Consider the following 72,089-nt stretch of genomic DNA (forward strand, 5'->3'; position numbering starts at 1 on the left):
CACTTTAACGGCTCCTAGAAAATAAATAAATAATTTGGGAATTCACTGGGTTACCCAAAAGTGAAACCTGTTTTAGCAGAGTTTGCTATGCATCTTGAATTTAAATCCGACGTCTTACGCATTGATGAAAAAGAACAATCATACATTTGTTGTAATGATTTAGAGATATTGGTGCCTGACAAGTTTAAAAAGAGCCAAGGAACTTAGACTTGATAGATTTGTTACATTGTATCTATATGTTTTACACAGTTTCATCATCCTAACACTATGGAATCCATTTATAGATCTGTGATATAAGCAATGAATTAGTTTTTGTAGGATTTGTTGACACTTAGTCTGATTTGGTTATTAGATGTATATCAAAATAAAAATAGAATAAAAAAACAGCCTTATGAGAATAATATATTAAATTGATAAATAATGCTTTTATTTTCAGATAATTTTATATTGAAAGTAACAATTATTAATATAAAGATTCTGATATTTGGTGTTCCTTTAACATGATACATTTAGTTGAATTATTTCGTCAAGAATAACTAATGTGTGATACAATAAGAAGATCTGCGTTCCCGTCCGGAGCAACTGAGATCACACCCAGTTTTTAATTGGGTTCGTTTTGCTTAGTCTTAAGCTTTCTATGTTGTGTCTTGTGTACTATTATTTGTCTCGTACATCCATGCTAGAATAGGGTCGTTAATGCAGAAACATCTTTTGTTGGCTCTTTGAACATATTTTCTTCAATATGAGCAAAGATTCGTCATTCAGCACATCAATTTTACCGTATATAATGTACAATATCCTCAAAAGCAATGAATTAGTTTTTCTGGGACACGGTAGACTTTCAGTACAAGCAACTGGAACTAATTTATTACGCATTTAGCTGTTTTGTAATTTTATTTGCAACGACAGTTTTTCTCTCCAACTATTTTTAGTTATCTGCAGTTCAAAATATTAGCTTTCAGTCGGTGTGTTTTGACTGTACGAAACAGCAATAGACTGAATTGCTTGAAAAGTACTGCACGAAAAGTGTGTGAACAGTACTGAATTTACAACATAAATCGCAAAGGACATTAAAACTATCAGCACGACACTTTTAAAATGTTCATTACATATAACCGAATGCATTTTTTCGGACAATTTTTCTAGCAGTTAGGGAACGATTCGTTGAGTTCAAAAGGGGGAAGGATGGATTTTCCTTGAAAATATTCTGAGCCACAATTTGATAAAAAAAAATGTTCAAATATTTTGACTTAGAAAAAAAAAATACACACCGCTTCCTAGGAAAGTTAAGTGGTCGCTCCTTTATGAAAGCCATTTTGATGATATCCAGTAGTTTAAAGACGCTTAAGATGTATCGGTTAAGCATTTAAAAAGACTGCAGCAGAGTGCTTAAAGACGAAGAAAAAGGATTGAGATGTTAAATATCACTACATTTCTATCTTTTATGTTTGATTCAAATGTTATTTCTTCTCAAAGGAGTATTTGGCAAAGGTAGGGATAAAGTTTTTTTATTTCTAATTGTATTTTAACGGATCTGAGATACTAAACAAACAATACATTTATTTTTGTTAATGCATTTATGACTGAATCATTGTTTGAGTAACGACCAGTGGAAATATTTTATGTGCACGTCCAGTCGATTCGGGAAGACCTTTTCAAATGAATTATGTGTTCGGCAATGATGATGTTTTAAGTCTAGAAAGGTGTTAATGAAGCTACGTACGTTTTTTGTATAACAAATAAATATGCGAGAGTTTCTCGCTGCAATGAAGACTAATTGGTAGCCTTAGACTGTTGTCTTCTTAAAGGTCGGGTTGTTGTCTCTTTGAAACATTCCACATTTCCATTCTCAATTTTATATCAAGTTAAAGCAAATATGTCTGTAAAGAACTTGATTGATAGTTGTTATAATTATCAATTTTATTCAAAAATCTTTTCTTCCCTTAATATACATTTTAAAACTAAATGCCTAGTGTTGTATACACGTAACCTACACATGACCTACATTGACTATCGACTGCAGGTAGACAAAACATGATAAAAACTACATGTAAACATTGCGTTTTATCAATGGGAACGTAATTATGTTTAGTTTACGTGTGAGTGACACAAACACAACACTGATATTAGGTCAATGTGAACACGGTCTAAAGGTTAGTAGAGCATCATGTGGTCGAGTGAAATGTTATAATCATGCAAAATGAAAGTACGACATGAAATATCTAAGGTTTTGTCATAACCATCATAACTATCATTAAACATGATATTGTTGAAGCTAAGATAAACTATTCGAAATTGAAAGTTAAACTGAATTTTTTAAAGGCGATATCTAAGTTAAATTCTTTAAAATTCGTTAGTCTACATACAAAAGAAATGTCCTTAATTTAATTCGTTCTTGTTTTTGCTGCCGAATATATATTTGTGTTTATCTATTATTTTGAAATATTACGCATATAAAATTAGATTATAAAATAGCGGAAATATAAACCAAATATAACCTGTGGATTTTAGAATGTAGAACAAGGAAATATCATATATTATTCACAAAATAGACATAAATAATGGTAAGTAAACATTATTTGTCATTTGTATATCGCATTGTTTACACATTTCAAGAAATGTCTATGTACCTGATACTTAAATCCTTGGTACTGTTGGATTTTGTATGGCGGAACATGTACATATATTATATTTTAGAGTGCACAACACCTGAAACCACATTCACGTATGTGTGGACTCGTTGGAGATGTGTCAAATAAACAATATATATTATTACCGACTTATGTTATGTTATTTCTAAACATAGCATAGTTTGTGTAAAAATTGAAACAATGATGTCAACATATAATTTAATGCGCATTTACATTTTATAGAATGTTTAATGCAAGCACAACTGATGAGTTTTGTATTGCCATTTAAACCTCATATTATGCCATACAAAATTGTTTAGCCTCCTAAATTTAACTTAATCTACAAATGTAAGACGCCCATTTTTGGTGTTGAATACAAACAATACATTTCTTTTAGGCGCTTGAGAAATTGTGCCCGCTTTGGCTTTTTTACAAGGTAATATTATGTAAAGAATATTCATACTCTGAATTGTAAAGGTATACACTAGCATAACATACGTTTATGATTTAATATGGTGTAGTTGAAGTACAAACATACTGCCCTGCAAAAAAACATGTACGCTAGTATAATCTGAGTTTGATAAAAAAAAATGTATTTGACCAAAATATAACTTATTGCACTCTTCGATCAAATAAGTTTGCAAAATGATTAAAACTGTGTATATAGCAACTTCGTTATGTGTTTTTATATCCGTACATGTACTGGACAACTAATATAATGTAATAACTATAAGATTTAGTTTACTTACTGTTTTTTTATATTTTGTTTGCTTCATTAATTGATTAGTTGCTGCTCACTGCAAATCGTCCAACAAGCTATAGCTTATTCTTTGAGGAGTCCCTTTTTAAGAATGAAAAGAGAGGTTGAGAGACGAAAAGAAGGATTATTGTCATTTTATCTTACAGTTATGACGATATATAAAATGTCAATAGACATACGTATATAAGGTGTTTTTTCTCCAGAGACGACATATTCATGCAAAAAATAAAATACAAACTGCATAAATAAACTAGCAAATTATATAGCAACCCTTAAAGGTTATATAATTACCATTATACCTATAACACAATTGTAGTATACTTGTCACGTCTATAAGTATTCATAAAGTTTTCATTGAATTATATTCAACGTTTATTCCTTTAACTTATGTACAAAGTATCAATACCTTGTACCAAAAGATTTGCTTAAACATCTCTAACTAAACGCGTAACAATTTATTGGCGTTTTTTCATCTACAAAATCTGATTATTCTTTTTTGTAAGTATATAATGTGTACAAAGACGACATATTCATGATTAAATGAAATCCATAATGCAACTACAAACCAACAAGCTAAAACGCAGCCAAAAAGCTAATAATTACAAGAAAGAAAGAAAAAAAAACACTTAATTGTTACGTCTGTAAGATTGCCTAATTTTGTCATTGACCTTTACTCAATTTGTATTTCTTTAACTCAAAGTTTTATCACACAATAAATGTATTTTATAACAACATTCTTGAATGAAAAACATGTTTAGTAGAAGATATGACATATTGAGACCAATAACATGTTTGATAATACGATATATTTTTTGTTAAGGCTTATATGTGTCGATATATGTATCGCATTGACATCCCAAAAGATCTGAATTTCAAATAGTATAATTTTCAATAAAAAATACATAGTTTAGCAAAAAGGGCTGAAGTAATTTCACTACTGTTGTATTTTAAAAAGCCACGCGTTACAAGATTATTTGTCCACGATATATTGTACTTCAGTTGACAAATGAGTATCGAAAAGAAAAATCATGAATTGTACTATTAATAATGGGAGGGACAAAAATATGATATACATTTCAAAGTTCAATAGCGATGGATACAATTGTACATTTGATAGACATTTGGTTTTGTATAATTTATTAGTTTAATTGTAATTAGCTTTTTGCTGTCAGCTAATGCAGCCATTTGCGGAAATCTTTTTTTTTCAAATAGTGTTGTAAATAGTTATAGTTGGTGGATTCTTGTGTAATGTAAACAGATATGGTATGAGTTGCAATGAAACAACTCTCCATCCAAGTCACAATTTATAAAAGTAAACCATTATTACATGGCGCTGTCAGTTTATTTCCGATCTATGAGTTTAATGGTCCATCTGGTATCTATCGCCCATTTTTTATAGGTCACTACATAGTATAATAACACGGAAATCTGGCTCACACCGAACATCAAGCTACAAAAGGCCCTAAATTGACTAGTGTTAAACCATTCAAAAGAGAACATTAACGGTCTAATCTATATAAAAAAAGGAGAAAAAAACCCACTTATGAACCAAATCAACAAACGACAGCTACTGAACCTCAGATTCCAAACTGAGGACAGGTGAACACAATTGAAGTGGGTTAAAACGTTTTAATAGGTACCAACTTTCACCCTCATCTGTGTAACATCACAAAAAGAAAACAGAAAGACACACTATCAAATATTAATTAAAACGGTTTAATGCAATCAAAAGACATATTAACACAACTCAGCAAACACACAAAATGATAAAAACATTTTTCAAATGTGATGTGGACGTCTCTCACAAAATATTTCAATAAGATATCATTTTAAATTAAAAAAAAAAAATTTTGTTTTTGAAATGTTTTGTTTCTAAAATTTTAGTAAAATATTTTTACAACATTAACAAAATATTATGTTCTTATATCTTTTATTCATGTTCTCAAAACATTGTATCCCGTAGATATTTTTCAACATAAAAAAAATGATATTTTTTTCAATTGGTATTTCATATTGTAACAACGCTAAAATTAAATATTTCCAAATATCCCAAAAACATTCTGCAAAAAAGTTTAACAAAAAATATAGTTTTGCTATTAGCATATAATGTTTTATACCATCAGCTAAATGTTTTTTTATAAAATATTTGACTTACACATTATTCAATTGTCTTACTGGTACTTTAGTCGACATTTTAGGGATTTAAGAATAACATTTTATTTAAACTTTATTCAAAACCCCTTAAACATCGTTTTGTGGAATTAGCTCGTTTTTTCAAGATAAGATATAGTATATTTCATCAATATCATGAAAAGCAAGATACATGTACTTAACCATTGAAATCCTTGATATCTCGAAGTCAGATTTTATTCCTTCTTATATCAAAATGCAAAACATTCGACATTAAGTTAAGGATTAATGTATTAATAAACTTGTTCCTTTCTTTAATATTTTTTCTCATTTCGTTCATGTTTATTTTAGAAATAAGGAATGAAAACTGATAAATGTACTAAGTTCCGTTTTCGTATCGTTTATATCAATTACTGAAAACCGATCTTTTCCGGAATCGACTTTTGTTCTATCAACGGAAATGATATTGAGATTTGAAATTTGAAACGAAGACAAAGTCAGGATATCAACAAAGAGAGCGAAGAAAATTGTTTGTTACGCGATATATACTCACTTGATAAGAATGATTAATCTTTTAAGATGAAACTTGTACGGTCACTGTGCGTGTTCAATCATAATCTGAACCAACGCATCTGTTTGAGAAGTGCTTTTCAAGGTTTTTAAAAAAAGTGGGGCCTGCCCAAGGCAAGTTTTTGTTTGGTCCTTTGGAGTGATACTTGTAAATAGTCTATGCATCTATCTTATATGTAGCTCCATAAGGGGGTCTGGTCCCCTAAATATTCCACTGTTCTAGCAACTACGTACATAAATTATAAAAATATGTCCATGGGTAGACCTAGTCCAAATAATTATGACTTCTTGACGTCCAAAAAAAAAAAATTAAAATAGCCTTGCCAGACGTCATATTTATTTGGACTAGGGCAGACCCATCATCAAAGTATATTCACAGGCATTTGTTTCTATCCATGGGAAGACCCTCTATCAACGTATATTTACGAGTCTATACGTTGATAGTGGGATTTCCCATGGAAATAGAAATTTGACTGCTAATACACCTTATCGCTATTGGTCCGCCATTACTGGCTAAGGACATCACAAACGTTCCCGTAAAATGTGGATGTCACAATAGAAAATATTTGACGCACCAATAGAAAGTTAAACACCTTATTGCTATTTGTCAGCCACTACTAGATATCACACAACTGTCACAAGTTCCCGTAAAAATTTGATGTCATAATAAAATATATCAGGCGTCAAAATAGAAAAGGGTTTGTTGTTTGACATCAAAAGTTCAACAGGGACAGAATCTTGAATTTGGTTAAGCGGGAATAGCGATAAGGGGTATTATTGTTTGAAAAATGCTGACGTAAAAAGTTCAAGGGGGTTAGATTTCCAAATACTGAAATAGCAATAAGGTGTATGAGACAGCTATCCACCAGAATTCAAATGACTTGGATAAAATAAATTACAGGTCCCTGTACGTCTTTAAACATTTAGAAAACCCATACCATATATAATAAAATTGAGAATATATATAAAAAAAACCAGGAAGTTAAGTTCACTGTAATAAAACGACACCATTATTATAACATATAGACCAATGTCCAATTGCTATTTTTTTTCACGTGGAAACAGGGAAGCAGTCTGATGAAAATAAATGACCGGACATCCTTTAAAAATGGGTTCATTAGCCAAATATCACCCAATGAGGCAATGGCACTTTGTTAATATTGTTTCAATAGAAATGTATACATGTAATTGTCTTGACATTCTAACTCTATACGTGCAAAGTAATGACTAAAGCTTATCAAATGCCTGTAATATAAAACAATGAAGCGACCATGTATTACTAAGTTGGCAAATATAAATACTATATAAATTATTTCTTAGCAATTATTTCTTTCTTTTTCGAAAAAAAGTTTATGTCTAAATGCTTATCAACTTCGTACTGTATATAGCCGTTTAACCTTTTTGAGTAGATACTCTCAGGTGACTCTTTTGTAGAAGAAACGCCTGATTGGCGAACATAGACGATGGTTAGACTTGTTATTTAATGATCTTTGTAAGGGGTTTGATTCATCAGATTTGAACAAAGCACAAAACAAGTTAGAAAAGTATTCGAATAAGTGTTTTGTGTTACCAAATCCACACCCCAAGAAACAAATTTACCATTGTAGCTGTGTTTCTCGGACAGACAATATTTTTTGGGAAAATCATGTGTTAAATCATGCTATCTTATCATTTAGTTTATGCAATTGTTTACCACTCTCTTTGTCTCTGTATGGTGTTATTTCTAACCCCTCATAATTAAGCATCGGACTCCATTCTGTATATGGGGCGTACAATTGTGAATCTGCATCATCCCCTTATTAGGCATTTCAATATATCTAACGGTAGTGGGCAAAGTAATTTTGTATCTTTTATTTTTTTCCGAATCAATTTTAGAATTTAAAATGAGCGTGGTATCAGTTTTTGGTAAGGTCCGTGTTGCTTACTTTTTAGTTTTCTATGTTGTGTCTTGTGTACTTTTATTTTTCTATTTGTCTTTTTTATTTTTTAGTCATGGTGTTGTCAGTTTATTTTCAATCTACCTACTGTCCCTCTAGTATCTTTCGTCCCTCTTTAATGATCTTTGATCGAAATACCTCTTGACTGTGGTATTGTCTTTCTACGATTTGTGATTGTTACAACCTACCCTGATTTGTCATTATACTACAAAAGACCAACAATTTACAAGAAATTTTAGAGACAAAACGAATAAATAAACAAGGAAACACGATTATTGAAATTAATTCTTATTTCAGAATGTGAAATGTTTATATCATATTTCTGTTTACATATGATACGATTTTATGAAAATAAGTCGTTGATTATTGACTATTTGATTAAACCATGTAACGATAAAACATTTTTATAGATATTTGTTCTCATTTATGGTTCAGATTATATATTTTGTCTTGACACATGACTCTTTATCAGAAACACAGTCGCTCATTATGCTATGCATGGGGAAAAATATGTTTAAAGGCAGTAACAAAATAGACATACTTGAACACCATAGTATAATGAAAGTGGACTCGCATGTGAAACAGAACTATCACCTTTTTTTTATTTTTTATTTTTTATTTTTTGTTTTTATATAAACAAACAATGATAATTAAAATTGACTTTATAACATTAATTTAATTTTTGTTTAGATATCACTAATTGATAATTTAAATCTAAATCACAGTTTCCGTTTCCTTAATGTATTAACCTCAAGCTCTTCAACAGAGGAAGTTTTCAATCGATATTTTTATTGTTTGTTATTAAAAATACAAGTATGTCCGCAATAATGATAGAATATTAGGTTATTGTAACAATTATGAATGAGACATTGTGTTTGAATAATTGTACATGAGTGTTGGATCAATTTGATATTTTCTGAAATAGAATTTAGCGATGATTCAACATTTTTGGGGGCTAAAAACATTAACCATTCTCTTTTATTATCTGATATGTCGAATAACTATTTAGTTATTTGCCTCACAGTCAAATACACCCCATTAAAGAATGCTCATAATAACTGAATGCATACCAAACATACTGAAAAAGTAAATTTTGTTAAAAAGGACTATACATTTGAACATGGAATAGAAAACCTTGCAACCTCCAATAGAGTTGCTTCAATGGACGTTAATTTGTCGAGACAATAGCCCCAAAAGTAGTCATCATATTAAACGTTCGAAATCCGAATACTGTGGCTTCGGTTTTACTCAAACTCAGCTTTGACTTAATAAACGAACTAAATTGGATGCAGTATGGTAACCTATTGTTGTTATTTCTATGTCATTAAGTGTATAGTGCAGAGTTGTATTGTAGGCAATCATACATCTGAGCTATTTTTTGTGTATTGCATGTACATAAAAACAATTTAAACAATACAAATATACATGTACTTGTATATTTTCCTGTGACAACCTTTTTTATAAAACCAATAAAAATTACATGTCTACCAACGACTGAAATAACAAATAACTACGTTTCAACGCCCTCTGACATCGAATGTTTTGGCTATTGGTTTAGGTCCCGTTTCGGTTTTACAGTTTTTCAACTATTTCGTTTCTATTTCTTGACATTAAAGTGCTCGGTTCTCATTATTAGCTTCCAAGTGCTCGGTTTGTAGCGTTTCTTGTGAAATAAGGTGTAGAAAAAAATATTTCGGGACGCATGAAACTGATAGCATGTTGTTTTCAATCCATTATAAACAATCAAAATTCTTGGTTAAGATGGGAACCTTTATTTGAAAAAAAACGATAAAATAAAAGAAGTTAAATTGAAACCAAGCACACCAGCACCTCTGTAATCTTGTCACTCAATGTTCACTGAAAGAGGTGCGAAAGATATCAGAGGAACAGTCAAACTTATAGAACTCAGTACATCAAACTGTTCGTTGGAAATGTTCAACAAATTATTGTTACATTTTTAAAGACTACCCCTTAACACGGTTTTGTTAATTCTTCCATAATACGTGAATGGAATAAACTTTATTAAAAACTTTGCAAAATCGTCATTACATCTGAATTGATGAAATAACAGAAAAAGATAGTATGCAAATTGAAGATTTAAAGTTACAACGTATTATCTGTATCGTCCGAAGAAATATAATATCATAGATACTAAATATTAAGACATTCTACTTCATTCTCGAGTAGTGACCTTTTCAAAATTTGTTAGATCCTGCTCGTTATCCTACTTTATTTTAGTCTGTCTGAAATAATTGCACGCATCATCATCAACACCATTAACAAAATCGTAGCCATCATATCACATAATAATAGGATTTTTGAAAAATTGCACCTTCTTTTTACTTCCTCTTTTCATTTATAGTAGGTATATTCTTCATTTTTTTTAATTTTAAATGCATGATCCAATGACATAATAAAATATTGCAAAAATATACCAATTAGATACATAAACTATAACATCAAAACAACCTGATAATGCGATGGCAAAAATCTTAAAACAAAGAAAAAAATACAGTACTCAAACACAACAAAGAGAACTAGGGAATACACGAACATTCTCAATTACCATGTATGATATCAGGTGGCCCTAAAGGGTAGGCACGCTCATGTACAATTATTAATTTGTACCAAATCATTTTACAAATTATAAATTGTATTTCGACTTTTTACAAATTGAAATTGGTACAAAAAGTGCTTGAACCCAACACAATTTGTACACATTTTGACTTAGAATAAATTATACAAATATAACTTGTACAATAATTCATAGTATTGATTTTATCAGTCAGGGGCGTTACTTAAACAAGTTATTTTTTTTAATTACTTATGTAAGTAATTTTTTATTTTAAATACAATAAAATTACTTAATAGAGTTATTTTAATTTTCAATAGAAACATAGACTAAATGTAGTTTTCATGATTTTAAACTACATTTTATATCATAAAATAAAGAATTTATCAAATTTGAGAGGAGTATAGAGATGAAGGGTTACTTTGAAAATAATAACAAAAATATTACTTGAATAAGTTATTTTAAACATTTTTGAAAAAAAATAGCAATTACACTTATCTAAGGCACATAGGTAATTGATTTAGGTTACAAATTATAAATAACTTCAGGTCTTAATTAATTCACAAGTATCTATCTATTTATATCAGTCTACCTTCAAGATTTTAGAGGAAAATGATAATTTAATAGTCCCAAGAGACCAATCTTTGACCCAGAAGCGTCGGTATGAAAGATAAGTGCGTCGGAAAGTTAATTAGTGTTTCTGAAGAATTAGTTTTTATATATCATGGGAAAAATAACCAGATAACTGTGAAAATTATTTAAAGCTCTGTATTCTTGGACACCTATAAAAATAATATTCAGAAAAATAACTTATATAAGTTATATTTAAATAAGCCTCGTTTTCAACATTACTTGTATAGGTAATTTTAATTGTTACTTGTTTAAGTAATGCCCTTGACTGTTTATGATAAAAAGCTTTGATACACATTTTTTTTTATTTAATGACCATGTACAACATCAAAGCCTGATTTACAAAATACATAAATAATTATGTATCATTTGCGGGCGCATGTAAGTGATTAAAAAGTAAAAACACAAAAAATACTGAACTCCGAGGAAAATTCAAAAAGGAAAATCAAAAATAAAAAGGCAAAATCAAAAGTCCAAACACATCAAACGAATGGATAACAACTGTCATATTCCTGACTTGGTACAGGCATTTTCTAATGTAGAAAATGGTGGATTGAACCTGGTTTGATAGCTAGCTAAACCTCTCACTTGTATGACAGTCGCATCAAATTCCATTACATTGTCAACGATGCATGAACAAAAAAAACGTACTCAAAGAGTAAAAATGTCAAAAATAGGGGTACAACAGTCAGGGCATCAGAACGTGCACAACATATTTTGCGAGTTTCACATTAAACTATTTACATTAAGAGGTGTCGCATCACCTTTGCATTATTATGATAGATCACTCTGACCTTCATTTTTTGAAAGTTTGTTTTATAGCTTTACGTAGTTCAAGTAAATCTTAGATACTGTTGTTGTAAATAAAGATGTGTCTTCAGCAGCTTCGATTTGATTTTCTTAATAAATATCCGGTTGAAATGCCTTTAAATGTTACAATACAGGACCCAAAAATGCTCAAAACAAGGACCTTTACCTGTTACCTGGACGCCTTAGGTAATTGTACGTAGGGAATCTTTTAGAATAAAACGTTTATACTGGATAAAAAAAATACAAAAACATAGAATCTGTAAAAAAAATGAGAGAAAAGGTATGCAAAAAAGACTTCATATTTGTTTTTTTATGACTTCAGCAAATGCAATATGTGTTAAGAAAATAAGTATAATTGAATATATCTATGTTGATGTCGAGTATCATATAATATTTCCCACTTGTAAAAATATACAGTTGAAATCCGGACAAAATATAACGAGATATGATTTTTTTATATAGCAGTGTATAGTGTGTTGTTAGAATTAGAAGCAAGGAAACGTGAACCAGTACATATAAAGTAAATATTCAGTATGGTAAGTCTAATGTTTTGTAGATTTTTATCATCACAACTTTTACACGCTTTGTCTTATATTTTATCATAGCAGAGCCTTTAATAGCGGTATTAGCGTTAAATTGACTCAAACATTTATGTCATTTTGTAATATATCACTTCTCTGTATATTGTTAATTTGTAATACCTGGTCCATAGTGTCTACGTCTTTAAAAGAAAACGTAAGGGTTCCGCGGAACCCAATGTCTCGCCTACCTTTGATGTTAATCACAGGCTCAACAAAAATGATAAAAATAGATACTAAAAAAATCATCTCAATACCATATGTTGATTATAAGAAGCTTCGGTCGAAGTTAATAAAAACCAAGAATAGTTTATGAAACTAATAAAGTATTTAAAACTCTAACTGCAGACTTTATGCAATGTTAACTGGAAGAAAAACTGTGTCCGTTTATAAGTAAAATATGGGAAAAAAATGGACTGGAAACTATGTTATGATCATACGCAAATTTTTGTCCAAAAAAAAGTTTGGTACAAATCCAAGATGCATTTATAATGTAGTTTAAGAAAGTTCTTAAAATTTCAAAAACTTTAACTACAGAGTGAATATTTGTGGACGCCGACGATGACGATCCCGACGGAATGTAGAATCGCTATGTCTCGCTTTTTCGGCAATAGTCGAAGTCTCGACAAACATGAACTTCCGTTTTATGAAATAAATATCACAAATTCTTTCAATATTTGGTTAAAACTAAAGATACACGACAACGTAGTACGATGGTCAACGTCGTTCACAGACATATAACTATGCATGTACTATGTCGTTTGTTGTTTTATTGTCATATTGCCATTTTCTGACAATTACCTTTCTTTTGCGATAACTACACACGAGATAAATTGTTTATTAAAGCAGGCTTACTCACACCCGAAACGACAATCGATATAAACGTAAAAACTAAAAACACACTGATCGAGAAAATAATGGACATACACAAGTTGATATGACATTTTGAATAATTGGACGATGATTTGATATTGCACGTCAATATGATGGTGACAATACAGAACACTGATATAAGAACGTGCTGTCACATTGAATATCGACAAGTAGTGACCTAACGTTGATGTGAGTCTAACATAATACATATTAAATGTACATGTGAAAAAAACTCAATAATTCCGTGGTATATAATGCATTAAGTGTCTGTCGAAAAAAATATTTTTATTATTTTTTTGAAACCGTAAATCTGGTATCAATTTTTGATATATTTAGAATATCAATAACTTATTTCTTTTTAGATATTCGTAAAGATTTGTCTTCTTTGGTTATTTATACAAGGTAAGATTATGGTACATTTGCATATGCTAACAAATATTAAAAGTGTTGATAGTAACGGAACATTTGAAACTCATAGAAAAAAACTGCCAATGACCATTGAAAAAATAGGAGAAAATGACAAGAAATTCAAATAAGATAATGTAACCATTAAAAGATTAAGCAACACGTTACCTATCAAATTCTAATCATCATAGGTCCTCCGAAAAGATTAAAATAACTTTTACATGTGTTCCAATTTAATAAAAATCATTGACTATTTACAATGCACATACACAAATTGATTGCTTTACATCAAGTGTCAAATACGCATATTCAGAAAGAAAAACACATATGATTACACTATGATGACAATTTCTTTGATTTAAACCGAAAATTGTTTCCATTGTAACGATCTCACATACACAAATATAGTCTACCGAATCTCATGTCTTTCTCAACAGTTTTGATTTAGTCCCTGTCCGACCTTACTCATTATTGTGAAATGATTATCAGAAAGGTACGGTTATTCTGGCTTCGAAAAAACCCATACAGAACAGCCTTTCTTAGGTTCAGCAAAGAGACCAATGTTAAGATTAGGAAACATATATTGATATAACATTTTATAACAACAACATTGAAACTAAATCATGATTGTTATTTTAAAGTATGTTTTATTCTTTTTATTTTTTTTTTATTTCAGAACAAGCCCTACTAACAGACGCAATCTTCAAATTTTACACTACGGCAGGGTCAACGATGAATTTCACCGTTAAAACAAATACTACACAAATATATTTTGGTTATGGGAAAAAAAGATTTGTTTTCCTTCAGCCTTTTAAATCAAACAGATACGACATAGTGTTACGTCCCAATATTTTAGAATTTCAGATAAATAATGTAACAGCAAGCGATGAAGGATTGTACTGGTTTGGTTACGATTGGGGAGGAACATATCACTTTGAGCTAAAAATAACAAGTATGGTTATCGATTCGCATATTGCTGTTATCTATAATGTTCTTAATATATCAAGTTAATAATTGTCAATGGCATATTATTATTAATACTTAACAATAAATGAAAATACAAATTCAATTGTTAAAATGTCAGCAGAGTGATAGACAACTTTGACTTGAATGATTGTCACATCTTACTAAGGGTTTCTTAGATACGTTTACAAAGAACAAGACAGGAGCATGCATTTTTAATTATTGTTCGTTAGATGTTCGTTCATGTGAGCCAGTTTGTTAGACATGGATGTTTTCGAATGTTTACATAGATATTGTCAATTAGGGCATTTTATTTACTTCACAGCTGCAACCACTAAAAAACTTTTTATTGATATCTATATATATGAGCGCATATTCCATCCCAAAAGGTATTGTTTTTACGAATGTAAATGTTTTCAACATTACTTTTGAGTTAAGGTGTGTGGTTATATTTCGACTTGTCAAAAAAATCAACCAATGCGGAAAGGGTCATTTAAATTGCAATAAATCAAGTTTGGCGTTTTTTTTTTGTATATAAAAGTATCATCACATGCGATTCTGGGACACTATAGTGACTACATGTTAAAAGACTCATTGGAAAAAAATAACACAATGCTGCTAAACAAGAATACCTACTTTCAATTGTATTTTTAGTCACCCAACGTCAGGTCAGATCAAGTTTCAAGTAAATGTTCTTCACCAAGTCACGGCATAAAATTATGACCTATGTCAGGTCATTAGTTATTCTTCTAAATAATGGACACTGCAGAGTACTCCGATATTCAATTCTTGTTTTGTTGTCAAATGGGGTTTTACAGTATACGTTTCTGTCTTGGCAGAAACAATCCTTTCCTCCGTTTTTTTAAGACGAGAATACCCTTCACTCTGTTAAATGACAAAATATTTCTTTTCTTTTATATCAGAACAGTCACTTAACAGAACAGAAATTAAATAGGTGGTTTTCATGTTTAATTATTAACATATCAAAGTTCTTAATTTCTAAAGAGACCAGTTGTGTTTCCAGATGACAAAAGAGAAAACAATTCTTCTTAATTTTTAATTTCTTTTTAAAAAGTTATCGGTTTTTTGATAAGGCAAACATTCAAATATCGAACTACTTGCTTATAAATGGAATATAGGATCACGAAAAGCAGTCTGGCTGCTTACTGTTCATTGAACTATTTAAACAGTCTCTTAAATATTGTGTGAAAGAAATTTGTACCGATGTCGTTATGTATAACGGAGGACGATTCAATGGATGTCATAGAAAATCGCGGACTTAGATTGTACCCGACGGGAGTTAAACGAATTGTAAGATATTGATTTGAAAAAGACGTTCAGGTATTTTTTCAAACATTCATTAGAACAATTGTTCACCAGCGGGAAATGCAAAATAATGGAAACACGATGATAAACTATTTTAATTTCAAGGCGTGCAAATGATTCGGAAGACATGTTCAGGAGGTGAAGTATTACATCATGAAAAAAAAATATTACCAATTTCTTTTTAATGTCTTATATTTCATGTATATAAAAAGAGATGCTTTGCTGGTGTATCATAAAAAATATGTTACAGTTCGTGTATAAATGAATCGTTGTGTATTCAATCATAACCACATACATCAGTGTAATGAAATGTTAAATCACAACAAATATCTTTAACAATGGTATATGTGTCATATATTAAATAGACAGCAGTGGTTGCATGACAAACTGAAACCATGAAAAGCACTTGTTACCAACTATAAAGTTTGCAAACTAAATAGGTTATTTTTCTCATATATGATACAAAGTGAAAACACTGAAACGCATAATATTAATTGTCCAGGTCATGTTTATCTCGCAGCTTTTCTTAGCTAAATGTGATCTGGATAATAAGTATGTGAAGCTAATTATCTATTTCTTATTGTAGATATGACCTGTCCATCTTCTCCAATCGAACGTTTTTGTGCAATAGCGGGGTCTTCACCAATTATTAAACATTCATTCGATTTTCCTGTTTATCATAGGCCAAATGGCAAACGTCCATACAGGATACGCAACTCAAGCAGTATCATCAACAATCAAATTCATGCAGACCTTCAAATTTACAACATTACCCGTGAAGACGAAGGCTTTTATGATTTAGATTTGCTATATGATCCTGATAGAGAAAACGTTCAACAATTAATTAGTAAGTAGTTGTATATCTATTGGAGAAAAACACAGATATATTAGTAAGCAGCATACTATAAACTTATTTTTGACATAACAAAGTCATTTAGACTTAAAAATACGAAATTGGCCATTAACATTTTCTGAACTAGTTTTGTGATACAATACAGATGTATGTCATAACTGCTGAAACTTGTAAGACTGATTGCTATTGTTAGTTCACTTGCAACATAAAAACATCATCTTAATACGAAAAAAGAAACGCGAGCACGTCTGCGACATGTACAGATGGTAAAGACCTGAGCTGTACAGCAAGTTAACTTGAGAACCAGTCAAAGTTAACCTGTGATACAAGATTTAGGACTGCTCTGACCAGTCATATGACAAAAAACTAGTTGACTTAAAAAGCGGACTTGTTTCAAGGACTACTTTTATGTCTGCAAAACAGTTAACTGGGAAACAGGTCTGCTACTGATATAAGTTAACTTCGAACTTGTTTTGTTAACCTGTGATACAAGATTTAGGACTGCTCTGACCAGTCATATGACAAAAAACTAGTTGACTTAAAAAGCGGACTTGTTTCAAGGACTACTTTTATGTCTGCAAAACAGTTAACTGGGAAACAGGTCCGCTACTGATATAAGTTAACTTTAAACTTTTTGACAACTTCGATCGAACCAGACCTATTAACTTTCGGCTGGTCCTCTCAACATTAAGTTAACTTGTAAACATACCGCTCTACATCAATTTGAAAAAAATAACGTATTTGTTTCTTGATATCAGCATAGAAAAAAGTAAAATTAATACTTCCGTGATATAAACACGATTAAATACGTGTATTTGTAAATACATTTCGCATAAAACTTTGCCTGCTATACAAGTTTATCCGTGATCTGCCTTTTTTTATAAATTAAAAAAAAACGACATAGGTTAAAATGCCTACTGGCATTGCATATATATTTCAATACATATCAGATTCCTAAATCGTAAAAACCAGGCACTTTAAATATACAATATTATATGTAAATCTATATAGCCGCATAGTATATCAGCAATATTTCTATGTACAAAAAAATGTTTAACACAAATGGCTGTAAAAATTGAACACACTGATTACAAAATGTTGTCCGAATAAATTTAGAGTGCCAACAAGTCCTTCTTTTATTAATTTGATTAATACGCAATAGTTTTGTTAGGATTGATTGCATAAGACAAATGACAGCAATATTAGAACACACATGTCCTCCTTTTGTTCAATATATATTAGTGTTTCCACAAGCATGCTTGGCATGGATAGACGCCATGCCATTGGTAAATGACGCCATGCCCTTTTTTTTTTTTTTTTTGGATGACGCCGTTGTCTTGATAATGCGATAATGCCATAAAAAGAAGCCTATACAAAAGTAAAATTTAAAAATTGCATGCCCATCGGCATTTCCGTTAAAACATTGCATCTCTACTACTTTAATCACGACTCTTGATTTTACTAATAACTTAACAGGAAGAACTCTTTTGACTTTGGGACTGTTCCACGGACAATTTCCTTTACTGAAATGAATATACTTTGTGTTGACTAGTTTATATTAGTGAAATTCGACAAACTCTGCATAAAAGAACGGGTCAACACCGGTCTGATAATAGGGAACTATGGAACGCCGGAACTGTCTTATAGTGTCAATATTTAATGTGTTTTGTCGATTTGCCTTTACGTCCTGTCATTTCTTCTTTATGTTATGTGCAGATGCCTTTATTTCCTGACACGGCATCTCTTTGTTATGTAAAATTGGTAATTTGTTTGGTCAAACAATTGTATGATATGTCATTGCTAAACTTTGTTGTGTAAAATATGCATTACATCATGCTGTATCTACTATATATTCTGTGAATAGTTCGAAACTTTATGATCGACCACCTTTTCATTCTCTTATATTTTATCTATGCTGTGTCTATTCTTCTTTTACGTAAGTCAGTTAATAATTGCGTCCTGTCTCAAGTGTTATTGTTATGTCAAATGTTCCAAAGCTTTTGTTTTGATACACCTTTGTTCTATGAAAATCTCATGATATTATAGTATTTTGGCATTATGTTTTGTTTATACATATGTATCTCCAGTGAAAAACCCAATACATCATGGTATAATTCATATGCGTTTTGCCGGACAATTGTTACTCTCTGTGAGCATTCATAACGTCATGTGCAAATGCCTTTTACATTATGTGCAAACAACTAATACGTTTTGTGCAAACCTCGTTTACCTTATGTGCAAACATCGTTCACCCAGTGTGCAAACATCGTTTACGCTGTGTGCAAACATCGTTTACCCTGTGTTTAAACATCGTTTATCTTATGTGCTAACACCTATTACGTTATGTGCAAATACCTATTAAGTTATGTATAAAAACTACATCATTATGTGCAAACACTATTACGTTATGTGCAAATACCGCTTACATTATGTGCAAACACCATGTAAGTTATGTGCAAATGCCTATTTCATTATGTCCAAACATCTATTACGTTATGTCCAAACACCAATTACGTTATGTGCAAACACCTATTACGTTCTGGTAAACGCTTCTTTGACACAGATTAAAACAAAACGCATCAATGATATGCATTTTGAAAATGAAGAAAATTAAAAGTTTGACCTTTCTAACAAACTGTGGATTTTTATATTAATTATATTGATTGGTGTAAAAATGCTATATAATTACAATGTATCTGTATCTAGTTTAATGGGAAATTAATTTGCTCTTCGCAAGAGTGTGCGTTATGCATCCATGCTTTAAAAATTTGTTTACTTTACTTGTTGAAAATTATAACAAATATACAGACACGACTTCAGTTTTCAAGAGGTGCAACCGACAGGAACAATACGATATAAAAAGGAAGATGTGGTACGAATGCTAATGTGACAACTCTTCACAAGAGACCAGGATGATTTGTTATTACCCTCCAAGTAGGGTTTTCATCTAGCGAGAAACGTGTACTAGATTAAGATAAAAATATAATGACGTCTCCCACGATTCATGTAGCAGCTAATGAATCAAATGTTTAAGATTATATTTTTTTCCTATTAAAAACTGCATTATCCTGTAATCTACAAAAATGACGCATACACATATTATTTATTTTTTAATGAAAGGGTTATCAGCCTTGTTTCACCTTCACTGGCCATACTCGAAATTAAATCCCGCAACTTGAAACTTCAGATAATGACTATTTGGTCAGGTAACTTTTCGAACCGTGTCATCAAGAACGGTACAAAAAATAAATATTATAGTAAATTGAAATGTTTTCTTTTATTATTTTTTTTTATAAGTGATATGCATATTTTGTTGTCTATAAGAATAAATAAATAATTTCGTTGCTAAAATGGTCATCTTAACATAAGTTTCCTTTTGAATTTCAGAAAAAACCTGACTATCTATAAAAAAAAGATGTGGTATGAATGCCAATAAGACAATTCTCCACGAGAGACCAAATGACAAAGAAATAAATAACAATATATAGATCTTCGTATGGCCTTTAACAAAACACCCATACCGCATAGTCATCTAATCTATTTATTTTTCTACCCCATTTAATTTTTCACCAGTTAAAAAAAAATGGTTACAGTTAAGTAATTCGCTTTTATCCTGCAATTAGCTAGTTATTGTATACAAATAACAGATAAACAATTTTTTTTTGCTTTGTTTGTACATGTACAAATAAATTTTCCTGCTACCCGTTTCCATGTTGATCGATCGGTAATATATTTCTCTCTGGGCAATCTTTATTTTGGGGTTTTCTTCGAGTCCGCGTTTCAATAATTGTAAAAATCAAAGACAATGGTTAAGATTTAAACAACTTATGCTCAAATACCAGGTGTAAATTATAAACAATATATGTACATTGTCAGAAATATAACATGTATTAGTTCTCGCTGCGAAACAGGCGAAAATTCGGTAAGCCTCGCTTTTCGTCCTGTTTCTAAAGCTCGTACAAATGAATTTCACGTTTACCGACAAAGTACATTTATAATCAATACATTATTCCACAGTTGTTGATATATATAAAAGAAGATGTGGTATGATTGCCAATGAGACAACTATCCACATAAGACCAAAATGACACAGACATTAAAACAACTATAGGTCACCGTACGGCCTGTTGATATAAATTCATCTTTTTGTTCAATATTTCAACGAATATCGTCGTATAAACTAAAAACATCAACCTATTTTCCGAACGGAGAGTCATAAATTCAATGAATATTATTGCGGGATATACGGTATAAACGGTAAGCTTCGATGCGTTTAGTTATGAACGCGAATGGTTCGATAAATATAGCTAAATACACAATTAAGCCATGTTCATAAAAGGGATTTGCTGCACATCATTATTTAAGAAATCTTCTGTTAAAAAATATAAAATTTCATACAAATATATTCTTTTGGATCTAAATGTTATCATTCTAAAATATGTTTTGACAGTTTCCGTTAAATATTGCCATTTTTAGATATATCGGTCCCTCTTTTCTAGGCTACTGTTAAAGCGAAACGGTTTTTTTATTAATAGGTTGCGAGACATGAAGTTCATATGATTCAATCCTAATCATCATCAAAGTGCGGTTACAATCTTGAATTGATGCAATCTTGTTCGCCTTGAAATCGACGTAACATATTTAGTCAAAATTCTTAAAATAAAATCACCTATATATCGAAAAGAAAACTGTGAAGACTTTAACACGAAAGGGAAGGCTTAAATTCTTCTGTAATTTTCCTGCTACCAATTATAAATTAAGAAAGTCATGTTTTGTATTGTTGGAATTTCGGAACCCTCTTATTCATCCGTTTAAAGCACCATGAAATTGCCAGCTAACTCCCAGTTTTCAAAAATCTTTAAATGTGCAGTATGTCATTGATACGGTTTGAGTTCTCAAAATGAATCAATGTAAAATAAAAATAACAAGACATTTATAAAAAATATAAAACCCTTGTAATGTTTTATCAATTTTTTGAGAACATCTTTAGGTTGAAGATATTAATCAAAGTACTGAAGTACTGAACATCGGATGACTGCAAGTTCTAATGGACGGTCACAAGCACTTGTCTAAAAAAAACAAATCACACCTCTTTACCTGAAAGTGACGTTAAAGTACAGATTTTTTTCTGTGCGTGGATGATAAATTCAACCTCATCGTAGAAGTGATACAAATCAGTAAACTTTATTTTTTTTTTGTTATACATTATTTTAATATTTGTAAATTACAGTTACAGGTATATATAGTTTTTATCCATTTGTATATATATAATAAAATTAACGGTACCAACTTTCTTGCACCAGATGCGCATTTCGACAATACATGTCTCTTCAGTCATGCTCGTGGCCAAAATATTTGAAATCCAAAGCTTATATAAAAGATGAAGAGCTATAATCCAAAAGGTCCAAAAAGTATAGCCAAAATATCATTCTATTGCACTATAATAATTATAGTGCTGTGCAAGTGCATGGTGGACACTCTGCTGTAATAATTCGATTTTTCTGATAGATTGAATTTGAGTGGGTATTCATATTTTCCAGCAAAACATGCAATGTCCCACGCAGAGAGAGGGAGCAAAGACAGATAATTCTGCATGGGAGATTGCAAACGTTCTTATAAATATTAAAGATTTTTTACTTTATTTATCTTTCTAACGAGTTTTACGACATTTTCATATCATTAATTTATGTTCAAAACAATATATTTTTAGGAGTATCCATTTGAAATGAATTAAGAACAAGTGATAAGGAATGTAATTTTGCACTCAATAACGTCCGCGTATTTATTGTTATCATGTTTATAGATCGGTTACAATCTCAAAACGAAGGTTACGTAATGGAAATGTTAGGCGACAGCAATACACATTAATGCCCTCATGGTCATCCGATGTAAAATGAATAGAGAAGTTGTTCATTAATATATCATTAGATAAACAAACTCACGGACCTATTTTTTTTTTCTCTCTCTTTTTGATTTCTTATTCAATGACCAGTGGCGGAACCAGAATTTTGAAAATGATGGAGCTGCGTTTGTTGGTTCTATAAGCAGTTTGATTAAGAGGGGGCTATGGGCTCAGTTTTGCCACAACTCCCTGCTGATTCAAAAAAACAAATACAAGAAAAGAGGTGGAGGGAAAATATCTTCGTCCTCGGTCAATAACATCTGAATAGACACATATATAATGTGTTGACCTTGTCAAAAGTCTATAATTCATAAATGTAATTCGGTGCCTTCTAAAACCATATGTTATGAATATGTATGCAAGATATGGCGACCTATGAAATGACCCGCTTGGTGCAGATGAAAGAGAACATAACATAAATAAGGCCGTTAGTGCTCTCGTTTGAATTGTTTAACATAATCTTTTCGAGGCCTTTTATTGTTGACGATGCTGTATGGGCTTTGCTCATAGTTGAAGGCCGTCGTACGGTGATCTGAAGTTGTTAGTTTCTGTGTCATTTTGGTCTCTTGTGGAGAGTTGTCTCATTGGCAATAATACCACGTCTTCTTTTTTAAATTAACTTATTTCCGTTCACATTTTCCGTAAAGAAATGAAGTTGCATTTTGTTTTTTACATGTAGCCTTTTTTGCTTCGAATAACAGGACAGAGCTTTTAGTTTCATATTAGTCTATATACACTCCATCTTGAAATAATAAATTGTCACATATAAATTCTGTTTGTTTGCTTCATGATGTGGCTGATATTTAGCAACAACTAGTGGCTTAAATGCGATAAATAATTACAAACTGTTCTCTTCTGAGGATATTAAGCCATCAAATGCCGAAAATTTAACTATGTGTATTATATTTCAGATCAAGTGTTATTAATTCACGGTCGTTTTATTATGCATATATATTACACACTGAAATTGAAAATTGAAATATCAATCATTAATAAGTGTTTATTTACATTGCTAATCCGCAATATGCACGATTTGTTTGCTAAAAAATGTTCCTGTACAATGTTTTCAAAAATGCATTAAATGTATTTTATGACTTTTGTCAATCTAGGCACTACTCCAGAGAGACACACATCGAGAATCTTGTCTATATATTTGTAAATATTTTAATTTTCAACAAGTAAAGTGAACAAAATATAAAAAGAATGGATGTATAACGCACACTCTTTAAATAGAACAAAAAACTAAATATTTATATAACATTTTTATATCAATCAATATATAAAAATACTACATTTCCAATACTAAATCAACATCCCGGCGGACATATATAACCTTCAGTTCACATTCAGCATCCAATGGATATTACCTTGAAAAAGAATACAACGAAGTAGTTCAGAGCTTTTTAGAAAGCTAAAACTTTTAATTTTCTTAATTTTCAAAGTGTATATCACTGATGCGTTTTGTTTTAATCTGTGTCAAAAAAGTGTTTACCAGAACGTAATAGGTGTTTGCACATAACGTAATTGGTGTTTGGACATAACGTAATAGATGTTTGCACATAACGTTATAGATGTTTCGACATAATGTAATAGCATTTGCACATAACTTACATGGTGTTTGCACATACTGTAAGCGGTATTTGCACATAACGTAATAGTGTTTGCACATAATGATGTAGTTGTTATACATAACTTAATAGGTATTTGCACATAACGCAATAGGTCTTTGCACATAAGGTAAACTATGTTTGCACATAGGGTAAACGATGTTTGCACATAAGGGGAACGATGTTTGCACATGAGGTAAACGAGAATTGCACAAAACGTATAAGTTGTTTGCACATAATGTAAATGGCATTTGCACATGACGAAATGAATGCTCACAGAGAGTATCAATTGTTCGGCAAAACGCATAGGAACTATACCATGATGTGTTGTGTTTTTCACTGGAGATACAAATGTATTAACACAACATAACGTCAAAAGACTATAATATCATGAGGTTTACATAGAACAAAGGTGTATCAAAACAAAACCTTTAGAACATTCGGCATAACAATAACACTTGAGACAGGACGCAATTTTTAACTGACTTACGTAAAAGAAGAACAGATAGAACATAGATAAAATATGAGAGAATGTAAAGGTGGTTGATCATAAAGTTTCGAAATATTCACAGAATATATAGTAGTAAAAGCATGATGTAATGCCTATTGTACACAACAAACTTTAGCAATGACATATAATACTACTGTTTGACCAAACAAATGACTAATTTGACATAACACAGAGATGCCGTGTCAAGAAATACAGACATTTGCACATAATATAAAGAAGAAACGACAGGACGTAAAGACAAAGTGACAGAACACATTAAATATTTACACTATAAGACAGTTCCGGCGTTCCATAGGAACCGCAACCCAGGGTTCTTTATAACCATTTAATCAACAGAACCATGATCCTTCTTCATCTATGAAAGGACGCTCATCGAAATAATCTATCCCCAACAGATAGCCCTATCCCTAGTACTCATTTCCGAAAAGATATAGAACAAACTAGGTACTGCAATGCCATATGGAACTTATTATGCAATGATAACATCAAAAGAAATAGGAAATTTTTCAATTCCATCCTGTAGTGTTGTTAATGGAATGAGCTTATTGCTTCGCATCACGGTACGGAGCTATTAGTTTCAGTCGACATACACGCCATCTTGAAATACTCACCTATCACCTAAAATATTTCGATTGGTTACTTTATGATGCGGCTTAGATACAGCAACAGCTATTAGCTTAAATGAGATAAAGAATTACAGAATGTTCTCGTCTCAGGATAAAATATAAAATGCCGGAAAATTAACAATGTATATTTCAGTTCCGATCAACTGTCATTAATTCATATTTGTTTTAGTATGCATATATTGCACACTGAAATTTAATATTGAAATATCAAAATATTAATACATTTTTATTTGCATTGTTAATCTTCCAATCTAGGTACACATGCAGAGTCGTGTTTATTTGTAAAGGTTTTAATTTTCAACAAGTAAAGTGAACACAATTTTTAAATAATTGTGGTACAACGCAAAATCTAAAATAGAACAACTTAATTTTCGATAAAACTAAAGAGCTACTGCTGTTTACAATTATATGCTATTGCTTCGTATTGCAAGCTTGTATGAAATCGTCGGTGATACGACTATCACGTGATAATTGTGTTCACATGGTAATTAATACTTATACAGAAATTGATATTCCAAGTCTTACACAAATATTGTATATCAATCAATGATTCAATATCTAAAAAATACAATTTCCCATTACTAAATCAACTATCTGCACACCTTTTACCTTAAATTATGATGGAGCGAAGTCGTCTCCAGCTTTATTAGAAAGCTAAAACATGTTAATGTAATGTAGATGAAACGCGCGTCTGGCGTACTAAATTATAATCCTGGTACATTTGATAACTATTAACACCACTGGGTCGATGCCACTGCTGGTGGAGGTTTCGTCCCCGAGGGTATCACCAGCCCAGTAGTCAACACTTGGGTGTGACACTTCGGCGTTGACATGAATATCAATAATGTGGTCATTTTTATAAATTTCCTGTTAACAAAACTTTGATTTTTTCGAAAAAATAAGGAATTTCTTATCCAAGGCATAGATTACCTTAGCCGTATTTGTCACAACTTTTTGGAATTTTGGATCCTCAATGCTCTTCAACTTTGTACATGTTTGGCTTTATAAATATTTTAATATGAGCGTCACTGATGAGTCTAATGTAGACGAAACGCGCGTCTGGCGTACTAAATTATAATTCTGGTACCTTTGATAACTACTAATACTACTTTACGACACTAACGTAGTTATGGGCGAAAACATTATAGTCGGTCTAATGTAAAAAAGTCTTCTAAATCCAGAGTTTTGATGACCTTCTTTTACATATTCATCATCAGTTAGGGTTACATTTCATTAGAACTATTCTTGTTACACTGCCTGATAATTTTCTAAAATGTTTGTGAGATAGATTACAAAGGATACATAAATACATTTTCTCCAATGAACAGACTTGTCAGTATAATTTGACATGTTGCTCCTGTCCGATTTTTATTCACAACCAGTATTATCGGAACCTTTACATGAGGAAAAGGGTACATTTCTTTCCATTCAGGTTACCAATTAAGGACTTAATACATTCATTTTCAATAAAGTTCTACATCACAAAGAGGTAAAATCTAAAATTCAGCTTTATTTTAAAATCAGACTGTTCCTACTGTATCCTATAGAAATCAAAATCATTGAACCAAAAGTATTTAACTTTAAACAAGCAATGTAGGACCTCGAGAAAATATAAAAGAATGTAAAGTTGGTTGATCATAAAGTAATGCCTATTGCACACAACAAAGTTTAGCATATCATACAATTGCTTGACTAATCAAAAATTGATTTGACATACATTTGTAGCACAGATATGCAGTGTCAGGATATAAAGCCGCATCCACATTAAATAAAGAAGTTATGACAGGACGTAAATGCAAAGCGACAACAAACGTTGAATATTTACACTAAGACAGTTCCGGCGCTCCATATTAACCTAAAATATAACATATGGTGATCAAGATAGCTGCTTCATTAATAATTCATCGGTGTAAAATGCACTTACGAATGCGTATAATAAAAATTACCTGGTTCCTTTTTGACACATATTCAATATTTTATATATAAAAATCCGAAAAGCTAATAAAAAGAATATAAAATCCAAAAATAATAATCTTGTTTACTAAACTATCGATCTGTAGATCAGCAAACATGTGAAATAAGAAAGTAAAAAACTAGCCAATGGTCATTAAGCCAAAAGACAGTAATGAGGGCCTGCCTCACAAAAGGGTTTGGAAAATAGTATGAATTTTAAAAACCAATTATTGTTTTTTGTCGTTTGCATACACTTAGTTGTTTCAATAACTTACCCATATTTACTAACTTATTCGGTTTTCAAGAGTTTGCAGCTGCTACTGTGACTTTGTCAAACTTCAAAAATAATACATGATGGTCTTAAAGTATATGTTATGAGTACTGACGTTGTTTATCCTTTTAATAAATAAACTCATCATAGATATCTGTTTTTTTTTTGTCTTAGTGAATAGTACTTATACTGTTTACTCTGCTTTTAGTGATATTCATTTGACGTAGTTCCGTATTGATAAATTTCGTCACTGTGTTATAGTTTTATGGTATTTTTTTGTATTCTAGTCTTTTGTTTTAGCTAATGTGCTTTGAATATATGCCTTGTTGTTTCGCTTTGTTGCATATGACGTGGCTCTGTACAACCCTTTATTTTGTAATTGTACTCTGGTGAATGTTTGTGACCTTGTCCTCATTGTTTCTAATGTGCTTTGTATATGTTTCTGTTGGTATTGCCTTTTTACATAAAAGTTTGTTTTTCAGTGATTAATATTATAACAAAACGTTGACTGTTGTACCCGTAAATTTAATATTTTCAACTATTATGTCTGGGTTTTTTTTTTTGTGTGTTCACACACCGTTGTATATAAAATTTATCAGCGAAAGGTTTAGCTATCTATAAAACCATATTTAATGCACCATTTTCTTGCGAGAAAAATTCATGTACCTATTTAGGAATATGATAGTTGATATCCATGCTTATGATGTGTTTGAGCTTATATTTTTTTATTTTATGTTTTAATAACAAATTTTAGTTAAAATTCATTCCAAACAAAATCTTAAATATCCGTTTTCTGCACAGAAATCTAACACATATTGTTAACATCACTAAGTAATACTTGTAGAGTGCATTTGTTCTTTGAAAATAAAGAAAAGTTAATATGTAAGTTTCGACCCATCAAAGAACTTTATTTTAGCTTCAAGCAAATTATGTTGGCAGTATTTTATCAATGTTAGGATCTTGTAAATCAATAATTAGGTTTCACTAACAATTGAAACAGTTCGATAATAATCCTTCAATGACCAATGCATTGCTTGTTTAAATTTCCGTACCATTCGGTAGTCAAGCGGAAACTTTAATGTTATTAATTGCTTCTCCGCCATTTCTGTTCATTTTAGAAATACTAACTGTTTTAATACATTCTATGTGTTGTGTAACATTGAACACATGTAGTTATTATGAAAAAAGTGATGAACTATACTCCAAACAAATTGAAGGCATCTTGTATAGACATTATGTACAGTCAATTGTATGACATGCTTATTTATTGAAAAGTCTGATACAAGTGTGTTTTGTGGTTGAATGTATATGCAACACTAATGTAATTCGTTTGGACATTTTTCAAATATCTAAGTAATCTTATTTTTTAATTATTTCACTCATAAAAAAGTCTTCTCACAGTTATATATACAACACTTTGTTTTAGGGTACAGTGGTACAGAACAATATTTTGTTTATTAAATGAAGTTCGTTTCTTATCACGATTCAAGATAGAAACATACCTAAATATACTAGGGAACCAGGCTGTTTTTAAAAAAAATATGTTTCTGTTCTTCAAACAATGCATCAGTGAAATTTGTAACAAAACGATATATATTAATGTGAGAGTTCTTTTAATTTCCCATTCCTTAAATAGCCTCTGCTTTTTTGTAATCAACAAAACAATTAGATATATACTTTTTTTTTTAGATCTATTTAAATGTAAACTCGTACAAATAATCAGATGAAATTACATATCGATACAAGTCATTTGTTTCGAGAACGTGACATAAGAGCAAATGTATGTTACATCAATTTATCAAAATAGACAAATGTTGCAAACAGAAAAGAGATAGCTTTTTGGACCTATTTTTCCCATGACCCCGCCCCCCCACCCCCTTTCAAAAAACAAAGAAATCCGCCACCAAATCTTATAGAAACAGTTCGACGGCAAGAAAAATCAGAGTTAGTACTAAAAGCATTTATTCCGTTTAATTGATTGTTGGTGTTAAATACCACTTTTGACGCAATAGTAATTGTTCGTGGCGGTCCGTTGTTTTAAGTAAAGGCAGCCGGAGTGCCCTAAAAAAACTTTGACATTTGGGAAGAAAACTGACATTTGTTATCAGTTTAAAACCTACAACCTGACTGGCTAGTGATGCAGTTTGATTGACTACTTAAAACACCATGCTACTGATTCCTCTGTTTCTGTTTATAATTCATAATATACTTCTAGAAACATGTCCAGTTTATTCTATTTCCCTTCAACCATTTCCTTATTTCCATATTTCATTTTTTCCCAAGTATTCTATTTCCTCATGTTTCTGTCCCTGACTTATGTTTCTAAAGCCCTGATTCAAACCTTCTACTACTATCCCTAGTGCCCATATTTTTGTTAAATACCTAATTGTAGCGTTATGACATCAACATTCGACATCGTGTATAACGGCATGGGTCCAGTTTGTTACATGTCTATACATTGAAATTCCACTATCTGAATACATTGATGTGGTATCAGTTCACGTGTCTGCCTCAATAAACATAAAGTATATGGTTCCCTTGTAAATTAGGAAGGTACCTAAAATACAAACACACAATGTTAAAATACAAAGCATTTAGTATGATGTGTACAATATAATTAGAACTATTTCTTAAATTAAATTTCAGAAATGCACCTGATGAATAAAACATATTTTGTCTAGTTGTAGACATATGGTTCATTAATCAAACAGAAATACACACTATAATTGGACAAGAAGGAAAAGAAATGGAGATAAATTGTTCAACTGCCAAAGCACAGTACATTACTGCTTTGAAGATAGAATCAAATGGATCAATATTAGCTATTGGTGATAACCAATCTGTCAGCTATTCGTTTACACCAACACGAACCGATCATCTGACATCTTACACATGTGTGGATATTACACATTCCTCTATAATGATTGCAGTTACATTAATCATAAGGTGTAAGTATGTACAATCATGTCTTCGCAATCTGGAAACATGGGTGACTTATTATGTAAGAATGTTTTTTTTTTCTCGAAAATACAAATTTTGAAGAGTAAAATAAATTAAAAAATCTTGAAACAATTGTTGTGTTTATTAATATCTTTTAAACATGAGAAGTAGCACACATACGTTCGAAAACGTGAGCAAGTATTATTGTTTGGAGATTTAATACGAATCAATACATATAATCATAAGTTCTATCATTTTCACCTTTTTTTTTTTATGTTTTCCTGTTTTTGGGTTTAGCAATTCTATATTTTCCAGGAACAAAATGACTTAATGATGAAATTTCAACGTGAAACTGTAAATTGTTCGGGCATATTTATGACGATAATTTGTAAGTGCAGGCATGATCTCTTTTTATTCAATAGGATCAACGTTGTATTGATCCGCCACAAAAAAAGCTGTTTGATGTCTCAAGCTTGCTGGTATTACAGCGTCCGCTGACTGCATGAAATTAAAAAATATGATTGCCCTGTATTAAGTAAATGTATATAACCACATAGCAAATCAGTAATTTGAATGTTTTATATGTCAAAATGAGTTGTATAATATTAATGACAGTGATATTGGAACAGAATGATTACAAAACTTTGGTCTGCATCAATATTGAGTGCCAAAATGTTCTCTTTTTACTGAAACTATTGACTCGTACTAAAAAAGCAGTAGTTTTGAAACATCAGACTGCATTCTCATTGAACAGAACTGGATGTTTAATATTTCATGAGGAAAGAAACTAAATTTTCAGTTTTATTATTTTGATTATCAGATGCTCCAGCAGTTACACTTCGGTACACGAATGGAACAATTGAATGTGATTGCGATGGAGTTCCACCAGTTTATAGTGTGTATCGGTTAGATCGAATATCAAAATATGGGGAACTTGTCCATTCAATAAATTTGGACAATAGAACATTCATTTTCAACACAGACCAGTTTCCTTACCATAGAAATGGTAGATATGTATGCGTTGTGAGTAATGGTATACCAGATACTAACGGAAAAGAACTACAGAATAGTTCGACATATGTTAATTATGAAGGTATAAATTGATTGAAACAAATCTTTCTGAGCTTATAACTTTTTTATTGATTTACCGTCACCAACAAAACTCTGACCTCAATATTTGAAAGCCATACAATATTTGACAAATTTCGAGCTAATTATGATCAAATAGGCATAACATGAATACAAATCCAAATGCAACAACAGTCAGATTTAATTTAGGGAAGTTGAACCTCAATTTTATTTTGATTTCTTTATTTCGTTTTTACTTAGAAGTATCAACAGACTTTAATTACATAAAGATAAAAGCGGACTTTATATTTAGGTTAGCCAGTTCTCTATGTCGTAATAAAGATAGGATCAAATCTCAGAAATTGACATATTAAAACAATTGTTAGAGTAACCAGCACTTTACTCTATAAAAAAGCTAAATATTCGAAACAGTATATAGAATTTACGTTTTTTAATTATGTAAATAGGTCAATATATAACATATGTACATCATCAACTAGCATCTGTTTTGAAATAAATAACAGGTTTTGCTAGATTGTTAGACAATGCATTTTATTTGCAACCAATATTACTTTTTTATGATGCACACATACTTTGTTATAGGTGGAACGTGCGTCTGGTGTACACACTTTTTTATCAGTCAGATCTTTGAACTACCTGTTCACAATACGTTCTAACGATGTTTTAACCCCAGAAAAAAAAATGTAGTAAGCGAAACCTGCGGAATCATTGGTTCTTAGTGTTCCTTAACTTCGTTCTGTATTTGAACTTTTTTTGCACTTTTTGTATTACAGCCTCACTGATGAGTCTGTTGCAGATAAATACACAATGTTAATCATGTTTACTTTATTGGGTTAATATTCGTTAGCAGTTTGTAATACTGAAATAATTCTAAATTTCAATAATAATGATAATAGTGACAAACCATCAATCCAATTCTTAAAAAAATACGTTTTATACTTTATCAATTAACATACTCAATAATTCGTTCTTTGTATGTTACTACAAGTATATATATTCCTACATAAACATTAATAATGCATGTGATGGTATTATATATAATAACAACAACTTATTGCTAATATATGGTCTCAGAGTGTTAACAAGCAAAACATATTCGTGTTAACAGATTTTCAAAAGTGTTATAAAATAAAGTTTACAAGTTTAAAGATTTGCACACATAAACAATATAAAATCATGAATTTAAACATATTTGATTTGTTTTTTCATTATAAGGTCCACCTGTATTCGCAAAAGAAAACATATATGTCAATCATGGAAAAGTAGGACAATCATTAATTAGGATGTCATGTTTAGTTTACAGCTGCCCTGATGTTGAAGAAATATTCCTTCAAAAGTTAGGACGCATGCGTGGTAAAAAACGAAAATTGCATACATATGTTTTGAAATCAACATTGTTATACAATGAATTGGACATCGAAACTGGAGTTCCTGGTTATAATATTTTGATTGAAAGTGACGATTTAGACATAGATGACTTTCAAGCTTATATTATTACAGTAAAAAATCGTTTGGGTGCCAGCGAATATCATTTTGAAATTACAAAGAAAGGTGAGTGAATACTTAATTACAGTATTATGGAACTATTCGAACTTGTGTTAATGTGCTTCAAGTTCGAATTCCGTTTACAAAATGCAAACTACTGTTGACGCATACTCTTTCTCATTCTGACCACTTTTGATCTTTTAACTGTAGCTATCCGGACCTTGTTTTCCTTTGCAGAATAAAGTCTTAATCTTCCACTTCATCTTTAGCGTATGTTGTGTTTGTCGAAAACTGCTGATTCATTAATTATCCTGGATAACCTTTTTTTTTAGAATTAACGAAAAGTTGCATTTTCGTAGATAGTTGAAATTGAAGCTTCAGTAAGCTATACAAGCATATAGAACATTTGTATTTCATTGAATTTCACAAAATAACAACAACACCAACTGAAATTGAACAACCATGAAAACACACTTATCCACAGTACGATATTTCATTGCATATTTGGTACATAACGGATGTTCTTGGAAAATCAGAAATTATTTATTTCTATTATCTTAAACCCTTTTTATAATTTGTATATTGTTATAACACTGATAAACAAAAAAAAAATAAAATCCATAGACTTTTGATAATGTTCAATGGAAATTATATACTGTAAATTGAGCCATCATTTGATGAGAATCATGCTTTTTTACTGACGATCATGACATTGTCTTATAATATGACAAACATGCATTCATCGGAAAAAACTTTTACATATGACATAAATACGTTCAATTTTGATACCATATCTATGTTAGAATTTTATCAATTTTAGAGGACCGTGACATAGATCAAAGAGAGAGGAAATACGTTTTCACAATTTGCATTGTAGCTGCGGTTCTATTCGTTTCGATTATTATTCATATCGTAGTATGTGTAAATTGTGTAAGGCCTCGGGTTCCACTACATCCCAATATGAATGAGGACCGCACTTATCATACATATGATGAAATTGGGACAATCCCGCACGGGTCTGTCAGTAACGTACGTCCTTCAGAAACAAACGACAACCAAGGTCAGAACCTGACGCAGCAACACGCAGCGACATTTTCAAATACAGCTTATATGCAAACAACCGACAATGATTCAAATGCATTGCATGCTGACTTTCCTAATGATAATTTACAACAACATGGGGTAACTGGCGTGCAAGAGCAACATATGTCTTTATCTACAAATGAAACGAACATTATAGATGATAGAGAACAATCAAGTGACCAAAAGAGTCAAACTAGCAATGACTCTGATAGTGAATCATCACAGACTGTTATGGTAGGCAATGTTGGTGATGGATATGAAAACCCTTATCAGACTGTATTACTAGATCGTCCAGAGGGTAATCAGTACACTCAGATCACAATAGAAAGAAACACCAGTATAGTATCTGCTGACTCGGATTGTGAAATGCAATTACTTGAACATAGTTTGACAAAGGAAGCGGGTTACATCAATCTGCAATTCTAATTTTCGTCGAAATGGGAATACGAATCACAGGTATTTAGTTTCGCCAGCTAGGAAAGATATGCATGCAATTAGATTGTTAAATATGTAAATAATTGGACGAATCGCTGATATAGTATGATTTAGTATGTACTGTTTTTATAAGTTTATTATCATACATTATGCGATTAAGAAAAGAAGAATGTCTTTGTTCAAATGTTTATCTTCTTTTTATCGTTACAGTTTTTGTGTCTCAACTGTTAAAACCATTCAGTCGCTAACTTGTAAAGTTTGTTTTTCATTTCTTGAAAAACAACTCGAAGTTAAATAACGTCATGTGAATAAATGAAAACTGTCCTGCAGTAAAATATTGAATTCATTGATTTTATGTGGCAAAGTTTAGGGAGTACATTATAAAAATTGAATATTTACAAAAACATACAGTGACAGTCATTTTACTTATAATTAAAAATAATATTCAGCAGTTTCTCTTTGGCCCATAGAAAATAATTCCTTTGACTTGCTTGATTATTGTTTACATAATGCTAAATGAATAAATCTATTCCCTAGTTAAAGCAAGGACACATTTTGTTATGTTGGATGTGGAGTGAGGATGAATTAGAAATATATAATTTGTAACAATTAGCTAAGATTGAATATAACAGTATTGATACGTTAATGTTTGTGTCGTTGCCATAACTTATGAATGTTGATGGAAAAGTAATAAAAAGTTAAATTGTTTAAGTAAGGACAAAGATACTGTTATCATTTTTATATTACATTTCTTTTGGGATTTGGTTAGGTTTTTTTTAAAGAATAGATTTTAGTTAAATAGTTTTCAAATAAACTATATATTGTATTATTTCATGTTGATATCAATCATATAAATTTTGTGAATCCATTTTTAGCTCACCTGTCCCGAAGGGACAAGTGAGCTTATGCCATAACTTGGCGTCCGTCGTCGTCCGTCGTCTGTCGTCCGTCGTCTGTCGTCGTCTGTCGTCGTCTGTCGTCGTAAACTATTTCAAGAATCTTCTCCTCTGAAACTACTGGGCCAAATACTTTCAAACTTTAACTGAATGTTCCTTTGGGTATCTAATTTATAAATTGTATCCGAAGTTGTGATCTATCAACAAACATGGTCGCCATTGCTAAAAATAGAACATAGGGGTCAAATGCAGTTTTTGGCTTATAACTCAAAAACCAAAGCATTTAGAGCAAATCTTACGTTGTGTAATATTGTTTATCAGGTCAAGATCTATCTGCCCTGAAATTTTCAGATGAATCAGACAACCTGTTGTTGGGTTGCTGCCCCTGAATTGATAATTTTAAGGAAATTTTGCTGTTTTTGTTTATTATCTTGAATATAATTATAGATAGAAATAAACTGTAAACAGCAATAATGTTCAGCAAAGTAAGATCTTCAATTAAGTCAATTTGACCAAAATTGTCAATTGACCCCTTAAGGAGTTATTGCCCTTTAAAGACTTTTTTCACAATTTGTTCATCATGTTGACTTACTTTAAAAAATCTTCTCCTTTGAAACTGCTGTATCAATTTTCAGCCAAACTTAGGCTAAATGAGTTTCAGAGTATCTAGTATAAATTTTATATTTTATTTCCTTGTATGTCAGGAAACATAGCTCCTATGGCTAAAATAGAACATAGGAGAACATGATTATTTTTTTGGCTTTTGAAGAAAATAGGACGATCCAAAAAACATTTAAATAAATTGAAAAGCCAAAATAATCATTGATGAGAGATTTAACCAAAGAATTAAGGTGAGCGATGCAGGCTCTTGAGAGCCTCTTGTTCATTTATCTGTCTTAAAGTTGTTTTCTTGATTGACACGGTTAAACAGTATGATATGCACGGGAAGAAACAGAGTTCCTATATATAACACATTAACGTGCTCAATATATTTGGATATAGTATTGCAATACATTTGATTACGCTCAAACTATTATTTAGACATTTTGTACAATATTGCTTAAGCTTGAGTGCTATTCCCTGTTTTTCCTTGTTTGCTGTCGACAATCAAAACCTTCATCAACCTTTTTGTAAATATTGTATACATATAAAATGGTGTTAATGAACTTTAGCGTAAAATAAAATAGCATTGCTTTACTTGTTTGTTTTATATTACTCATTTGTTTCGTTAATATGATACTTAAAATCTAACATGACAGTTTCCGTTCCCTTTAGGTAGGTTCTCCAAACTCTTCAATAGAGGAAGTTTTTATTCCACATGTGTATTGTTTAATTTTATTCAGACACAAGTGTGTCGGCGATATCGCTATTAGACTATTAGGTCATTATAACCTTCGATAATTTGTCATTGTGTTTTAAATATTTGACACTGATTCAACAAACAAAAATCAAACCAGATATTAGTTCTCTTTAATCCTTTTCTGGAAAGTCAAACCACTCTGTGTTTTTTTTTTCTCATTTCAAATAACAAATGGTACCATATGAACAAATTCTCGCAATAACTGAAAGCGTAAACAAATTACTGGAACATGAAAATTTGCTGAAACATGGCTAGACATTGAACCATGGAACAGACTACCTTGTGACCTTCAAGAGTGTTGTTCGAATAGTATTCAACATGCAGAAATAAATGCCCAACATTAGTCATAATTATGTTTTTTATTATGTCTTGCCGTTTACTATCATCATTATTGTCAGTAAAAATTACTTTAAATTCAATGTCACAACATGTAGCTGTCCTACCAATAGAATTGAATAGATGACTGTTGTTTTTAGCTGATGTTTATTTCTGTACTTTGTAAAATATTTATGTTAGTGTGGTCGCAATGGTCAACTCCTTAGAAAAGAAAGCATAAAAACACTCAATACAACTTTTTGTAACGTTTTGCAACATAATTATCATTTCTCTTTAGGTACTTTTTATGTTATAATGATACATTAATGTTACAAGTAAATTTGAAGTTACCCACTGTTCAAACGTTTAATCGCGCTGCGTTTGTTTGAACCTTCTCGTGCCAAGAGCCTGTTGTTTGGTGATTGTTGTTTGTTGATGTGCTTCCTCGTTTTTCGTTTTTCAATATCTGAAAAAAAGATTAGACCGTCAGATATCTCGTTTCAACTGTTTTACATTGGTAATTTGTTGACTCATTATGTACTGCTGTTCGATGTGAGCCAATGTAATTTGTTGAAGACCGTATCTTGGCCTATACATGATAACCTCTTACCCATTATGACTTGGAAGGAGAGTTGTCTCATTGAAAATCATATTACATCTTCTTATTGCTATACAAGACAGTGTAGCATATTATTTTGAAAGAATACAATGTATTCTAAACTTTGCGTTTCCTTTAAAAAAAACAAGTGTTCATCGAGCAAGAATACATGTACACAAACAACGTTTCACTCTTATTGTCAAGTATTTCAGCCTTATTATTTTTCCTGTTTTGATTTCAATGACAAATTCGTTTAAGATTTAAACCACTCAAAATTTCTATCGATTTTATTTTTAATACAGATTTTTTTATAATATCGAATTCTTTCGCGTATTGATTGTAACAGGTTCGGTATTTTTCAAAGAAAAGAAAATACATATACTCTATGTACATACTTTTACGAAAACAGCTTTTTAATATTAACATTCAAGAAACAAAACAAAACAGATGAGGAAGCTGATACAATTATACACTTTTAATTCAAATGTTCAATTTCTGTTACGTTATCCATAACCTCGGAGTATATTTTTTGATAATATCCGTCTCCTTATTATAATGACAGGTACTCATATGTTGAAAGAATGTAATGTCATGTTTGTTAAGTTTTTTAGTCTGTTATTTGTTGTTCTTATTAAAGTATATTTAACTCCACAAAAGTTGAATGGCAACAAATCTTAGATCAAAATTATTATACACAATGGCATACAAAATTAGCTTTATAATTGTTAAAAAAAATGGAAAGAACAACAACGGGATATGAACAATGCTTGTACTACGAATAACATTAAAAAAAAATCCTCCTATAAAGCTAGTAAGAAGATCGATAACAGTATAAATTGTCCCTCTCGTAAACAAAATATTTGTATCTACGTTTGCCATTCTATTTTATAAAACCAAGAATACAGTTGCAAAAATTGTAAAAGTCTACAATTCCTACTAAAACTTTGGAAAGTATTTAAATGGGTGCTTCCTGATCACCATATTCACAACCTTTGTTACATCGGCAAACCTATTCGAAATATTTAATAGATAGTGACATTGTGTACCTCATAGTCCAATTCATTGGTTGATCATTTTTTAAATCATCCCTAATAAAATTAACGGTACCAATGTTCTTGCACCAGATGCGCATTTCGACAATACATGTCTCTCCAGTGATGCTCTTGGCCAAAATATTTGAAATCCAAAGCTTATATAAAAGATGAAGAGCTATAATCAAAAAGGTCCAAAAAGTATAGCCAAATCCGTGAAAGGAATCAGAGCTTTGCATGAGGGAGATACATTCCCTAATTTATACTAATTTCTATCATTTTATAACAGCAAATTTTAAGAACACAAAAAATCCGTATTTTCATGCCAGTAACGAAGTACTGGCTACTGGGCTGGTGATACAGTACCGAAGTACTGGCTACTGGGCTGGTGATACCCTCAGGGACTAATAGTCCACCAGCAGAGGCATCGACCCAGTGGTAGTAATACAATTAACGGTACCAATTTTCTTGCACCAGATGCGCATTTCGACAATACATGTGTCTTCAGTTATGCTCTTGGCCAAAATGTTTGAAATCCAAAGCTTATATAAAAGATGAAGAGCTTTAATCCAAAAGGTCGAAAAAGTATAGCCAAATCCGTGAAAGGAATCAGACCTTTGCATGAAGGAGATACATTCCTTCATTTATAATAATTTCTATCATTTTATAACAGCTTATTTTAATATCACTAAACATCCGTATTTGCATGCCAGTACCGAGTAATTTGTACTGAGACTACGAAGGACCAACAATTAACACGAAATATTAAGGACAACACGAATTGATAAACGAGTAAAGATTACCATAGCAAATAATTTTGATTTCAAAAAGGCGAAATGATTATAACATATGTCTTTTTGCATTTGTTTTTTGAAAATAAATCGTTTTCATAAATAAAGGCAACAGAAGTATACCGCTGGTCGAAATTCATAAATAGATTACGAAAAAAAAAAACCAAATCCGGGTTACAAACTAAACTGAGGGGAACACATAAAATATAAGAGGAGAACTACGACACAACAGAGACAAATTTCTAGAAAACTTAACGCACACAGAAACGAACTATAATATAACAATGGCCATTTTCCTGACTTGTTACAGGACATAAACTACTGTGAATTCCTTAATATTCGTTGAATACATATGTTCGTAGATTTCGTGGGTACAAGGGAACCACGAATATAAATGTTCAACAAAATGCAAGTGTTCTACAAAAAAGTATGCAGACTTTGCAAAAACCACGAAATCAAATAGCCACGAATATGCAAGTTTTCATCAATCAACGATAATTGAAACCTACGGAAAAAAAAAAGAATCCACAGTAGTTTCAATATAATTTTTTCAGTAAAACATAAACATATCAATTATTGTTTGAATATGGTTCTCATTTATGTGTCAGATGATTTTTGTTTTATTGAGTCTTTATCTGAAACACAGCCGTACAATGTGCTATACATGAGACGAACTGAGATAAGACGATTTTTTTTTGTAACAAGACATAGTATTGAACACAATATTATAATGATAGTTGCTTCTCATTTAATATAGAACAACTGCGGCTTTACTTGTTGATTTCTTTTTGAAAGACACAAACATGATCATCAGAATAGACTTTATAACATTCATTACATTTTTGTTTTGATCTTATGAAATGAAATATAAAACGTAATGTCAGAGTTTCCGTTTCCTTCGACCATTTGTCCAAACTCTTCAACAGAGGAAGTTTACTACAATCGATATGTTTATTGGTTTTTTTTCAAATACAATTATGTCTGCAAATACGATATTATGTTATTGTAGCAATTGTGAATGGGTCATTGTGTTTAAATAACTGGGATGAGTTATTGTGTTGGAACAATTGTATTTTAGAAAATTTTGGCGTTGATTCAACATTTTTTGGGGGTTAAAACCTAAAATTTTCCCTTTTATAATCTGGTATGTCGAATAACTGTTTTTTGTTTTGTTTGGCCTGTAATCAAATGCACCCCATTAAAGAATACTCACAAATACAGATTGCATATCATACAAAATGACTTAGTAAAATTTTGTTGAAAAGGACTAGACATTTTAACATGGAACAGAAAACCTTGCAACCTCCAAAAGAGTTGTTTCAATGGAAGTTAACGTGTCAAGACAATATTTGAAAAAAAAAAGAGTCATCATATTAAACGTTACAACGTTGGCAACCATACTTCATGGCTATCTGTTTGTGAATTGCATGTGCATACAAACAATTTAAACATTAAAGATACAGGTACTTGCATATTTTCCTGCGAAAACGGCTTCAAATGAGGTGATTGACTGGTTCTATATCTTGTGACTGATGATATAGAATGTAATACTATAAAAGCTTAAAACTAAAGTAAAAACATTGACATCTCAACAAACATTTGATTTGTTATACTGTGGATTCATTATTATTCGTAGGATACCAATTTTCCTTGATTTCGTAGGCACAGATGAACCACGAAAATAAATGTTCAACGAATTACAATTTTCATATAGGTTTGTATGCAGACTTAAGCAAAACAAAAAATTGTAATATCCACGAACAGGTAAGTTTTCCTTAATCCAGAAAAATCGAAAATTGGTACTCACAAAAAATAAATGGATTCACAGTATGTATTAGTTTTGTATCCGTAATTGTGTCTCTTAGGGCAGGGTATTGGCAGGGTTTTATAATTTCAACCCTGAAGTTCATGTAATATAAGCATGTTGATAATGGCAGTGTCAACGTTTTTTTTTTTTTATAACTTTAAAAACAAAGTAAAATGTGTCTTTAGAAAGTAAGAATTAACCTTTCTTAAACAGACTATTTGTATCTATACTAGTCATCCTATTTCATAAAACCAAGTATCGAGCTTCAAAATATGTTAAGGGTCTACAAACGACCTGAAGTTACAAATAACTAAGTTTCAACGCCCTCTGACAAAGTTTATCATCAACTGCTTTGGCTATTGGATTAGATCCCGTTTCGGGCATACAGTTTTTCAACAATCTCGTTTCTTCCGACCTTTTTAAAATATGCTAGATTCTGTTTGTCATTCATTTTATTTTCGTCTGTCTAAGATAATGCATGTATCATCATCGTCAAAACCATTAACAAAATCGTAACCATCATATCACATAATAATATAATTTTTTAAAAATTGCACCTTCTTTTTTCTTTTCATCTTTCTATTCATAGTAGGTATAATCTATAAAATACATTTTTAATACATGCTCCGATGACATAATAAAAGATAGACGAAACATACCAAAGGAATATATAAACGATAACATCAAAGAACCAAATAATGAGATGTCAAAAATCTATAAACAGTACACAAACACTAGCTAATACACGAATCTGCTCAATAACAATGTATGATATCAGGTGGCCCTTAAGGGTATGCAGAACATGCTGATGTACAATTAATAATCTGTACCAAAAAATTGTACAAATTATAAATTGTATTTTGACTTTTTACAAATTGAAATTGCTACAAAAAGTGCTTGAACACAAAACAATTTGTGCACATTTTGACTAAGATTAAAATTTACAATTATAACTTGTACCTTAATTCATAATATAGATTTTATAAGAAAAAAATATTCCATGACCATGTACAACATTAAATCCTGATTTACAGCATAAATAGTTATGCATCATTTGCTTGCGCATGCAAGTGAATAAGGGCATCAGGTTTTGCATCATCATCGTCAACAGGTCTGCTTCTGAACAGACCTGTGGACAAGTCTGCTATTGACCATACCTGGGGACAGGTCTGCTTATGAAATGTAATCGTTTTTGTGACTTTTCATATCAGACTTGAGCTTTATTTAAATATGTATAAATAACATTCGCATTGATTTCTCCAGAAGGCCTCTCAGGCTCTGACAGCAAATTTCTTTACTCGCTATACTCTACTAGACATTATTCATAACTGTACAACACAATTCTTTCTTCTTCTTTTATATATTCTTATATACATTAGTCAAATACATAGTGCTATCATATTTTTTTAATTAAAAGGCGGATAGAAAGGTTACCCAACGTATCGTAACAACATTCTTATATCATGGGATATCAACATCTTTGTCGGCGTTACTTCGTTCCACGTTTTTTACCTGTCTCTTCCTAATTTTTACTTTATGCATTATACATGCATGGATATTTCATTGTTATTCTACGTGTTTGGATTGGTGTTACTAATCTTTTTCCGCAGAATATTCTAACGAAAATCGTACAGTTGTAAAGTGTCCGGATATGTACGATGTGGTACAGCTACCAACAATCTCGTTAAATTCGTCAGATTTGTCTAGAGATTTGTGCACTTGAATGAAGTAGCTGTCACTTGACGTTTAACTACAAATAAAATCAATCAATCGACATAATAAATTAACAGTATACTATTCCCAGAAGAGAACCTCATATACATTTTTTTATTTTTAAAAAGCACAAATGAATTCAGACATGTCAGTGTTGGTACATGTACTTGGATGATGCGGCCTAATAGTGTTGTTATTCACACCCTAGTGACTGTTCAATATTATGAATACAGAGATGAAAAGCTGACATTTTCAACTGATGCGGAAAAAAATTTGCATTAATTGTTTTCCTTATTAATTACATTTGCCGTCCTACTAACATGTTTGTAGGAGTGCCAGGAGAAGACATAAAGGCGCCATCCAAACAGCGGTCATTTATTTTATACATTGAATCCAGACATAAAAAATATGGCTGATTTACTATGTGGATATATATAGATTTTTAAATTAAAGTGCACATATGCAGGTCAGTTTTTGGTCAATGCGCATGTGATGCGGTCATTTTGTTGTAAAAGTCAGCATGTATTATACATTGAATCCCGACATAAAAAATATGGCTTATTTACTATTCGGGTATATAGATTTACAAATTAAATTGCACATATTGTCAGTTTTGGTCAATGCGGTCAAATAATTTTGCTGTACAAGTTAGCATGAGGTATCAAAACTACTGAAATTTTGTTACGTATCAATATTTTGAATAAAAGGAGGACATGCTGGCACCCTAAATTTATGCGAACAAAAATTTGTTGTTATCGTAATGCAATATTGCTGTCCGTTGTATTGTACATTGAATCCTAACACAAAAATATGGCTGATTTACTATGGTGGTATACATGGTATATAGATTAACAAATTAAAGTGCACATATGGTCAGTTTTGGTGGAAATGCTCAATACATATAATTTTGTTGTACAAGTCAACATGAGGTATCAAAACTACTGAAATTTTGTAACGTATCAATATTTTGAATAAAAGGAGGACATGCTGGCACCCTAAATTTATGCGAACAGAAATTAGATTACAGAAAAAAAATGTTCACGTTACATGTATAAACGAACAAGATTGAAGGTTATATGTTAACCTATAGTTATTTCTTCTTTGTCATTTGGTCTCTGATAATCAGTATTATCATTGTTTATCATACCTTAACAACCTAATTGTATTAGATAGATGACAAAAAATGAAGTATCATACAATTCAAAATGAAAACATCCAAAAAAAACATTAATGAAAATGAATCTTCGGCAAGATAAAAACTGTTCAGGTTTTGTTGCCGAAATGATGTATGTGTATATGACTTGTAGGATAATTATAATTACATTTAGTTATAGTAGAAAGTAAAATAACAAAAATACTGAACTCCGAGTAAAATTCAAAAAGGAAAGTTCCTGATCAAATGGCAAAATCAAAAACTCTTGGTTTAAAAATGAAATTCACAATTGGGAAGCTGAAATCATCTCTTTTGTTGTAAAGTTTTGCCTTCAACCGACTATCATAGTCAATTTCTAGATATAAGTCATAATCAAATGGCAAAATCAAAAGCTAAAACACATCAAACGAATGGATAACAACTGTCATATTCCTGACTTGGTACAGGCATTGTCTTATGTAGAAAATGGTGGATTGAACCTGGTTTTACAGCTAGCTAAACATCTCACTTGTATGACATTCGCATCAAATACTATTATGTTGACAACAATGCGTGAACAAAACAAACAGACACAACAAGGTAAAAATGCCAAAAATAGGGGTACAGCAGTCAACATTGTGTAATCATCTTAATCACTATAAAAGCAACCAAATGTAACAAAGAAGCACAAAAAGACATACATCAAATTAAGTATCCTCATTTTGCTTTATTATTATACGATTTTATTAATCTATGTAAAAATCAGCTATACATAATTGAAAGTGTTTAAGAAGTTGCGTATAATCGCGCGTTTGACGTCGCACAGGTAGATATAAAATAATTTTGTCGTTCAAAGTATGACAGTGATTTTTTTTAGAAAAAGGACTTGACTTACCCCTGATTTATCAACTTTCTGCTCAGACCCTGGTGCCATTTTACAAAGTCTGAGTAGGAGCTTCAAGCTCTAGAATACCGAATAAGTTGGGAAATGTATATTTCAAATGCAGATGATATTGGTATATTGAAACTAAGGTAGGAGAAATTGATAATTATAATCGTCTCGTTTGTTATAGATTCTGGTACTGAGATGACTATGTATTTCAAATTCGAGATATAAGTCTAAAAATGAGGCGGAGGAAGCCGTGACTGTTGTTTCTATATTTTCTATTTCTGGGGGATATATTAATGAAACCCAATCAGAAAAGTTCGGATTGTAAATGGAAAGAACGTCATCAATTTATCTGAAATTGGGTTCTTTAGTCTTCTTATTTTTGAAAAGTGTCTGAAGGAACTCCGATTCATATGAAAAAAAGAAGAGGTCGGCAAGGAGAAGCACACAGTTCATTCCCATATGAATGCCGACATTTTGTTGAAAAGTCTACCTCCAAAATCAACAGAGTAGATACACTCACACTCCAAATTTTGATTTACTAAATGTATACGATGTTATACATACAAATAATGCTTTTGTTATGATGTCTTGTCGTTTAGTGTCCTAATCTTGTATGTCTGATTTCTTTCTTCATAAAAGCAAGATTAGTAGTTACTTTAAACAATGTTAATTAGCACTACATATATCAGCCTTACCTTTAACATAGAACAGACACGATGTATGTTTTTGTTTCGTTTGTTTTTTGAAATATTTTATAGTACATTCTAACAAAGTTCTGCCTCTCTAAATTTTATTTATCAAATAAAACAATTCAATTTTTCTTTTTTTAACTAGAGTAAGCAATTAATAAATGTTAATTTGCCATCATTGTCAGTGTATCTTGTGCATTCATGAATATACTATTTTTATCTTTTAAGATATCCCATAGAAATTGACAATATACATATAATTACGAATATACATATAAATACGCTTCCATGTATTTGTTTGTAAATACATCTTTTAATTATATAAAATTGAGAAAGGAAATGGTGAATATGTCAAAGCGACAACCACCCGACCATAGAGCAAACAACAGCCGAAGGCAACCAATGGGTCTTCAATGTAGCGAGGATTCCAGCACCCGTAGGTGTCCTTCAGCTGGCCCCTAAAATATGCATAATAGTACAGTGATAATGGACGTCATACTAAACTCCGAATTATACACAAGAAACTAAAATTTAAAATCATACAAGACTAACAAAGGCCAGAGGCTCCTGACTTGGGACAGGCGCAAAATTGCGGCGGGGTTAAACATGTTTATGAGATCTCAACCCTCCCCCTATACCTCTAGCCAATGTAGAAAAATATATGTCAACATAGAGAATTATTTTATAATTCGGACCATGTCACTTTAATTTTCATCTAACACGTCAAAGCGTATTCGTTAAATAGTGTGATAAGACCTTTCATTACTACTTATAATTTTTTTAGCTTTAAAAGAATCGTTCCTTTTGTGATAAACTGTTGCATAGAGTTTATCTTGTAAAACTAAAATTGTCACAAAAATACCGTTGTTAATGTTTATATTTGTTTTACATAATATTAGTTCCCTCGGGTAAACGTTAGCCGGACAATTAGAACAACTCAACTAAAAAGACACCCTTACGGCTATGCATTTTTGTCGATAATAGACATGCTTATATCCAAAAAGTCAGCATTTCACTAGTCCTTAGTCTATAAAAAACATCGTAATAACTTTAAAAAAAAATTAAAGATCTCACTCCATTTTGTCAACGGAACAACTTCCGTAAAAGTGGAATTTTAAGCTACCTTCAAATCTCAATTTAACTGAACCTTTTTTTTTTTTAAATGCCTATACCAAGTCAGGAATATCATTGTTGTTGTTCCTTCATTTCTATTTGTTTATTTTGTTAGGTTTAATGAACCTATAAGGTCATTTTTTTTAAAATTTACATTGTAATTCGATTTTTGTTGATACATTTTGTTTATCTGCAAACAACACCTAATCCCTCAAACTTTAAATCCAACTCGTATACGACACATGGTAGCAACTAACGAAGATCCCGATTTTGGACAGGCGCTCAAAGTCATTGTTGTGTAATTTTTTTTAACATTTTTTTTAATATTTCATGCGTTTAAATTAAAGTATCCGTTGAGTGACTTACTAAAACAACCTTTATCGGACAATTGGTTAGGTAAATCTGGATGTTCTTTTTTGAAAAGACCAGAAAAACACTGTGCATTTCCGATGAACATGAATTCTGTCAAACCTGAATTTTGATTAATCATTAATCTTTTTTTTTTTAATTGATGCAAGTGTTATTGAATCATCTAGGTACAAGTAAACAAATGATTACCAAGCTGTGAAATTGCAGTTGAAAACTACGATTGTTGCTTAATTTCCCATTCCAGCTCAAAAGATATTCATGAACCAAGAATATGCTGTGTTAAGTAACTTACAATTAGTCTTGTTTCTAGCAGTTCATATGTGATATACGAATAATGCCAACAATGACGTCTATTTCATTAAGACACACCATATCTTTACATTGAAACAGGTTCATAATTGTGTCAAGTTAACAGTACCGATATCATTGTTTACCTATATTATGCTTGTTTTGTTTTGTTGACACATTTTTGTCAGTATAATAAAATAATATGTGACTGTCATACAAGTGAGACGTTAAGCAAGCTATCATACTACATAAGGAAATGCCTGTACTTAGTAAGGAATAAGACATATTTATGCATTCATTTGATGTAGTTCAGCTTTTAATTTTGCCTTTTGATTAGGGACCTCCGTTTTGAATTTGAATTTTCTTTTGAAACAGTTATGACGTAGTTCCATTTGAGTGAATTTTGTTAAACACTACACATTATACCCATTTAACAAAGTAAAACATTATCCGTCTAAATACAAGTGTAAACGTAAAAAGTAAACGCTTGAGATCTGGCTTGACTGTTTGACATTTAAATAGTTAATGAATTCGATGTTTAAAGTGATACCAATTTGTTCATTTTTTGACTTTTGATTTGAGTTCTTAAACTGAGTCGTACTGATGATTTATGATATTTGAACTTTCAAATGATGCTCTTATTAAAACGTTTGAATAACAAAACAACCCTAAGTTGAAAATAAGAAAAAGCCCTGAAGTTCCAAAATGCTACTGGGCTTGTCTGGAACCAGAAGTGGTTCAATCAAATATTGGTAAAACTTTATCAAAGATAACAGGTGTATAATTTGGTCTACGTAAACATTATATGAGGCACTCAAATCATAACAGTGAGAAGGCCAAGTGAAATACAAATTCTGTTACCTAAAAGTCATTATATTTTAACAGCTCTTGTATTTAAAAAAAAACACAGACAATGTGAAATTCTCATTTGCATACAGCATAAAACAGTGTTCAATTTCCTCCGGTCAGGTAATGGGATTTTTTTTTACCAAAATGATGAATTGCAACATTCCTATACAGTGGATAATAGGTGATTAAATTAACTGAAATCTTAAATCAAAAATTCAATATAAATCAGCTGATTTGATATAGACTTAATTTAGTAACCTTTCGCCAGGACTTGAAATATAATACATATGATAACATTACTAAAATGTGATTGATCAAATTCCTTTGCAGAGTATATACTTGCTATTTCCTATTCAAATGATAAATTACAAAAAAATGAAGGACACTTGACACAATTTGACTTATTATGTTACTTGAATGTAAAACAAGGAAATAGGGCATAGTATATACAAAATGGCAATACGAATGGTAGGCTGTTATTAATTATCTTATTATTTCGTTTTTGATTTTCATATTTTCAAAACATTTCTTATTACACAAACATCTTTGGGTAGTTTTCGTGTTTACGGTTTAAAATGTCGGCATAAGTGTTAAAAATATCAAAAGAGATCTTTCAAATCACAAAACATGTAAGTAAACACTCTACAGGGTAACATGCATGTAGATACAATCACTTTTGTTCTTCATGTATTAAAAGTATCCATTTACATAGACTTTCTGGCGTACAAGGCTTATGCAGTTTGTGTTATCGTAGGTTTAAATCCCAACAGTATATACTGGTTTGTGTTTTGAACGTATTTAACATGTTTACCTTACATGTGAAATCTATACTATTAAACGAGAAGACCTCATTTTTGGTGTCGCTTCTCTTCTTTCTACAATAAATTAATCAACACGACTCTGTGTCCTACATGTACAGTGCGTAGTAGCATTTGTCATCCATTCATATGATTATTCAGATTGAGTTATTTTGGGAGAAAAACGAGAAAAAAGGCATCCGGATATTGTCCCGTCATTTGACGAAATTTTAAGTCAGATTATACTTCCGGTTTGCGTTTTTCTGTATACTTTGAACAAACAAATAGTACGAATAAAGTGTATTTTAATTCTGTTCAGAGTTTATTAAATGGAGAGGGTCTGTATACTCTGTCAATTGACAGTGAACTTTTGATACCTTTTCTGAAATTCTCCATTCATTAAATATTTTACAAAATTCATTGATAACAAAAAAAAAAGATGTGGTATGATTGCCATGTTGAGACAACTCTCCACAAGAGAACAAAATGACGCAGAAATTTACGACTATAGGTCACTGTACGGCCTTCAACGACGAGCAAAGCCCATACCGCATACTCAACTTTAAAAGGCCCCGAAATGACGATGTAAAAAAATTCAAACGAGAAAACTAGCGGCCTTATTTATGTACAAAAAAAGGAACAAGAAACAAATATGTAACACACAAACAAACGACAACCACTGAACTACAGGTTCCTTACTTAAATGTTCATAACATACTAAATGTATGTTCATATTGAAATTGATAGAAAACCAAAAATTGGGAATTTTGGAAATGAAGGAGGAGGTATAAAACTTCTAACAACACTTTACATAGTTTTAACTCCGCTCTGAATGCCCGCGATTTCGCGGGTGTGTTCTAGTATATCTTAAAGTTAAACCATTTGATTCATGAACAAAGCATGCGTTTGTTATAATTGATTCAATAATTTATAGATAATATCTAGTTAAGGCATGGTGACAGTACTGTTTATACAATTTGGAAATCAATCAAAACACTGTAGATGTTGTACCGAACAGATAAAAAACATCCTTACATCCATTTTTATATTTGTTTAAATATAAACAATACATTTCATTTTAGGGCTTTGCACACCTTTGTCTGATTTGTTTATTTGTACAAGGTAAGATCACGTTAAGGATATTGACAAATTATAAATATGGATATATTTAAGATATGAAGAAAACAAAACGACATTCCAACTCATGCTTGAGAGAAATTGGAACGCCATGACCAAAACAGAAGACGACGGAAGCAAAATTTATCACAAAATACTATTATATAAAAACTAACGACCAAGGAGCACATATCACTAAATATTTTGTATTGATTTCATGAACCCCAGAAAGATAATCAGATGGTGTTTCAAGATACTAATGTACTTGCAATTTTCCATCTGTGGGTATGCCAGGTCACGGTATTGACAATTGCCTTTCATGTGTACAAGAATATAGATCTTTAAGGTATACTCAAATGAGTTTGATTCAATGATCAGTCCAACTTGAATGTATATTATATATATATATATATATATATATATATATATATATATATATATATATATATATATATATATATATATATTAATGACTGAGTTACGTCCAGTAACAAATATGAAATGCATTCATTGAGCAAACACTTATGAATGCACTGTTACAAAAGCCAGATTTTATCTAGACCAACAATTGTATTAAAGAATTCGTTATGAATAACCTACAAGATAAACAAATACGAAATGTAAATTTAATTAAATAATCGAAATGAGTAAGCAAGAGTGGTGTTCGGATGCAAATACGTTTTTTTCAACCGAAAGATGTTTTAAGACTCTAACGGTCTAGAATATAAATGATATAGTCCACATAAGGTCACGTCTTTCACCAAACTATAATTTTCTAGCTTGGTGTAACTTCTTTTTGTAAAATTATTTGCAGAAAGGTAGTTTTGTGTATGCCAAGATTTAAACACTAGAGCACCCGACCCAAAAGTAATAAATAACTTATCGTAACGATCAATTAACTAATATTGAAATTACTACAATACTTTTTATAGCAACGATAATGATTCGCAAGCAAGATTTTCATTCTTATTCATTTGAAAGTTGATTTTTTCAAAAATTATTCATGTTATTTCAGACCAATCCGTACAGACAGATTCAAGTTTAATTTTTACAACGGAAATGTCATCGATAAATCTGACATTTAAAAATTTATTCCAAGAGCTTTATTTCCAACTATCTGGAACAACACATTTTTCTAGCTTCTCAGCTGAAAAATACAACATTGTATTACGTCAAGATATTTTAAAAGTTTCCATAATAAATGTAACAGCAAGTGACATAGGATCTTACTGGATAGACAATTGGATTGGTACATATAAAATAATGCTTAACATCTCTGGTAAGTTGATCATTACGTTTATACATTTGATTGGTGTTAGCTGTGTTTAATAATTGTCGTCAGTTGCAAATATTACATATTACATGGAAAATCAAATTGGCAAATTGTAAGCTAAATTTTAGACTATGGTTATCACTCCTTATTTTGGTTTGTTATACATAATTATAAAAGATAGCGTATGCTCTGGTCCCTTAAAATTGAACATCAAAATGTATAGATACCTCTAAAGCAAAATTATGCATCTGTTCACACAGTATAGAGGAAAGTATCCATCTGTTTCTTTCGGCACATTTATGATATATGAAAGCCAAAATAAAACGTGAACTTTTCACACTAATGTGATTTCATTATATTAGAAGTACCAGAAACTGATAGACTTGAATATTTACTCTTATTTTGCCACTTTTGGGTTTTTACCTATACACAGATTTTAATGTAGTTGTCTTCAAGTTCTGGGAAGATACTACAGGATCTGTCAAAATAAAACAATCTTGTTATTTATGTCTGCATTTATTTATACATATCTTTAATGGTTGTTTTTTAAAAGTTTTTTTTTTTTTTTATTATTATATTATTTGATTATAAAACACTTACTACTATTGGCTTATAAATTTTATATTTGAGGACAGAGTGAGTCGATTAACTCATAAAACATATTTTAGGATTTGAAGAAGCAACAGTCAGCATTCTAATTTCTATTTGTGTGAATCAGTTGGAAAGAAAAAACATAGTAGAAAAAATGTATTTAATAAATGTTAAAAAATGTAATTTAAACGACCTCATGATTGTTATATTTTATAGATTCTTGCACTATTTTCTATATGAAAGAGCTTAATCTATAAACAAAGGAATATATTTTGAACTGCATTCCATTGTGGTATAGGTACAGTAAGCGTAATATCACCACATGCACCAGACAGACAAATCAAAATTTTTTCGAAAACTACTCATGAATCAGCCTATTTTGATCGATACCTCTTCGCTAAACATACGACGTATTATTATTCATGAAATGAATTGTGTATGCTTCAGACATTGGACCAACAATTCATGTTATTTATCTATCAGTATTTCAAATATAACTAAGAGCTACGTTATTAGCATTGCAAGAAGTGAGCGAATCATCTTTGGAGACAAATTGTGTGTTTTGCCATGCCGATGGCAGACAAGATACAGAAGAGGCAAAGAACATGTCGACTCCGGTACTTGTGGAGTATTCTGAAGGAACACTGCACAGTATTTAAAAGAAATAAAAACATTCGAAAGGCTTCTGCGGAACCCAGTGTCTCACCTACTTTTGTTGTTAGTCGCAGTTTGAATAAAATGGGGAAACTATTTCCTCTAGATACAATATCGTTTGATTGTAAGAATCTTTTGTCCATATTTGGTTACAATCCAGGATGGGTTATGAATCTAAATAACATGTTTTACAAAATGAAGACTTATGTAATGTTAACTGGAAAAAAAAATAAGCCTATTTTTAAGTAATATACGAAAAACAGGAAATATATTTTACAAATGTTTTCAAGGTACATGCTTTAGATCATAAACAAACTTTTACAAATCAAGGATAGTTTGAGAGAGTTATTCAATTTTTTAAAACTTTAACCACTGAGTAAATGTTATATGTTAATTAGTAGAAAATAAACTAAGTTCGATCAGAGAACAGCTCAATACCTACAATGGGTTTTCAGTACAGTGAGAGATTTTCGCACCAAGAGGTGGGCTTCATATAAAAAAGAAGATGTGGTATGATATCAAATGAGAAAACTCTCCACAAGAGACCAAATGACACAGAAATAAACAAATATAGGTCATCGTACGGCCTTCATCAATGAGCAAATCACATATCGCATAGTCAGGTATAAAAGACACCGAAATGACAATGTAAACAATTCAAACGAGAAAACTAACGGCCTAATTTATGTACAAAAAAATTACGAAAAACAAATATGTGACACATAAACAAAGGACAACCACTGATTTACAAGTTCCTGACTTGAGACAGGCACATACACACAGAACGTGGCGGTGTTAAACATGTTAGCGGGATCTCAAACATCCCCCTAATCCGGGACAGCGGTGTAACATTACAACATAAGAACGACCTATAAAAATCAGCTGAAAAAGGCTGCAAATGTTTGCACCTGTTCCAAGTCAGGAATCTGATGTACAGTAGTTGTCGTATGTTTATGTAATTTAAACGTGTTTCTCGTTTCTCGTTTTTTTTATATAGATTAGACCGTTGGTTTTCCCGTTTGAATGGTTTTACACTAGTAATTTTGGGGCCCTTTATAGCTTGTTGTTCGGTGTTCGGTGTGAGCCAAGGCTCCGTGTTGAAGGCCGTACATTGACCTATAATTGTTTGCTTTTTTGGATTGTTGTTTGGATGGAGAGTTGTCTCATTGGTACTCACACCACATCGGCCTAAATCTATTAACTCATCAGATGGATAAAAATACAAATACTACAAATACAAGTGAACTTGTACACCCAAACAATAAAATACACTAAGTACATATATCAGAGTACTCGCAGTTACTGACAGCTAGTTATAAGCCACTAACAACTACAACAACAAAATCATGCATCTAAGACTAAATAATCAATCAGTACACATCCATCATCCAATGGATTTATAGTAAAGTCGTGATAAACAGTCAGACAAAAACATAACCTTGTGCAATGCCAAGATACAGGTATTGACAGAATATCATATGTCTATATGTATATAAAAAAATATTTAGTTTGCTTTTAATTTACTGATTACAAAATCAATATTAGTACCAATGTAACAATATTCAATGATATAATTACAGTTTTCAATTGTTTACCTTTTAGAATAAGTTTATTTAAAGGATCCATAAGTTTACAAGGATCGTTTTCTTAATTTCTTGGCACGGTAAACAATATATCCCGTTTGAAATAAGTTTTTTACGGGTACAACCAAGCTTCAAAACCAATGCTTTTTATCTATGGAGGAATTTTGTACAGTTTTTAAGTAATTTGTGGTTCTTAAAGAAAAATGTGAACTAATCATGTATGTTTTTGTTTTGTTATAGATTCGTTCTGTCCATCTTCTCAAATTGGACAAGTATGTGCCATTGTGGGATCGTCACCAATACTGAAATTTATACACAATGAGCAGATTTTCTATAGTAGATATTACATCCACAGCAGGCTTAGAAAGACACGAAGAGTCAGCAACTTCACAAGGCATACAGACATTCAAATTTACAATGAAACCCGTGAAGACGAAGGCTTATACATATTACATGAAATTGATTCGAATAATTCATATTCTCGAATAGCGCTGCATGTAGCCAGTGAGTACTGTTAATCTTATTGGGTAATTGTACCGTCACTTATTGGTAACATTACTATCTGAAAGCTAGTTGTGTAACACAGTAATGTTTACTTGTACCTCAAAATACGAAACCGATCATGTTCGTTTTATGAAATTTGTTTTGATAATAGACAGAATTGCTTTATTAAAAACTACAAATATAATTATTCTGTATAACTTATATCAAGAAACAGAGACATTTAAAATTATATAATAGTAATCGATGTAAGGCGATCTTGATTACCAGGTTAGTATGGTTGCATGTTACGTAAGTGTTAAGCAAACCAGTTAACAATTGACTTAAGATCAGGTCTGGTTCGATCAGAAGTGTCCAAATCGAAGTTAGCTTTTTGCAGGACCGGTTTCGAAGTTAACTTTGAGTAGTAACATACCTGTTTGCATTTAAATTTTTGACAGTCATAAAATACAGTCATAGGACCAAATCCCCTTTTTAAATTCACGAAATTATCGTCGTAGGACTGGTAAGAGCAGTCCTAAATCCTGTAGCAGGTTACCCATGATCATCACTGATCTAATTTGTTTGGAAATACTGTCCAGGAAAATTTTACATTATAAAAAAGTGTTCTAGTCCTTGAAATTTTGTCACCTCCTTCTGGACAATATTTCATTATGAAATTCTGTCAATGACAATATTTAACGATGAAATAATGTCCGTAGACAATATATCATATGAATTTTGTCCGACGAACAATATTGCATTGGGGACAATATGATCACTTTGAAATACTGTCCTTGAATATATTTCTTAATCAAATTACAAAAAAAAAAGAAAAACAGTACACTTCAGAATGCAGAATGCAAAATGCACATTTTTAGATATCGGTAATCATTTTGTTAAGCAAAAACGTATCATTTGAAACTAGTTTTAATTTTGATGTAAGCTAGATTTAAATTTGCATAAATACCAGACTTGGGGTAATTGTAACTGTAATCGTTAATCAGCTGTAATTTATTACAATTTTTCAAGTAATCAGTGTAATCATTAATCAGCCAAAAATCTGATTACATGTAATTTAATTTAATCAATTACTTTTCAAAATACCCTGTAATTATGATTACTTTTTGATTACATTCTGATTACAATGAAAAACAATCTAAAATTGTGTTTTTGGTCATTAAATGAACCTTTTTGTTATTCATATTTGATAAATTTTTAAATCAGTATGTCTACTTTAGTAAAACATAAACTGTTACAGTATTGAAAAGTCATCATTAGCCTAAGCAGAGACATATAATACAATTATATACCTTTTATCTTGGTAAAAGATATTGTACATGCATGTATATTCATCGTTTTATAATGATCTTCATATTAATATTTGATAATAACTGTTATATTCAAGTAATACTATTCTTTAACCCTGAATTATAATCTTTTGTTAATTTTTGTGATTTTTGTCAACTTTCAATTGACAGGAAGGAGACTAATTAAGGTTGCAATTACCAATTGAGCATAGCTGTAGGGAAATATATATGATAAAAGATAAATCAGACATGAAAATTTATCTAATTAGCAAAAACTAAATTAAAAGTTGGACAAACATGTTGTTTAGAATTTAAAAAAAATTGGACTGGACATTTAAAATGCAATGATTTTTAATACTTGCATATTGTTTACAATTTTGTTAAACATTTCTATTAAAACATAATTTTAACCTGTAACTTTATTTCATCCATATTCAAAGTTCCATAAACTGCAACTTGGAATACATATAAATTATGAAAGAGGTCAGAAGACAAACAAAAAACTATTATGATATATCTTTATCAAATTTAATTCAAAATAATTCAGAGATCATTGGTGATAAAGTGTAATGTATATATGTAGTTAAATTTGGTGTTTATTTAAATAGATGAAGTTTAATTTGAAGTTATCATTTTATAATTGAACCAAATAAAATACTTTCTCAAAAATGCTATAGTTATAATGAACGTTTATCATTCACATCATTCAAAATGTTTTGTTTTTAAATTCATTGTAATCAGATGTAATCATGATTAATTTGCCAATGTAATCATTAATTTAATCAGATACTTTCAGAAATGATGTAATTATTAATTTAATTTAATCGTACAAATGACAAAGTAATTGTAATTTAATCAATTACATTAAAAGTAATCGGACCCATCTCTGATAGATACTAAATACATTGCTAACAGATTAAAAAATTGTCTAATATATGCTCAATTCTAAACATTATACTGTATTGATGCAAGTTAAATACTGACACTCCAAAACTGAATGTTATATTTGTATATTTGTATATTCAATGTACTAGTTTGGTGGATCTTTTTTGCTGGTATGTCAGATGTACAATTGACATGTCCGTGTTCAATATTTATATTTCATTTCCACAGATAACCTCCCTTTCATGAGACAATCTGTATTTTGAAATATTGTCTCAATACATACAATAAATAACCATAATTACCAAATTTATAATCAATCAACATATATCCTTCTTTGGACATAATTTCGTGAATGAGGACACTATTTCATGATATATAGTTATGAAATATTGTCTTGGTGGGCAATATTTCATTGAACAATATTTTGCTTTACACATTAATCTGTAAGTTATAACTGCATTTACGATGGACTGTCATTATTAGTTAACTAAAAGACATATTTCATTGAAATAAATTCAAATAGAGAATACATAATTTAATAGGAATCCAAGAAAAGTTCTGAGAACCTGCTTGTTAGAATCAAACGTAAAAAAATAAAACTACATCCCCTTAAGAAGTGGACACAGATTTAGCTAGTAGATTTATGGACAATAAATACAAAGACAGTACATGTGTGGAAAACATGCGATAGTTAGTGGATATGGAGTTGACATAAAAATAGCATGCAGATGTGAGGACAACATACACATAGAAAAGTGATGAGAGGACAACACAAACATTGTAAGTAGTTGTGTGGACAACATGAACCTAGTGGGAGATGCAAGGATAACACAAACATAGTATGTAATTGTGAGGACAACACAGATATAGTTAGTAACATAATCATATTTTAAAAGTACTATTTTGATTGGACATACGGAAAATATATACACAGAAGGTCCTGCTTTGTTTGGTAGGAGAATATATACGCAGAAGGTCCTGTTATATAATATTTCTTGTTATTATAACATAAAAACAGTCAGTAAAAGTATATTTTTGAAATTATTTTGGTTTTCTTTTTACAGAATTATGGTTCATTAATCAAACCAATTTTAAAACAATAGTAGGACAAGAAGGTGAAGCAATCGAAATCTTGTGTTCCACTGACACTGGACAGTACATTACTGCGTTAACGTTAGAATCAAATGGAACAATCAAAGCCATTGGAGACAATCAAACTGTGAGCTATTCGTTTATACCAAACAGAACAGACCATATGACAAAATTAAAATGTGTTGACAGTAAACACTCTTCGATAATGATTAAAGTGGAACTAACTATAAGGTGTAAGTATGTAACAGCATGAGCAAATAGTACTTTTTGTAATCTGACAACAACGTTAAGATATATTTATCATGGTAACTTTATCACCAGTGCTTATTTTAACAAAACCAAAAGTATCAGGATCGATTGTATGACCATGTTGTCACGTAATTAGACTGAACATTGTTTTTTAAATTTATTTTCCATTCGTGTTTATAAAAGATCCCAATTAGAAATATTGTAATAAGGTATTTCCATTCATATGTGTAATTAAATTAACAATGGTGAGAGCAAAAAAGATATTGTGATGTACAAGAATTATAACAGCAACTGATCATATGTAAATTGTATGTGTTTGGTCTCAGTGAAATAAAAAATTCATTTTCGAGTCGATTTCAACACTTCTTTGAGATATTCCTACAATTACTAACAATGCATTGTAGATGCTCCTGTAATCAAAGGCCTTTATACGAATGAAACGATTACATGTGATTGCAATGGCTTCCCAGCAATGTACAGTGTGTACCAGTTAGATCAAACATCAAAGTATGGGGAACTGGTTCGTTCATTTAAATTGAATAATCAAACAATCAATATCAAAACGGACCATTTTCCATACCAGATGAATGGTATATATATGTGTATCGTTAGTAATGGTGTACCAAGTATCAATGGGAATGTTCTACATACATGGTCAACACATGTAAAATATGAAGGTAAAATAAATAAAAGTCAAACAGATTTATTTTTGTTCTATCCATTTATTGAATAACGTTTTATTTATACGTTGTATATGTCAAGTTTTTATCAGCCTGAAATCATATAAACAATTTCAAATCCAAACGTATGTAACAAAATACAAAAAAAAATGTTTTTACGTTCTTTATATCTAAGCAGGGAAGTTCTCCAGTGAGAATTGAAAACCCCACTACACTCTCTAGTATACTTTACACCCTATATGTTTAGAATTAGGACGTGTAATGGTAATGATAATGGTAGATTTTGTGGTTTGTCATGATTGTTGAGTAGTCGTATCATTGGAATCCCATCAAAATCACGTAATACTATTATTTAATTCTAATGTGATTTTATGCTCTTTATAAATCATCTGTACATTGATATATGGAAGTCATTCACTCTCGCGTGTAGGTTTATTACAGGATTAGGTTGTTGTAGTTTGTTTCACCTCTTGTATTGGTATATTCAGGTGGAAATCATCTAAACACAAGATAATCGTATATGAATTATTTAAACTAATAAAAGTAACCGTCATAATCCCGACTTGGAACAGGCGTTTTCTAATGAAAAAAAATGGTGTATTTCACCTGGTTGTAAAGCTCAAACTTGCATTGTAGCTGCATATATTTCCATTATATTGACAATACTGTGTAAGCTGAAAAGGCGGACATAATTGGTAAAAAAAAATCAAAAAAATTGATACATCAGATAACGTTGTGTTAGGATCTTAATCCCTTTAAAAGCAATTATTTTATTTCAAAAAGAAAAAGCAAATGTCATATATAAACTCTAAAGATAAAGTGCATAAGCTGACAAGAAAAACAATATTACAAAAACACACACAAATACGCTATGGCGGGATGTCAATACAGGGCTACGTCAAAGTTTGTAAAGCGTACACACACTACCCATGTTAAGCATATTAATACAAAGCATGTTAAAAAAACTGAAATAGTGATATGTATCGAGATTGCCTGCAGCTAACGTGCGTTTTGACAATCAATGTATCCTTAGGTACAAATGTTTATCCGAGACAAACATATTTAAAAACCCAAAATATATCAAGACAACGAGCTGATAAACATAAACATATATACAAATGTTAGCAAAGTTGTAAAAGAACAGAGCTTCGCATAAGAGCTATTTGTACATCATACTTTATGCATTGTCATGTCATTACCAAAGTAAATCCTACTGGGCTGGGACTAAAATTTTAGACATATAACCCACAAGCAGAGGTATCGACAAAGTTATACCATTTACAGTACAATTTGTGTTTATCTAGATGCGTATTTAATATTGTTAAATTGACATAACATTGCATACATAATTGATTTAAACGATTTCAAAACATCGTAGAGCATTTTGATTGAAACACGTTTTCTCTTTTCTTAGGTCCATCTGTATTTGCATCAGAAAACATATATTTAAAAACTGGAACAGTAGGATTGTCAATAACAATGTCGTTTTATATCTACAGTTACCCTGATGTCGAAGAAATAGTTATCGAAAATACAGGACAGAAGCCCACCAAAAGTAACAAATTCAAACATAACAACTTATTTAACTCTACGTTGCTTTACTCAGAGTTCAACAACATCGTCGGAATTGAAGGTTACGAGATCGTAATTGAAAGTGAAGTGTTGGACATTGATGATTTCCAGATCTATCGTATAACAATAAAGAATCGCCTAGGTGAAAGCAGTTATCATTTTGCAATTATAGATGCTGGTAAGCATGGTGAATACACTTCAATTAAGACACCACAAAAAGACACCAAAAACATGTATAAAATTGTATAAAAGCAACAGTCAACAAATGACTGTATAGAAAACAAAAGACTGGACAAGACAAAGACACAAGCTTGATGATAATATCATATGCGTCAGAAGTGTAAGTGTTCTTTCAACACGATTTGGTTGCTCGATATAACACTTATGGCAACCCTTATGATATATTATTTTCTAAACATGCTACCCTGGTTTTCTTTGGTACAAAACAAGCTCTTTTTTTACTATTGTCAATGATGATTTTCTCGTTACTTTACATGTTTTCTATTGATTGTACATCTATGTCATGATACTTTGTTTACTGTTCAATTTCTTACGTGATCAAAAGAAGATGACAAAACGTCTGACAGCTCTTTATATGGGGACTATATAAACTATATATTTTTAACAGATGTGTTTATCAATATATCTATTTCAGAGATTCAACCATTGAGCAAGAACAACAGAAGGTATTTCATGGTTCTTTGCAGCATAGCTGTGGTTCTTTTTGTTTATGTGGTTATTACTAACGTCTGGTTGTGTGCAAAACATGCTAAGACTCGGTTTCAAAGATCTCGCAATGTAGTTGACGACCACAATTATCATACGTATGATGAAATTAGCACGATTTCGTATCAGGCTGTCAGCAACTTACGTTCGTCAGATACCATCACCAATCACGGCTTGAACTTGACGGAACAGCATGGAGTTGGTATCTCAATTGCTACTAATTTGCAATCAACTGATAATAATTTAGCTGAATTGAATGATGACTTTCGCGAGGATGACTTAGAACAGCATGATGTTACTGAGATCCAAGGAGAAAACGTGTCTCTTTCTTTGGGAACTTTGAACATTTCTAATACAGATGTATCGCGTTTACCGTCCCCTATCATACTGAGCATGGGAAATGTCAGAATTTACCACCAAACCAATGAAAATACAGATTCAGAAACACAAAGTGACCAACAGAGTCAAGCAAGCAATGACTCTAATAGTGAATCATCACAGAATATGATAGGCAATAGTGACGAAGAATATGAAAACCCTTATCAGGCTGTATTAAACGATCACCGAAGTATTCATCAATATGTTCAGATCACAAGAGAAAGAAACAATAGCACCTCATCAAGTGCCAATCTGCATTTGACTGATGCTTATACAACTGAGTTGAATGCAAACTTTCTCGAAGAAGTTCATATGACAGAACAGCAAGTGCAGCATAGGACTATGTCCTTGACTGAGTTGGATTTCTCTTGTCCAGATTCGACGCTGACATCGTCCACTGTCATTCCAAGTATGCAAAACATCGTAAATAGAAATCAGAATTATGAAAGTTCAACTAGTGATGCCTCTGATAGTGATTCATCAACAAATGTTATTGTAGGCAATATTGGAGATGGATATGAACACCCTTATCAAACGATATTACTGAATCATCCAGAAAGTAATCCATACATCGAGATTATCAGAGAAAGACTTAGTAGCATATCATCTACTGAATCTATTAAAAGTGAAGGACAAATTCTTGGAACAGACTCGACAAAGAAAAAAGACTACATCAATCTTCAATTTTAATTAACACTTAACCTACCCCAAAACAACGACTAACACGAATTGTCGATCTACGCGTGTTGATAGTTAAAAAGTTTTTTTCTATAATGCTTAATTTGCTTATTATCATGAAACAAAACATTGTATAGTATGAAATTGTTTTAAATTCTGCAACCATCATGTGAAACAGTGTGTTCCAGTATTGTTTTACTTTGAATCTTTACAGCTGTTGTTAATTATACCGGGATACAACTGTCGAGATACAAGGTAGAAAGCCAAGAAAATACACACACGTGTTTATACATAACACCAAAAACGCTATACGTAAAGACAGAATAGTTATAAGAATAATTGAATTTTGTATTAAATCGAGAATCTGGGCAAAATACATTCGATTGTTAAATTTCAGTGAACGTCTCCAGTTATATCCTGATATTCATTGAAATTAAAGGACGGACGTTTTGTGTTATTTCCCGTACAGCTATGTACATATTATATATTGTTATAAATCAAAACTAATCATGTTATAACACTTTTGAAAATCAAGTTTTATTCATCTCTGTACATATTCATTTTTTTATCGACATTGTTTTTTTTTATTTTAATTTACACATACACGATAGTATAAAACGAGTTTGTTTTTATTTTATGAATCACTAAAAATATTGTGTTGAAACGGATACACGGGTTCTAAGCATATTTTTTTTAAAAGTAGATAGAGGATGAGTTGAAAGATGAAAAACCAAAAACGTACTTAAATACGACAGTTTCGTCATCAGGGTATTGCATAGTTTCAACGTTAACGATTTCTTATGAATGAATGGAAAATATCTCTTTAAGATTAATAGCATTATCGATCCTACGAATACAGGACGTGTAGAATGCATGTTTAATAGTTTAACCATTGTTTTCAGATTAAATGGTTATCAACTGCAAATGAGAGAGATTCCAACTGATCCATCTTTTTTTAAATGTGTTTTAATTTTCTTGATGTTTAACTCGATTGGTTTGAGATGTAAAAACATGCATGTAAGTCTGGTTTGAAAAAATAGTTGAGAAAAAAGCAAAAAATACATGATTAGTAAATGTAAAAAACGCGAATATTACTTCTGCTATGTATAGAGAACTGTGGATGGTCGTTTCACGATCAATTGATAATGTGAATGAACCTAGTGTGTTTGTATATATGTACATTTATGTGTATATTGAAACACATGATTGTAATTTTCTTTCATTAAAAGAAAAATTACAAAAAAAAAAATGCGTCTGTTATCTGAAATGTTTAATTAAGTGTGTTCTGTCCTTTTTAAGCTTTTTTGGAGTAAGGAAAACTGCTTTTACTTCAAACAAATGCAATTTCATTTCATTTACATATATATATGTTTGTCAATTGAAATCCATTTAAACACTTGATTTGTGATATTTTATCCTATTCTTTCCGCCTTCACGCTTCAACTTCATTTTCGGCTATACAAATGTTGTCTTACATGTTTCGAGTACAAAGTAAACGTTTGGTGACCAGCTCAACGCATTTGTTTCATCGAATTTTAATTAATACAGCAAATTAGTCTGCCACAAACATAGACTTACATTTAATTAACAACGATTACTGAAAATTACAAATTTGAGAATGGAGATGGGGAATGTGTCAAATACAACCCCCCTAAAACCTCTAGCAGATGTAGATAAAACAAACACACATCAATACGATGCTCTTCAACTTCCTACTGTATTTGGCCTTTTTATTTTTTTTTTTGATTCGAACGTCACTGATGAGTCCTTTGTAGACGAAACCCGCGTCTGGCGTATATACCAAATGTAGTCCTGGTATCTATGACGAGTTTACGTATAGTAAAACAAATACGAAACAAATTTACAACAGAATAGTTGTGTCAGCCCACATATTTTGTACACCTTAACCTTTCCCTGTGGCATCTCCAGCGTCTTCAAATAGCGTATATAACTTAATGATAATATATAATTCAAGAGCGAGCATGTTCTATCATGTTTTACTCAATGGATTGTTCCCGTTAACTTGACAGTATGAAACCACGATTCTGTTTGTGCTTTGGGCTTCGTTCGTTGTAATAGTTATTTTTGCAAAAAAACAGCCTGTGTGTTTTCCTGCTTCAATTGTATTTCATTCGTTCTTTCGAGGCTTTTTATAGCTCACTATGTGATGTTTGTTTTCTCATCGTTAAAGTTGCATTAGCTATAGTACTGCAATATATCATTGAAAACACCTGGATGCTGTTGTAGGATCAACAATCCCTGTCTGGCTAAGGTTTCAAGCATGTTAACATACTGTTATACAAAACATGCTAGTAACATTAATTTGTTGCTTGTTTGTGTTATTTTTATGTTTGCCTATTTTTTGCTCATGATGGTATTTTCTGTCTATCTTAATACATATTAAATGTTGACAAAGAGCTCGTAATTCATTGGTTTTCTTTTTTTTTTTGTTGTGTATTATATTTGGTGTGTGGTTAATGCGTTGCACAAAAGCAACCATTTTGAATCTTACTTTTAACCTTTATTTGAGAAAATGATGTCGGTGGACTCATGAACACTAAACTAAAGATTACCTATATTTTTTTGTTTGAAAGACATAACAAGTATCATTAAAGTCGAATAATTTTAAAGTCTAAAGTTGCAATAATGAAATGATACTTAATTACTCCCTTTAACCCATTGGTAGAGGAAGTTTGCTATCTATATTTTGATGTTTTTGTTTTTGTTTGTTCAAAATCATGTATGTCCGCAATAACAAATCAAGAATGGGTATTTATTACTATGAGGAAAACTACATTGTGTTTGATAAAAGTGATTTAATCTGAATATAACATTTGCCATTGATAGGAATAAAAACTACATTTTGTTTTATCTAAACATGTAAACAAACTCCAAGGTCAATTCAAAGAGGAGAAGTCTTGAAAAAGTTACAAACTCAAACTTCATCAACCAACGGTCTGTGTGGAAAACGAGTGCTGTACACCTTACTTTGATTAACTAAACGTTGTATAAGTGCCAATGATACAACTCTCCATACAAGACACAATTGATAAATATATAAGTAAACCATTAAAGGTCAAGATATGGTTCTGAGCAAGGAGCCTTGGCTCACAACGAACAGCAAGCTATTAAATCTCCCCCTAAAAAAAATACTAGTGTAAAACCATTCAAACGGGAAAACCAACGGTGTATTCTATATATAAAAAAACGAGAAACATTTATGAACCTCATCAACAAATGACAACTGATTAACATTATATTCCTGACTTAGGACAGGTGGAAACAATTGCAGTATGTTTAAACGTTTAAATGGTACCAAACCTTCACCCTTATCTTATACAATAGCGTAACATCACAACATAGAAAGACACACTATAAAATATCAATTGGAACGGCTTATCTCAATGAAAAGACGTAGTATTTAAACACAAATGAGCATACACTCATCGAACAAATTTGATCTATGGTACAATGTAAACTCAAAGTTAATAGAAATAAGGGATGAATAATTAAAGTAGAAGCAGCATACAGCTGTAAAATGCTAAACTATTCCATAAAGACATCAACTTTCAAAAAAATATTACAATATTTGCGATATGAAAATTATACATAGATACACCAAGAAATTTAAATTAATTAATTATGTGAGTATTTATAGATTATCCCGAGAAGCCTTGTTTCAATCGTGAAAGTATTGCGCATGAAAAAAAAACATAACCAGAAAGCTACGTTTGACGTCAACTATTTATGCAATAATAAAATATCCATATTGTACGGTTGATAGACATCCAATTATTGTATAAGAATGTAGGAAGAGGGATAAAATAAATGAAAGGACATCATGATGGGTTAATCAACCAATAATTTCAAAGGATACATTGATTTTTGGATTAAATGTTAACAAACAAATAGGCATAAACACAATTGGATTATTAAGTCTCCCAAACAAAGTTTGGAGACTTATTGTTTTTGCTCAGTTCTTATTATTTTTATTATTCTTCTACTTTTTCTTCTTTTTCTTCTGCCGCTTTAAAGATGAACTTGTCCGCAGCGTTTCTCCAAAACCACTTGTCAGAATTACTTAGGGTTTCATAGAATGTTAGACTAATATATCTAGGTGAGCCATCAATTTTTCGTTTGTGCATTTGGGTCTGTTAAGGGGTATTTTTTTTTGGGGGGGGGGGAGAAAGAAGAGAGGGGTTTACTATAGAACCCTATAGGATTTTATTTTCGAAAATTTTCAAATAAATATAACTTGAAAACTTTAAGCGATAAACACTCACAGTCTTCAAAAATGATAATAGAACAATAAAACAAATCACATGAAATAAAGAGGGAATCCCTGGGGATCATTCCCACCCCCTTAAATTTGAGAATATGCTATTATCTTGTAAACGGTCCAAATCCCCACCCCTAAACCATATATATTCTTGAATGGGACGATAAAACAAATTTAATGATGTAAAAGGGAAGTTCCTGGGGGTCGCCCCCATCCCGTTCAATTTGAGAATGTGCTATTATCTTGTAAACTGTCCAGATCCCCTCCCCTAAACCATATATATCCTTGTATGGGACAAAAAAAAACACATCAAATGAAATATAGGGAGAGTCCAGGAGGGTTACCCTCACCCCTTCAATTTGAGAATGTTCTATTAATTTGTCAACGGTCCAGATCCCCACCCCTAAACCATATATATTCTTGTAGGGGACTATAAAACAAATGAAATGAAATAAAAGGGAAGTCCCTAGGGGGTCACCCCACCCCCTCTTGTTTGAAAACTTGTAAACAGTCAAGATCCCCATCCTTAAACCATATATATTCTTGTATGGGACAAATAAACAAATCATATGCATATGGGAGCTTTGTTTGGGAGACTTCGTAACAGCATCCTGTTACAATTACTTCTTGTTTATTATGTATTTCCTTATACATGTATAATAATGATTTAAGTATTGTTTATAAAACAATGAAACTAAATTGTTTTGTTAAGTGAGTGAATATTCATTTGAAATAGCAATTTGGAATAATGAAAATGCAGTTCCAGTGAATACTACTAATAATAGTGCATCATATCTGAATTCATGAATACTTTTAATTAGTGGATAATCAGTCATTTTAATATAATAACAATATGGATAATGTGAATTTCTAGTTTCAGTGAAATTTACAAAACAGTACATGTATATCACATCTGAAGTTTATGTTGGCATTGCAATTGTTAACTACCGCCAGCATGTCCAGGGTGTGTAAAAAGATCTTAACTAACTATGAGGGTCTCGTGCAGTCCGTGTCATAGTTTTAGAGTCAAATGACTGCTTTCTGTCTTAAATTATTAAAGTCTGAATTAGAATTAAATAAAAATCTGAATTAGCATGATTAGTCATGTTAGTGGCCAAGTAGTCATGGTTTTGAAACAAATAAACCATGCACGTACATTAAAGTATAATTTTATTATCCCTCCTGCAACAAAAGTTGAAGTACATGCATGCAAGCCAAGAAATATGTATTACAATCTGGCAGTGGCTACAGCGTACCGTTTTGTATTTAAGCTTCATCAGATACATTTTAGAAGCTGAAATGCCTGGATACTTCCTTATGTTATGAAGTTTCTGTTATTGATTTGTCCATTGCACTTCACCTAGTTTTCATGGTACACTACATGTACATGTAACTGTTTACAAAAAAATATTACTGTTTGAACAGTCACAGTGAAATACACTCGAAGTCTTAAATGTATAACATACATGTATGTATATTAATTGAGTTACTGGATTAATTGTTATGGTATCTTGAAAGGTTTACATGTCTTAGTGTCTGTTAGGCAGGGTTGGCCTGATCCTGACTTCATGTCATGTGATTAAGGTTACTTCAGTTACATGTGATTTGTCAAGTTTGTTTCTCACACATGTTTAAAAATACTACAAGCAGTAGGAAAAGTAGCTAGGTCAACTATATTTGGTTTATGAAATGAGTGTAAGGTGAATATGTCTAATTGCAAGACTTACATCAGACTTTGACCCCAATGAAAATGTCATGGTTCATTGAACAATGCTTAGTTTTTGTGGTTTGATCTATTTCCAAATGTTTCGCAGATGCTACAGTATAAACTACATGTACATGCATGACATGTATAGGATCACTATTTTTGGCATATTATTGGATATTCATAAGTTAGTTTTCATGGTTTGGATGTTACGAATGTTAAGTCTATTTCACAGACAGTATAAATCATTAAATTTTGGGCAATTGGGTATCGTGGGTATGGAATGTCAGTTTGTAGGGTGTACATCATCTGTCTGGCATGGTTAATTTGACTGCAACTTCATTTTCAAAGGTTAATGAAAATTGAAAGTTTGTGTGATACTTGTACATGTAGTAAAACCTTCATACATGTAGGCAAAGCAGAGATGACATTTCAGCATTTGCACAGTCACTCTTGTTTACATCTGACACCAGTGATCATGTCTATATCTTGATTATACACATGTACATGTAGCTGCTTTTTGATAACAAAAGTCTGACAACTATTAACAATTGTTATAATTCATTTGATAATACTAGGTATTTTAGTCTTGTATAACATATAAAAAAGAAGATGTGGTATGATTGCCAATGAGACAACTATCCACAAAAGACCAAAATGACACAAACATTAACAATTATAGGTAACCGTACGACCTTCAACAATGAGCAAAGCCCATATCACATAGTCAGCTATAAAAGGCCATGATAAGACAATGTAAAACAATTCAAACGAGAAAACTAACGGCCTTATTTATGTAAAAAAAATGAACATAAACAAATGACAACCACTGAATTACAGGCTACTGACTTGGGACAGGCACATACATAAATAATGTGGTGGGGTTAAACATGTTAGCGAGTTCCCAACCCTCCCCCTAACCTGGGACATTGGTATAACATGTATACTGTATGATAACCAGAATAAGGAGATGTGGTATGAATTTCAATAAGACAACCATCAACCGTAAACCAAGACAGGGATCTCCATGGATGAAAATTGAACGATGGAGGAACTTCAAGTGAAGTGATGTAATTGTTAGTAACTGTACATCCTTCAACAATGAGCAAAATCAGTTCCCCATAAGTGTGATAATGAAAAACCTATAACAGGCCTAGCTAAATTTGGATAATGTAACACGATGTAAACAAGTTTAGATGAGAAACCAAAGTTGGATTTTTATACCATGTATACACAGGCAACATTGATACGTCAGTGATGACAAATATATTGTGGTTTATCAAAGACTTGTACTATAATGGTTGATCATCTGCCCTTATTCATGTTTTTCTACAAATCAATTCTATCTGCTTTTGAATAAATGCCTTCTAAATATATATCCCAAGATGTTAAGCAACATTTTTCCATTGTTTTCCATAAACACAATAAGCATTACAAAGTCATACATGTATAACGCACTAAACCATTATAGGTCAATGTATGGCCTCAAGCGGATCCAGGGGGGGGGGGGGGGGGTCCGGGGGTTTGAACCCCCCTATTTTTGGACGATCAAGGCATTTGAATGGGTACATGTAATTGGAACCCCCCTTTGTCCTGGGTTAGTAACAACCCCTTTTTAAAATGGCTGGATCCGCTCCTTGGCCTTCAACATGGAGCCTCGGCTCGCGTACACCGAACAAAAAAATAATAAGGGACCCAAAATATTGTCTGTACATAATTATCTATCTATCTATCTAGTAACATTGTTAGTTTTCTTTACTGATTGAATAATATGTCATTATTGTACAAGCATTTATGGGATTAAATAATTTGAATTTGAACAATTGAAATGGGAAAATATTTTGGATAACTGAAACCACATAAGAGAATCCGATGTCAGTCTTTAGAATTTAATAAGACCGGAGTCTAAAGAATACATCAAGTTCTAAAAAGTGATGTGAAAAAAATAAAAGAATTAAGATTTGATTTCCCCGTCTTAAACAATGCGAGTTTTCATGTTTTGAACATTTGAACTTTCACTGGCGCTAGTTATTTTGTCGGGTCTTGAACAGTACGTCCATCTACTAGTATTTACATATGTATGGTAAATTCTTTGCGAAAAATCCGGTGAAAATATGAATTTTTCTCGCGAGTGATAATATTTTTTTACCTCAATCATGAATGCTGACGTACTATTTACCTGTATCATGTGTATCAATTACAATTGAACTTCAAATAGACCATTCCGTACAATGTACAATACAAAGTCGAGTTAATATTGAACTATTCAAAAATAAAATACGGTAAAATAAAATAGATTAAATTCAGATAGATTTAAGATTTGTTGTCCATAGCTGCAAAAGATGTGTTAAATGTCTGATTTTTTTACATGTATAGAAATCAAAATGATGATACGGCAATATTTATAATTTTACAAGAAAAACATGTAGCCCCCCAAAAATTAGTGTGTGAAATAAGCCCTCAAGAAAATATAAAGCAGTTTTATATGGGGATAAGTTTGACAAGTGTGTGTATTACTAGGAGTTCCCCGCTAGGTTTAGAGTATATCCTGTATATTCAGCGTTATTATGAAGTGATGTGAAAACTACGGATATTGAAAACAACCGTGTATGCATGAATGATTTTACACCTAACTAATAAAAAAAAAAAAATAATTAAATTGTTATTTAGATGATATAAAAATTGTCAACTTTTAATTCAGTTATAAGGATACATTTGGTAACAAATATATTGGGTAATGTTTTTCGATTTTTCTGTTAGTAGAAATTGTCAACTTTTAATTCAGTTATAAAGATACATTTGGTAACAAATATATTGGGTAACGTTTTTCGATTTTTCTGTTAGAAGTTATCTTTTATCTAGTGAAATTGCAGGTATCTAGTGCTGGTTCCGATTTTATTGGTTGGAAGAGATAAGGCCGAGGAAGTGTTTAAAAAATATATAAATTCAGCACATTCACTAAATAACCGAGGAATACAAAAATTTGTTCAGCGGCAAATATTTCAAAATACTTTTTTTTTTAAATCAATATCTATCTAAAATTAATGTATTACATTGGAGTGATAGTTGTTTCTCTTTGTCACAACCTTATATTTCACACAGTAAATTTTTTTTACAAATAATTGAACCTATATCTCTGACTGTTAGACATTTTGTATCCGTGACTTTTAAGTGTATATGAAGATCAATGTTTGGAAGTTGCTACGCTTATAAATTAGCTATGCCTATACAATGGTTGTAGCTATCATATTTTAACTGT

The 72,089-nt window shown here is 31.2% G+C and overlaps 1 long non-coding RNA gene across 1 annotated transcript; it reads left to right on the top strand.

Annotated features, from left to right (window-relative positions):
* Window positions 1-12,496: 12,496 nt before the first annotated feature.
* LOC143051193 (uncharacterized) lies at window positions 12,497-14,908 on the top strand. Its single transcript, XR_012970639.1, has 3 exons — window positions 12,497-12,575; window positions 13,853-13,892; window positions 14,572-14,908. It is a non-coding gene; the product is annotated as an uncharacterized LOC143051193 (long non-coding RNA).
* The last annotated feature ends 57,181 nt before the right edge of the window (window positions 14,909-72,089 follow it).

Source organism: Mytilus galloprovincialis, chromosome 11, assembly GCF_965363235.1.
Source record: "Mytilus galloprovincialis chromosome 11, xbMytGall1.hap1.1, whole genome shotgun sequence".
In the NCBI taxonomy this organism is placed as follows: domain Eukaryota; kingdom Metazoa; phylum Mollusca; class Bivalvia; order Mytilida; family Mytilidae; genus Mytilus; species Mytilus galloprovincialis.